Raw genomic sequence first — 72,089 nt, forward strand, 5'->3', positions numbered from 1 at the left:
TTTGGTAGGGTAATGCTTCAGACTGATTGCAAATAGAAATGACACTGACCCGTACTGAAGGTCACAGGGTTCAAAAACAAATCTAAAATGGTAACCTTCAAACTCTACTCTCTAAAATAAAAATCTTCGAGAATAGCTGTCTAAATTGGAAACCTTCAAACCATACCCTCTAAAATAGAAACCTTCAAATCTTACTCCCTTTAATGGAAACCTTCAAAGATAAATGTCGTAAATGGAAACCTTCAAAACTGATTGTCTAAAATGGTAACCTTCCAAAACCTACTGTATACAAGAGGCCCAATGGGCCTGTATCGCTCACCTGGCTCTACAGCAACTTTGAAGTTGATTGAGGTCATTTCTACAGATACTATGCGGAGTACCTCTTTACTCAAATATCATAGTAAGCTAGGTTTATTCATAATAATAAATTTTCTAGTCCTTCATTCCGGCATTCTATTGGCCTACTATCAGGTCTCGGAGGCTCATGGCTATCGCAAAAATTATTGTTTACAGATTAAAGCTGATTTCACCCCTGTGACCTTGAATGAAGGTCAAGGTCATTTCTTTGAACAAACTTTGTAGCCCTTCACCCTAGCATGTTACAGGCCCAATATCAAGTCCCTGGAACTCTTGGTTATTGAGAAGAAGTTGTTTAAATGAAAAAGTTGACGCCGGACAGACGGCCGGCCGGCCGGACGGACGGACGACGGACGCCGCACCACGGCATAAGCTCACTTGCCCTTCGGACAGGTGAGCTAAAATGGAAACCTTCAAACCTACTCTTTAAAATGGAAACCCCCAAACATAATTGTCTGAAATAGAAATCTTCAAACCCAACCCTTTCAAATGGAAACCTTCACACTCTACCCTTTATAATGGAAACCTTCACACTCTACCCTTTATAATGGAAACCTTCACACTCTACCCTTTATAATGGAAACCTTCACACTCTACCCTTTATAATGGAAACCTTCACACTCTACCCTTTATAATGGAAACCTTCACACTCTACCCTTTATAATGGAAACCTTCACACTCTACCCTTTATAATGGAAACCTTCACACTCTACCCTTTATAATGGAAACCCCCACACTCTACCCTTTATAATGGAAACCTTCACACTCTACCCTTTATAATGGAAACCTTCACACTCTACCCTTTATAATGGAAACCTTCACACTCTACCCTTTATAATGGAAACCTTCACACCTCTACCCTTTATAATGGAAACCTTCACCACTCCACCCTTTATAATGGAAACCATCACACTCTACCCTTTATAATGGAAACCTTCACACTCTACCCTTTATAATGGAAACCTTCACACTCTACCCTTTATAATGGAAACCTTCACACTCTACCCTTTATAATGGAAACCTTCACACTCTACCCTTTATAATGGAAACCTTCACACTCTACCCTTTATAATGGAAACCTTCACACTCTACCCTTTATAATGGAAACCCCCACACTCTACCCTTTATAATGGAAACCTTCAAAAGCTACTGTCAACATGGAAACTTTTAAAAGTTTGCTTAAAAAACGACAAATCACTGTACAAAGTGATGTGATTCAAACCACTCTTTAATAGAATCATTCGAAATGACTACCAGAAAAGAAATCACGTATAGCAGTCGGAACCCCTCGTCATTTTCTCCGAAACAACGTTCGCAGACGGAGGCGAGGTGTTCCGATTGCATGTATAGTTGTGTGAAATGCTGACTTTCAGATTAAGTTCCAATCTTTTTTCATATAGTGCTATTAACTCTGAAAAAGTCTATAAAGTGTTCATTGTATCATCGAATATCATCAAATAAGTATTGTAATGACACGGAACACAGGAAAATAATGTGAGTTTGTTTGTTAGCCTCTACCCCTTATATGCCACCATCCCTTTTTCACCACTCCACTCAATATCCCCTACTCTTCTGTCACGCCCTCCCAATCCGAAGACCCTTTCCTACGTCACCCTTTTGAATCAACAGCCCCTATCCCTTTGTCACGCCCTCCCCTTCCAAAGACTCTTCACGTGTCAGCCTTCTTAATCTATAGCCCTTAAATTTCTGACACCCTCTCCTCCATAGCACCTACCCCTCTGCCCCCTCCAATTTATAACCCCTACCCCTCTGCCCCTCCAATTTATAATCCCTACCCCTCTGTCACCTCTCACCTCCATAGCCTCTACCCGTTTGTCATGCCCTCCCCTTCAACAGCCCCTGTCTATCTACGGCTTCCTTCCCTCATGTCTGTGCAATCAGTTGATTTTATCAAAATACCAATTTAAATGCTTTGTCATTTGAATTGTACCTACCATGCTACCCAATTGTTTAACTCTGAATGCCATTACAGCTTGTATAAAGAAAACTCGGTCTTATTACTAGATAGCTGTCAGTGGAGCTTGTTTGATTGTACCGTTGTGTTATATGTTAAGGTGGTTTGTGTTCTAAAACACAGATAGATACTATATATTACCCCAATGTTTAAATGTCTTTCAGAAAGGTATTTCAACTGACTAATTAGCAATAATTAGTTATAATCATTGGTTGTTTTAGGATCGTACGTTACTGGAAAGTCCACCATGTCTCCATAACACCATTGTTTACAGCACGAACACTAGGATATGTTGGATCAGATACTTATGCCCTTTGAGTTCAATAGAATTGTTGACTAAAGTTAGCTACCTGTGTCTGAATGTTGACATTTTGGAGTTCTTCTGTCTGGAAAGGTCAGCAACTACCCTTTTATAGGGGGGGGGGGGGGGGGGGGAGGGATTAATTGCAAATCACCTAAGTGTCCGCCTCTGTCCCTTCGCTGTTATAACTTTGTGTTCTGGGTATCTTATCAACTCCAGTAAATCATATTCACATTATTCACATTACAGCATCAAGGTCTACGTTAAAAGTCAAAGGTCATAATTGACCACTTTTAAAATGAAAACTTGTGTTTATCAATCTCAGTTTAACAGTAAGTTGACTGTTTATGCATTTTTGTTATCCTTGTCACGCATATTTTTGTAGTTTTATCAATCAAAAAGAAGAAAATCGTCTGAATAGCTAGAACGTCTTTTCGTCAAATCCCTCTCCTTTTTCAGAAATAAGGAAGTTTTGTTCGTTTTTTGGGTGTTGTCAGGGTAAAATAGGAATAGAAAACAGTTTGTTTGGGACTGATTAAGAAATGTCATGCATTTAATCTTTTAAGCGGACCGGTAAAATTGATTCGTCCGATTTCTTCTTGATTTTGACTTCTGCTTTTGTTTTAAATCTGAGAATGTTGCTGAAGAAAAGCTTTTCACAAATGATGGTCGTTAGTCGCGACAGGTGGTCGCTTTATTTAGACCCCTAATAGACTATAGTAAATGCATTGGAAGGAAAATATGGTCTCATATGAGAGGGGGTCCTTTTATTCAGGTGGTCACTAAGGCAGGTTTGACTATTTTCATTGTAGGTTAAGAGAATGATGCAGGAAGAAAGGAAGGGCAAGTTTTAATGTCATCACATGAAAAATGACTCAAATATGGCACTTTGAAATGTTAATTTTCTCGCAGAAATTCAAACTTTTGCAATTATTACACTTATTTTTTTCTACTCCTTAATCGTTACACATATAGATTTGATGTTTATCCCGCCTCAATTACCCGTCTCTTCTATCAACCCCTCTCTTCGATAGCCACTACCCGTTTTTCCTTTCACCTCTATAGCAACTACCTTACTTTCCTTCCACCTCTATAGCCACTACCTTTCTGTCACCCCTCCTTTCCATATCCATTACCATTCTCTCATCCCTCTAAAGAATATATAGCCCCCTCCCTTCAGTCTCCCCCTCGATAGTCCACTACCCTTCTCTCCCCTTCCCCTCCATATCCATTACACTTCTGTCACCATTTCCCCACTCGATAGCCACAACTCTTCTGTCACCCCTCCCCTCAATATCCAGTACCTTTCTGTCATCCCTCTCCATGGATAGCCCCTTACCCTGCAGTCACCCCCTTCCCCTCGATAGCCACAAGCCTTTTGTCACCCCCTCCCCCTCGATAGCCACTAGCCTTTTGGCACCCCTCCCCTCGATAGCCACTAGCCTTTTGTCACCCCATCCCCACTCGATATCTACTACCCTTCTCTCACCCCTCCCTTCGATATCCATTACCCTTCTCTCACCCCTCCCTTCGATATCCTCTACCCTTCTCTCACCCCTCCCTTCGATATCCACTACCCTTCTCTCACCCCTCCCTTCGATATCCTCTACTCTTCTCTCACCCCTCCCTTCGATATCCTCTACCCTTCTCTCACCCCTCCCTTCGATATCCTCTACCCTTCTTTCACCCCTCCCTTCGATATCCTCTACCCTTCTCTCACCCCCTCCCTTCGATATCCACTACCCTTCTCTCACCCCTCCCTTCGATATCCTCTACTCTTCTCTCACCCCTCCCTTCGATATCCTCTACCCTTCTTTCACCCCCTCCCTTCGATATCTACTACACTTCTCTCACCCCTCCCCACTCGATATCCACTACCCTTCTGTCACCCCTCCCCACTCGATATCCACTACCCTTCTCTCACCCCTCCCTTCGATATCCACTACCCTTCTCTCACCCCTCCCTTCGATATCCTCTACTCTTCTCTCACCCCTCACCTTCGATATCCTCTACCCTTCTTTCACTACCCTCCCTTCGATATCTTACTACACCTTCTCCCACCACCTCCCCTTCGATATCCACTACCCTTCTCTCACCCCATCCCCACTCGATATCCTCTACCCTTCTCTCACCCCTCCCTTCGATATCCACTACTCTTCTCTCACCCCTCCCTGCGATATCCACTACCCTTCTCTCACCCCTCCCTTCGATATCCTCTAACCCTCTTACCTCACACGCCCGCCCTTCGATATCCCACTACCCTTCTCTCACCCCTCCCTTCGATATCCACTACCCTTCTCTCACCCCTCCCTTCGATATCCACTACCCTTCTCTCACCCCTCCCTTCGATATCCACTACCCTTCTCTCACCCCTCCCTTCGATATCCACTACCCTTCTCTCACCCCTCCCCTTCGATATCCATTACCCTTCTCTCACCCCTCCCTTCGATATCCTCTACCCTTCTCTCACCCCTCCCTTTGATATCCAAACCCCTTCTCTCACCCCTCCCTTCGATATCCACTACCCTTCTCTCACCCCTCCCTTCGATATCCTCTACCCTTCTCTCACCCCTTCCCTTGATATCCACAACCCTTCTCTCACCCCTCCCTTCGATATCCAATACCCCTTCTCTCACCCCTCCCTTCGATATCCATTACTCCCTTCTCTCACCCCTCACTTCGATATCCTCTACACCTTCTCTCACCCCTCCCTTTGATATCCACAACCCTTCTCTCACCCCTCCCTTCGATATCCACTACTCTTCTCTCACCCCCTCCCTTCGATATCCACTACCCTTCTCTCACCCCTCCCTTCGATATCCTCTACCCTTCTCTCACCCCTCCCTTCGATATCCACTACCCTTCTCTCACCCCTCCCTTCGATATCCACTACCCTTCTCTCACCCCTCCCTTCGATATCCACAACCCTTCTCTCACCCCTCCCTTCGATATCCTCTACCCTTCTCTCACCCCTCCCTTCGATATCCATTACCCTTCTCTCCATCCTCCCTTCGATATCCACTACCCTTCTCTCACCCCTCCCTTCGATATCCAGTACTCTTCTCTCAGACCCTCCCTTCTATATCAACTACCCTTCTCTCACCCCTCCCTTCGATATCCACAACCCTTCTCTCACCCCTCCCTTCGATATCACTAACCCTTCTCTCACCCTCCCTTCGATATCCACTACCCTTCTCTCACCCCTCCCTTCGATATCCATTACCCTTCTCTCACCCCTCCCTTCGATATCCACTACCCTTCTCTCACCCCTCCCTTCGATATCCACTACTCTTCTCTCACCCCCTCCCTTCGATATCAACTACCCTTCTCTCACCCCTCCCTTCGATATCCACTACTCTTCTCTCACCCCTCCCTTCGATATCACTACCTCTCTCCTTCTATCACCCTCCCTCCCTCGATATCCTACCCTTCTCTCACCCCTCCCTTCGATATCCACTACCCTTCTCTCACCCCTCCCCACTCGATATCCACTACCTTCTCTCACCCCTCCCTTCGATATCACTAACCCTTCTCTCACCCCTCCCTTCGATATCACTACCCTTCTCTCACCCCTCCCTTCGATATCCACTACCCTTCTCTCACCCCCTCCCTTCGATATCCACTACCCTTCTCTCACCCCTCCCTCGATATCCATTACTCTTCTCTCACCCCTCCCTTCGATATCAACTACCCTTCTCTCACCCCTCCCTTCGATATCCACTACCCTTCTCTCACCCCTCCCTTCGATATCCACTACCCTTCTCTCACCCCATCCCCACTTGATATCCACTACCCTTCTCTCATCCCTCCCTTTGATATCCACTACCCTTCTCTCACCCCTCCCTTCGATATCCATCTACACTCTCTATCACCCTCCCCTTCGATATCCACTACCCTTCTCTCACCCCTCCCTTGATATCCACTACCCTTCTCTCACCCCTCCCTTCGATATCCATTACCCTTCTCTCACCCCCCCCTTCGATATCCATTACTCTTCTCTCACCCCTCCCTTCGATATCACTACCTTCTCTCACCTCCTCAACCTCCCTTCGATATATCATATTCTCTCCCCTCCGTTATCTCTCTACCCCTCCCTTCGATATCAAAACTACCCTTATCTTCTCTCAACCCCTCCCTTCGATATCCCTACCCTTCTCTCACCCCTCCCTTCGATATCCATTACCCTTCTCTCACCCCCTCCCTTCGATATCCATTACCCTTCTCTCACCCCTCCCTTCGATATCACACTCTACCCTCTCTCGATCCAACCCACCCCTCCCTTCGATATCACTACCCTCTCACACCCTTCCCTTCTACCACTCCCTCTCTCACCTCCCTTCGATATCCATACCTTTCACCCCCCTCTCTTCTCTCACCCCTCCCTTCGATATCCATTACTCTTCTCTCACCCCCTCCTTCGATATCAACTACTCTTCTCTCTACTCACCCCCTCCCTTCGATATCCATTACCCTTCTCTCTCACCCCTCCTCTTATCGATATCCATTACCCCTTCTCTCACCCCTCCTTCGATAGCAACTACCACTTCCTCTCACCCCCTCCCTTCGATATCCATTACTCTTCTCTCACCCCTCCCTTCGATATCAACTACTCTTCTCTCACCCCTCCCTTCGATATCCACAACCTTTCTCTCACCCCTCCCTTCGATATTCACTACCCTTCTCTCACCCCTCCCTTCGATATCAACTACCCTTCTCTCACCCCTCCCTTCGATATCCACTACCCTTCTCTCACCCCTCCCTTCGATATCCTCTACCCTTCTCTCACCCCTCCCTTCGATATCCTCTACCCTTCTTTCACCCCTCACTTCGATATCTACTACACTTCTCTCACCCCTCCCCACTCGATATCCACTACCCTTCTCTCACCCCTCCCCACTCGATATCTACTACCCTTCTCTCACCCCTCCCTTCGATATCCACTACCCTTCTCTCACCCCTCCCTTCGATATCCTCTACTCTTCTCTCACCCCTCCCTTCGATATCCTCTACCCTTCTTTCACCCCTCCCTTCGATATCTACTACCCTTCTCTTACCACCTCCCTTCGATATCCACTACCCTTCTCTCACCCCTCCCTTCGATATCCTCTACCCTTCTCTCACCCCTCCCTTCGATATCCACTACTCTTCTCTCACCCCTCCCTTCGATATCCACTACCCTTCTCTCACCCCCTCCCTTCGATATCTCTCTACCCTTCTCTCACCCCTCCCTTCGATATCCACTACCCTTCTCTCCACCCCTCCCTTCGATATCCACAACCCTTCTCTCACCCCTCCCTTCGATATGTACTACCCTTCTCTCACCCCTCCCTTCGATATCCCCTACCCTTCTCTCACCCCTCCCTTCGATATCCACTACCCTTCTCTCACCCCTCCCTTCGATATCCACCTAACCCTTCTCTCACCCCCCTCCCTTCGATATCACTACCCTTCTCTCACCCCTCCCTTCGATATCACACTACCTCTTCTCTCCCCCCTCCCTTCGATATCCACTACCTTCTCTCACCCCTCCCTTCGATATCCCCTACCCTTCTCTCACCCCTCCCTTGATATCCCCTACCCTTCTCTCACCCCTCCCTTTGATATCCTCTACCCTTCTCTCACCCCTCCCTTCGATATCCACTACTCTTCTCTCACCCTCCCTTCGATATCCCCTACCCTTCTCTCACCCCTCCCTTCGATATCCCCTACCCTTCTCTCACCCCTCCCTTTGATATCCACTACCCTTCTCTCACCCCTCCCTTCGATATCAACTACCCTTCTCTCACCCCTCCTTCGATATCCATATTCTCTAACCTCCCTTGATATCCACTACTCTTCTCTCACCCCTCCCTTCGATATCAACTACCCTTCTCTCACCCCCTCCCTTCGATATCAACTACCCTTCTCTCACCCCTCCCTTCGATATCAACTACCCTTCTCTCACCCCTCCCTTCGATATCCACTACCCTTCTCTCACCCCCTCCCTTCGATATCCACTACCCTTCTCTCACCCCTCCCTTCGATATCCTCTACCCTTCTCTCACCCCTCCCTTCGATATCCATTACTCTTCTCTCACCCCTCCCTTCGATATCAACTACCCTTCTCTCACCCCTCCCTTCGATATCCCCTACCCTCCTCTCACCCCTCCCTTCGATATCCACTACTTTTCTCTCACCCCTCCCTTCGATATCCACTACTCTTCTGTCACCCCTCCCTTCGATATCCACTACTCTTCTCTCACCCCTCCCTTTGATATCCACTACTCTTCTCTCACCCCTACCTTCGATATCCCCTACCCTTCTCTCACCCCTCCCTTCGATATCCACTACTCTTCTCTCACCCCTCCCTTCGATATCCACTACTCTTCTCTCACCCCTCCCTTCGATATCCACTACCCTTCTCTCACCCCTCCCTTCGATATCCACTACTCTTCTCTCACCCCTCCCTTCGATATCCACTACCCTTCTCTCACCCCTCCCTTCGATATCCACTACCCTTCTCTCACCCCTCCCTTCGATATCCATTACCCTTCTTTCACCCCTCCCTTCGATATCCTCTACCCTTCTCTCACCCCTCCCTTCGATATCCACTACTCTTCTCTCACCCCTCCCTTCGATATCCACTACCCTTCTCTCACCCCTCCCTTCGATATCCACAACCCTTCTCTCACCCCTCCCTTTGATATCCACTACTCTTCTCTCACCCCATCCCCACTTGATATCCACTACTCTTCTCTCACCCCTCCCTTCGATATCCACAACCCTTCTCTCACCCCTCCCTTCGATATCCACAACCCTTCTCTCACCCCTCCCTTCGATATCCACAACCCTTCTCTCACCCCTCCCTTCGATATCCACTACCCTTCTCTCACCCCTCCCTTCGATATCCACAACCCTTCTCTCACCCCTCCCTTCGATATCCACAACCCTTCTCTCACCCCTCCCTTCGATATCCACTACCCTTCTCTCACCCCTCCCCACTCGATATTCACTACCCTTCAGTCAACCCCTCCCCACTCGATATTCACTACCCTTCAGTCAACCCCTCCCCACTCGATACCACTACCCTTCAGTCAACCCCTCCCCACTCGATAGCCTCTACCCTTTTTACACCCCTCCCCATTCGATATCAAGTGCTCTTCTCTCATCCACTCCCCCTTGATAGTCACTACCCTTCTCTCACCCCTCCCTTCGATATCCTCTACCCTTCTCTCATCCCTCCCCTCGATATCTACTACCTGTCTCTCACCCCATCCCCACAGCCCCCAATTCTTTTCCACCTGCCACAATAGCCAATACCCTTTCTCAAATAGCTCCTACCTCTTATATGTCACCCTACATGCACTTTTCCTAATAGTCTGTATTGCATTGTCACCACTCTGCTCAATAGTCCCCACCCCCTCTGTTATGCCCTCCCCTCTAAAACTCCTTCCAGGGTCGTGTCACCTTTTCCAATCAATAGCCCATACACCTTTATCAACCTCCGTCCATAGCTCCTTCCCCACTTTCATCCTTTTACTTAACCACTATCCCTCTGCCACCCCTTCCCTCCATAGCCACTATCCTCTAGAGATCTCGACCCTTTACTTCATAACCCCTACCCCACTGTTACCTTTTCACTCCATAGCCCCTATCCCTTTGCCATGCCCTCCTCTTCCATACTACCTTTCCACCCAGGACTTCCTTACCAATATCTGCGTAATCAGTGGATTTTATCAAAAGACCAAATCATATGCTTTGCTATTTTAAATTATATATATTGTTATCCAATTGTGTAACTCTGAATGACAATGCAACTTGTATAAAGGAAAGACGGACTTATTACTAGATAGCCGTCAGTCGAGCTTGTGTGATTGTAGTAATAATATTGGGTTACTTGTTATGGTGGTTTGGGTTCTAAAATACAGATAGATCATATATTACCTCAATGTCGATGTAACGTTTCAGAAAGGTATGTCACGTGATTAATAAGCAATGATTATTGGTTGTTTAAGGATCTTACGTCACTGGACGGTCCACCATGTTTTCATTACACCAGTGTTAACAACACTAACACAAGGACGTATTGGATAGGATACCTATGTCTACCTGTGTATAAAGAGATCACCATTGGACCTATGTCCCTCCGTTCGTTATAAAAATGTGTATTGGATATCTTATCAACCCAGTAGATCCTTTTCACATCACAGCATCAACTTTAAAGCTCAAAGGTACACTTGCCCATTTTAAAATGAAAGTTTGTTTATGAGTCTATTTCATGAACCCCTTAACAGCTTTTATTTGACCTATCAAGAAGGGTCCGCGGTGGCCGAGGGGTGAAGGTGTCCCGACACTTTATCACTAACCCTCCACCACTGGTGTTAAACAGTTAAACAGTAAGTTGACTGTTTATGCATTTTTATTATACTTGTCACGCATATTTTTGTAGTTTTATCAATCAAAAAGAGGAAAATCGTCTGAATAGCTAGAACGTCTTTTCGCCAAATCCCTCTCCTTTTTCAGAAAGAAAGGAAGTTTTGTTCGTATTTTGAATTGTATCAGTGTTAAGAAAAAGAATTGAAATTAGTTTTTAGGGACAGATTAAGAAATATCATGCAATTTAATCTTTAAAGCGGACCGGTTACATTGATTCGTCCGATTTCTTCTTGATTTTGACTTCTGCTTTCGTTTTAAATCTGAGAATGTTGCTGAAGAAAGGCTTTTCACAAATGATGGTCGTCAGTCGCGTCTTACATGTGGTCACTTCATTGAGGCCCGTAATAGGCTATAGTAAATGCATTGGAAGGAAAATATGGTCTCATATGAGAGGATGCCCTTTAATTCAGGTGGTCACTGAGGCAGGTGTGACTTTTTTCATCGTATATTAGGAGAATTATCCAGTGAGAATGGAAGGGCAAATTTTAATGTCATCATATGAAAAATGACTCAGATATAGCACTTTGAAAATGTTAATTTTCTCGCCGAAATTCAAAATTTTGCAAATATTACTCTAATTTTCTACTCCTTTATCGTTACATATAGAGCTTTGATGTTTAGCAAGCCTCAATAACCTTTCTCGTCTATCAACCCCTCCCTTCGATAGCCACTACCATTCTGTCCTTCCACCTCGATAGCCACTTCCCTTCTGTCACCATCCCCACTCGATGTATACTACCATTGTGTCACCTCTCAACCCCGATATCTAGTATCCTTTTCTCATCCCTCCCCTTTAATAGCCCTACTCTTCCGTCTACCCTCCCCACTCGATAGCCTCTACCCTTTTTACACCCCTCCCCATTCGATATCAAGTGCTCTTCTCTCATCCACTCCCCCTTGATAGTCACTACCCTTCTCTCACCCCTCCCTTCGATATCCTCTACCCTTCTCTCATCCCTCCCCTCGATATCTACTACCTGTCTCTCACCCCATCCCCACAGCCCCCAATTCTTTTCCACCTGCCACAATAGCCAATACCCTTTCTCAAATAGCTCCTACCTCTTATATGTCACCCTACATGCACTTTTCCTAATAGTCTGTATTGCATTGTCACCACTCTGCTCAATAGTCCCCACCCCCTCTGTTATGCCCTCCCCTCTAAAACTCCTTCCAGGGTCGTGTCACCTTTTCCAATCAATAGCCCATACACCTTTATCAACCTCCGTCCATAGCTCCTTCCCCACTTTCATCCTTTTACTTAACCACTATCCCTCTGCCACCCCTTCCCTCCATAGCCACTATCCTCTAGAGATCTCGACCCTTTACTTCATAACCCCTACCCCACTGTTACCTTTTCACTCCATAGCCCCTATCCCTTTGCCATGCCCTCCTCTTCCATACTACCTTTCCACCCAGGACTTCCTTACCAATATCTGCGTAATCAGTGGATTTTATCAAAAGACCAAATCATATGCTTTGCTATTTTAAATTATATATATTGTTATCCAATTGTGTAACTCTGAATGACAATGCAACTTGTATAAAGGAAAGACGGACTTATTACTAGATAGCCGTCAGTCGAGCTTGTGTGATTGTAGTAATAATATTGGGTTACTTGTTATGGTGGTTTGGGTTCTAAAATACAGATAGATCATATATTACCTCAATGTCGATGTAACGTTTCAGAAAGGTATGTCACGTGATTAATAAGCAATGATTATTGGTTGTTTAAGGATCTTACGTCACTGGACGGTCCACCATGTTTTCATTACACCAGTGTTAACAACACTAACACAAGGACGTATTGGATAGGATACCTATGTCTACCTGTGTATAAAGAGATCACCATTGGACCTATGTCCTAAAGAGAATTGTTAACTATATTGGACTATCTGTGTGTGCATATTGACATTTGGAGATTTTCTGCCATAACGACTTCCCGTGTAAAAAGAATTAATCTGCTAGGAAAACATATTTTAGGTATGTATATTTTACACAGTTTATCAGTTTAATGATTGGAATGAAGAACATGCTTGTGACCGGAATATTTATGACTGAACCCCCACGGGTATCACTGATGTAGTATGTATTACAACTGTATGCTCTCTAAAAGAGAGAAAAACAGTTTCTTTTTTGGTTATACATCAAAATTACTATGTATATATACCCCGACTTCATTAAGGGGGTAAATGGAAATCACCTTATTGTCCGCCTCTGTCCCTCCGTTCGTTATAAAAATGTGTATTGGATATCTTATCAACCCAGTAGATCCTTTTCACATCACAGCATCAACTTTAAAGCTCAAAGGTACACTTGCCCATTTTAAAATGAAAGTTTGTTTATGAGTCTATTTCATGAACCCCTTAACAGCTTTTATTTGACCTATCAAGAAGGGTCCGCGGTGGCCGAGGGGTGAAGGTGTCCCGACACTTTATCACTAACCCTCCACCACTGGTGTTAAACAGTTAAACAGTAAGTTGACTGTTTATGCATTTTTATTATACTTGTCACGCATATTTTTGTAGTTTTATCAATCAAAAAGAGGAAAATCGTCTGAATAGCTAGAACGTCTTTTCGCCAAATCCCTCTCCTTTTTCAGAAAGAAAGGAAGTTTTGTTCGTATTTTGAATTGTATCAGTGTTAAGAAAAAGAATTGAAATTAGTTTTTAGGGACAGATTAAGAAATATCATGCAATTTAATCTTTAAAGCGGACCGGTTACATTGATTCGTCCGATTTCTTCTTGATTTCGACTTCTGCTTTCGTTTTAAATCTGAGAATGTTGCTGAAGAAAGGCTTTTCACAAATGATGGTCGTCAGTCGCGTCTTACATGTGGTCACTTCATTGAGGCCCGTAATAGGCTATAGTAAATGCATTGGATGGAAAATATGGTCTCATATGAGAGGATGCCCTTTAATTCAGGTGGTCACTAAGGCAGGTGTGACTTTTTTCATCGTATATTAGGAGAATTATCCAGTGAGAATGGAAGGGCAAGTTTTAATGTCATCATATGAAAAATGACTCAGATATAGCACTTTGAAAATGTTCACTTTCTCGCCGAAATTCAAAATTTTGCAAATATTACTCTAATTTTCTACTCCTTTATCGTTACATATAGAGCTTTGATGTTTAGCAAGCCTCAATAACCTTTCTCGTCTATCAACCCCTCCCTTCGATAGCCACTACCATTCTGTCCTTCCACCTCGATAGCCACTTCCCTTCTGTCACCATCCCCACTCGATGTATACTACCATTGTGTCACCTCTCAACCCCGATATCTAGTATCCTTTTCTCATCCCTCCCCTTTAATAGCCCTACTCTTCCGTCTACCCTCCCCACTCGATAGCCTCTACCCTTCTGTCACCCCTTAAACTCGATAATCCTACCACCTCTGTCATCCTTCCACTCCATAGTCTCAATTCCTTTGTTATGCCCTTCCCTTCCATACACATACATGTAAAAAGCAAAAAACTTCATATTTGGCACACGTAGATAGTCCTTCTTCTCCAACAACGCATTCCCCTCGATAGCCACTAAGCCCTCTGTCACCCCGTCTTCCCTGATAACATCTTCCTTTCAGTCTCCCCCTTGATAGCCACAATCCTTCTATCACCCTCCCCCCCCCCCCCCTCCCAATAACTAATACCCTTCTATCAACTACCCTTCTGCCAACTCCCCGCCTCAATAGTCCATTCCTTAATAGCCCCAATTCCTTTTTTAATACCTGCCCCTTTAGCCAATAGCCTTTCCCCAAGTAGCCCCTACTCGTCTCCCCCCTCCACTTCATAACCCCTACCCCTTGTCACCTCTCCAATCCATAGCCTGTACCTGTTTGTCATGCCCTTCCCTTCCATAGCCCCTGTCTATCTACGGCTTCCATCCCTATTGTCTGTGTAATCAGTTGATTTTATCAAAAGACCAATTTAAATGCTTTGTCATTTGAATTGTGCCTATCCTACTACCTAATTGTGTAACTCTGAATGACATACAACTTGAACAAAGAAAAGTCGGTCTTATTACTAGATAGCTGTCAGTCGAGCTTGCGTGATTGTACTGTTATGTTGCATTGTTATTGTGGTTTGGGTTCTAAAATACTGACATACAATATATAGCCTCAATACTTAAGTGTAAATTAATTATCATAAGCTCACGGTTGATTTAGGATCGTACGTCACTTGACGGTCCACCATGTCTCCATAACACCGGTGTTTACAACACTAACACAAGGACGTGTAAAGAGATCGCCATTGGACCTGTGTCTTAAAGAGAATTGTTGACTAGATTTAACTATCTGTGACTGTATATTGACATTTTAGAGTTCTTCTGCCATAAAGGGTGAACAACTAGATTTCAACTTCTTGTGTAAAAAGAACAAAGTTAACTTGTTTAGGAAGGTATGTTTTATACAGTTCATAAGTTTAATTATTGGAATGAAGAATATGATTGTGACCGGAATATTTATAACTAAACCCCCACGTGTATCACTGATGTAGTATGTATCACCACAGCATGCTCTCTCAAGGAAAAAAAGCTTTGGTTATATATCAAAATCTCTCTCTGTATAAATATACCCACACTTCATTGAGGGGGTAAAAGGAAATCACCTAAACGTTTGAATTTGTCCCTCTGTTCGTTAGAACCTTATGTATCTTATCAGCCCCAGTAGTTTATATTCACATCACATCATCAATGTCAGAGTTAAAGGTCAAAGGTCATAATTGTCCACTTTAAAATGAAAGTTTGTGTATAAGTCTATCTGTTGAACCCCTCAACAGATTTGGTTTATAGTCACATCATAGCATCACGTCATGAAGTTCTACACTTTATTAGATTTTGGTGGCCATTATTACCCATGCAACAAAGAGGTATGGCGCATATTGGCATGTTTCGACCTAACAGTGACCGTTTTGTCCTGTGATCATGTCTGGATGTACATCCATTTTCTTTTTTCAGAAATGTTTGGTTGTCAAAGTAGCCAGGCAACTGGTCACAGGTTGTTTGGTATGGTCAATAGGTCATCAGTGTTTTTCATTAAAACTTTGCAAGTATATACACATACAATTGTCATATTTCTCAAAAAATTTTATAGCGCAGATGATTGGAAGTTTGGGTACAAGTTTGTAATTAGTTTACAGTTCTAACTGGTCAAGAATAAAGATCAGTATAACGTTCCTATTTCAATGCATGAAAGAGAACATTGAGCTGATCATTATACTTACATTTCTTTGATCATAGGGTCAAATGTCAAGGTCACAGATATGAAAAAATAGGTCGAAAATAAAAATCTCGAATAGAGCGATTTTCCCATTGCATATGAAAAAACAACATCCACTGAAACGGAATGAGAAAGTTTTATGATCATCGGATAACAAATGACGGAGATGTGGCACTGTGATAAAAAATGCATGACTTTTCCCGCCAAAATTAAACAATCAGGCAAAACTGCACCTAAAATGTTTCAGCTCCTTAATCTAAACATATGTAGACTTTCAAAACTGTGTATTAGGAAGAATATTCTCTTTTAAAAGGGTGTGCAATGTTTCAAGGTCAAATCAGCAAACATAATACAGATATGGCAGAAATGGTTTCACGCAAGTATTCAAAATTGTGATAATATTGCTCTTTAAACGTTTTTCTTTCATTACTCACATACAGACTAGATGATCAGTACATATACAGTTATGCAAATGGTTGATGTTTACCTTTGACGTTTAGGGTCGCGAGCCTGAAACCTAAAGTGGAATTGGATTTATTTTATTTTCTTGTAATGGAGGCGGTTACTTCAGTCATATTTCAATCATCTACGGGACGTGACGTCACAACAGGTCATTTTGCACAAGGTTCTATTTGTTCTTGGCATCAGATTATTAAGAGGAAAAGAAGAAAGAAGGGAAAATAGAGAGAAGATCAGTGTGACATATAACCAATACAAATCTTTCAAAGTTGGGTGTCAAGATCCCTCTGGGATCTCTTGTATACAGGTTTTTGACACAAACGTAAGTTTGAGGCTATGTCAGCGCTTTTGAGGGTAGCTGACAAAATCTACGATGCCCTCTGGCGGATACTGCTGTTGGCCAATCTAAACGTTGCTTTACAGTAACTCCGTAATGCTATGCAGTAAATATTTGTTTAACTTCACGATAAAAAATGACATACAGTAAAGTTCAGCTATTGAAAAAAATCACCTTTTGTTTTGTTGTATTTTAGAAGCTGACAGGACAATGTTGGTTTTTTGGCATTTTCGTTCGCTCTGACACAACTGCCACTGCCACTTCACAATTATATTCTATCGCAAAAATAAAAATAAAAAATAGTCCCGTGACTTACGGAGTTAAATGCAACACTGCAGTTTCGTTAGATATATGACAAAACAGAACCTCACAAAAAGATAGTTTTCAAAGTATTTAATTTAAGTATGTTCTGTCGATGATACGTAAGAATATTTTTTCCGCGTTGAACGCATTAGATTTCGCGCGGAATGATACAATCGACTTTTCGCAGGCGCCATATTGCTGCTTACCTGTGACCCGGAAGAAAAATCTACTAACATCACGCTGAATTTTCATCATCGTCATCTAGAAACGTGTTTTTTTTCTTTGGTGGCATGTTACTGAATGGGTTATAATATTGATAAAGTTTCGTCGGAATATCGTTGTTATTTTGTACATTGAAAATCACTCATCCAGCATCCGATTTTGTCCGCCATCTTTCAGTACTGTAAACAATAATAAAAGCAAGAGTAGGTGATCAAACCCAACTTTGACTATCAGTTTCTCACTGAAATATTAACTTGCATGTGATAGATGTAGTCTGCAGATGGTTAGATTATATAGATGTTTTTTTTTTACGAAAGAAAAAAGTTGTCTATTCATCATGACAATATCACAACAACTGCAGTCGAGTACCATAGTTTGCAAATAAAAAGTTAAATAAATTCTCACTGAATAGGGTTTAGAAATGTCAAATGGACTTGTGAATATTAATATTGACTTCGGATCTATTGATTATATCCTACGTAATGCACATGAAGTTTTTCGTTTACAGAACGCGTACTGCATTAACGTGGCTGTCTGCATGCAGATGTAGACGTCACTGAAAATTTCATCTCTAATTATAGCGACTGATTCTTTTTTTCTAATACTCGTGATGGTTAAAAAAAATAGAAAATGATCTATATTACTTCATTATCATTTGAAATATTACATAACAGTCGAAGCATATTATAAAAAAGAAAGGGGTCTACGATGTACATCTACATAGACCTTTATTATGTTTGGTGGAGTTTTGAACGCTTCAGGGACGGTTAAAGGGCAGTAACTCTTTAGAAAACACCATTTTTCATGGAAATGTACTGATTGCTAAATCAGAGATATGTAAAGGCAGTGGAAATGTTATATTCCTACATCTGCGGTTTTTTCTGTCTTAAATCATTTCAGCTTCTGAATTAAATTAACCTTTAAACTAATGCACTGTAAAGTATTGATACATCAATGCAAATAATTTATTATAACTTAGATTTATTATTATTATTTAATCTTTTTTTCTTTACAACGCTAGTACATATTATTTGAGAAGAACAGCAAAAATTACTAAGTTCATTATTCTTCTAAACAACAAAAATGTGTAAAACTTTTTTGTGTTGTGCATATATCCTATTGTGAAATAACTTGGCATGACTAAAGATAATAGTATTATCTTGATGGCTGTTACATACTATATCATAGGTTGAGTTGAATAATTATTTTCTTCTTATCAATTATGGTCAATGGTGAAAACACATTATTTTCATTTAAATTGTTAATTCGGTTTAATGTTCAAATTCAGATTAATTTAATTAAAGCAACTATTAATAATGTATATATGTGTTAACTTTTCTGACAAAGTCTTCAAGTAACCTGATTAAATTTGACAAGAGAATCAAAATAAGTAATGTTGTTGTTAAAGGGACATCACGGTAAACCAATTTTTATTTTGTATTTTTTCGTATTATTGGGTATGTCTTTTAAAAAGATATCCTTATGAACAATAACCATTCGAATTTGATGAAATATGTACATAAAAAACATCAATTATTTATTATAAAAAGGTTATCACAATTCGTTGATCAATAGTCTGAGTATGCTAATTTTGTGACATATACGATAAAATGGCTTCCAATGTGAATCGACTGCGGTTGAAAACGATAACAGCTTCCGCAATGAAGAGAATAATAGGAAAATGGGTCAAACACAATCCTAGAATTAAACCGGGGAAACAGTACAATACAGTTCAAACATGAACAGCAGTAATATGGATGCTGCTTGTATTCTGCTTGATTGCTGGAAAGTAGGTCAAGACAATCTCGGTAATATTTACACAAAGTCGGTAATAGTTACACAAACTCAGTAATATTTATACAGTCTGTACCAGTTCATCGCTACTGTCAGTATACTATAAGTACAGTGTTTACATTTATTTGCACATAAATATGTGTGCCGGAATATACACAGAACATATAATTTAACATTTAAAACAATGTATAATATTGTTATCCAACTAACCCAGATGGAATATTTGTGTTGCCTCGATTTCAAAACAGTCACGTGATGATTTAAAAATAAATTCCGTGCTAAATTTAGAGGGGTATTCCTAACTAAATTGTGTGGTCAAGCTAGACATAGGGATCGACTGTGAACATTGGGACAGCACAGAAACATAACTGGAAAGGAAAAAAACATGTACATTCAATGAAAATAACAACGTTTTTACTGTGATGTCCCTTTAAGAATAGTGGGCTTAGTCATTTACAACTGTTTAGATTCTACTTAATAAGGTTTGATTTTTAACATCTTGGCAAATTTATCTTATCAATATCCAATATAGTTTAAAAGATAAGCAGTACTTCCATTTTTATGAAAATAAAAATTACTTCAGTGTTCTAATAATTTAAACACATGAACAATTGATAGAAATACATTTGTATGAAAAGCATTCATAATGGACTTCGAAGAATGCTACTACATGTACGACTACGGTTCATCCAGTTTGGGCATTCGAACTACATTTTCATCTGACAGATGCTGCAGATTAAAAAAAAAGCTCTGATTTTGAAATCGATGATATCAATACATCCAGTAAGTTATAGCTACATTCACATCTCACTAACATTAATTAACATAATATATATACCATACATATACATATGTATCATGCAGTTACAGTTATGTATATGGTTCATATACTATTGCGGAGAATATTTGATGCAATGTACATAAGTGAAAAACAAAATTCTACTTCAAATTGATTTGAACTGTACATGTGAATGAATGTATTTTTGTTGCATAGATTATTTGTAGCTACACAGTATGGAGTGTAAACATATAACGTAGAGTGCTATATGAAAATCATGTTCACTCTAATGAGCGATTAAGAAATTGTCTCAAGTCTGAGCTGATATGAGCATGAAATTCTAAGTTTTGAATATAGTGCTTAGTTTAATGTGCCCGTCGTGATGGTATACCCTGCCCTGTCTACATCCGCATTCTACGCCTCCAGAGTCTGTTTATCAGACCCAGGTGTTTTTATTCCATTGCCAGTTCTTTTATCTTTATTTTGGTAATATCCCACCAGTCCAGAATAGTTTCATACATGTCTATTTCTTTTATCCAATTTTTCCAGCAAGCTTCTAATGAATTTTGAAAAATATCACTTTTAATAACCTTTTCACTTAATGTCCATGAACCTGGCCCTCTATCAGACTCATATAAAAGTAATTTCATTGAAATAGACTTATGGTCACTATAAGGACAATGTTTAATTTTTATATTACTCAATAACGATGATATATTTTCATGTGTTAGAATCATGTCAATTCGTGACTTTGATAGTCCACGTTGAAAAGTATACTGAACTGTAACTGGGTTGTGTATTCGCCATATGTCCTGTAAGCTGTAGGTAGCAATCAATGTGTTTAATTCATTACAACCTATGTCATCCATATTTTGGTTTGAATTCTTATCTTTTGACTTATCCAGAACACAATTAAAATCACCAATTAAAATATTTTCAGTATTATTATCAGTTATGATGAGGCTACCCAGTGTGTTTAAAAAATGCTTCCTTTCATTCCCTTTATTTGGTGTGTAAATGTTAATAATCTGAAAGGTTTTATTTTCTGTTGACATTTTACAGGATAAAATTCTCCCATGGTTATCTCTCAAATTTTCGGATATTTTTATGTAAGATTCTATTTTTCTAGTAAATAGAATGGCAACACCTCTCGATTCGGTTGTTCCATTATTCCAAATACTTTCTCCACCTCTTATATATATCCTTCCATTAATTTTTCCATTTTACAATATCCGAATCTACACAGTGTGTTTCTTGTATACAAATAATATCAATTTTTCTACTTTTCATCCAGTGCATTAATCTTGCTCTCTTGCTACTATTTCTTATACCATTTACATTTAAGCTCGCACATTTTAAAGTATTATTAGACTTCATTGTAGCACATTATATTTTATACATGTCTGATATTTACATATTATACATTCTGGATTCATTTTCGACAATTTCCATTTTACCACTTCCAATCCATACAGTATATTCATTGTATACAAATAATATCACGTTTTTACTTCTCATCTTAAGCTTGCTCTCTTATTACTTTTTTCTCATACCGTTTACACTTTAAACATTTTAAAGTATTGTTGTTATACTTTATACATGCATTATATTTATATATTATACACTTATTTGAATAAAGCTGCATTATCACCTTCAAACAATCAGCAAACTTAGTTAGATAATCATTTAACCTCTCTTTACCATAATACACCATCATCGCTATGCTAAAAACATGATAGAAAAATATGGGTTCATTCCAATAGATATATATATACAATATATACATGACGGGTCAGTGGTCTACCTCTTTTTGACTATAGCTTATTGTGATCAGATTTAGACAATTGTCTGTCTTCTGGTGGTGTTGTCATGCTACTGCGAAAGCGTTTTCTAACATTTGGGGTGTTAAAAGACAATCTGGCCGACGGAGTGAAATCAGAATCAGCAAAAGAGTCTATCATATTCATGATTTTCTCCGCGCCAGCTTTGTTAACATGGACACCACTATGGTGGTAGAGAATTTGTGTATCCCGAGCCGAGCCTGAGCTTTTGACCCGAGCCCGAGCTTTGGATATTTTCGTTTTTCTCCTTCATTACTGAATGGATTAAAGTGATTTTTTCTACCAAGATTTTATTTCATGTTTTAAATCAATCCGTGTAAGTGGATTTTAATGAAATGTATTTTAACGTCGTAAATCCGCGATTTTCATTTTCCAGGGGGAGAATTTGTGTAGCCCGCAATCAAGCGTGACTATTCATGTTTTGTGCTAATTATTTCCGATACATGCTTTTATTTAGATATATTACTTGATACAAACAACAAGTGAACATAACTGATTTAAAAAATATAAAATTCAACATATATTGAATGTGACTTGGTGTCAAATTTTGACAGTTTTGTAACCGCGCCGACGATCAACGAACTCGCCGTGTTTACCGAGCTTTCACCGAGCCCGTGCTAAGGGCAGATAACTCTACCGATCCCGAGCTTTGTAGAACTTTTAGCCATTCTGGTATAAGATTGTTTCCGGGCTCTGCGACGAGGACGCAGTTCTACAAAGAGCCCATATGATTTTATTTTAATGATTTTATATATATTTACCTATCTTTTCATTATTGTTTATCACGTTAAAATATTTTTATCACCATATGTACTTTTGTACTTTTTTACGAAGAAAATAAAGTTTTCATTTGTGGTATAAACCAATTAACTGGTTTACTTTTTATCTGTTACTAAAGCTTATTCTTTTAGAAAAAAACATTTTCATCAATGCATGATTTTAATACAACTACAGTACTATTTTCTTATTGTATTCTAGTTTGAATTTTCGAACATTTAGTACAATGCCAAACGAAACTGTCTCTTGAAAAATGAAAATCTGACTGATCACAAACACATCTATTATGAAACCACCTATCACAACCAGCGTCACAACTTACCTCCTGTACTGATACTACCCAATGGTCCTCACCTGTATGATGGATTTGTGCTGCTGATGCTGTCGTCGGTTTCATTCGTAAAGCATAATCCCACTTACCGTTTCTCAAAACTGGAGCGTAGCCTGTATCTTGCATACCGTTTATATTAGGAAATTATTTCTTTAAAATGTCCTGAACATAACACATAGTATTTCCGCATAATTTTCTATCCTTTAAAATATCATCTTTTTCTTTAAAACTTATTGTACTCTTACCGTTATCCATCCAAATATGTTTTGTTTCTACTGGCTTACAAATTGACGGTCTGTCATCTGAAAGATCTTCTAATATATCACTTACCTTTGGTTTGTGTCTTTTTGGCAACGAAAGTCTTTTTCTATTAGGTTTTACCTTAGGACTAGTGATAACAATAGGCTCGTTTATACTTACAACATCATCACTCGAGGCAATTTCCTCTTTTGGTGATTTTTGTAATTTGATATTTGAGTTAATAACTTTAATGTACGATAAATGTACATATTTTATGTCTTAACAATAACACTCAATTTGAATAAAGTTTAATCTCAAGCAATTTTTTATGTTTTAATCACAATCAATTCACATATATAGCTCGGCACTACACTAAAGTACAGTCACAAAGCTCGGGATCGGTAGAGTTATCTGCCCTTAGCACGGGCTCGGTGAAAGCTCGGTAAACACGACGAGTTCGTTGATCGTCGGCGCGGTTACAAAAATGTCAAAATTTGACACCAAGTCACATTAAATATATGTTGAAATTTATATGTTTTAAATCAGCTATGTTTACTTGTTGTTTGTATCTAGTAATATATTTAAATAAAAGCATGTATCGGAAATAATTCGCAAAAAACATGAATAGTCACGCTTGATTGCGGGCTACACAAATTCTCCCCCTGAAAAATGAAAAATGTGTATTTTGGACGTTAAAATACATTTCATGAAAATCCACTTACACGGATTGATTTAAAACATGAAATCAAATCTTGGTAGAAAAAATCACTTTAATCCATTCAGTAATGAAGGAGCAAAAACGAAAATATCCAAAGCAGGGGCTCGGGTCAAAAGCTCGGGCTCGGCTCGGGATACACAAATTCTCTACCACCCACCACTATGATCATTTGAGTCAAAATTTGCTTTTATAGGTGAACCGTTGTGCACAAAAGCTCCATACAAGTCAACGAGTTTGAGCTTTTCGTCTCTTTCGCACAGTTTTGTTATAAAAGTATTGACTTCGACAGTTGTTTCGTTGAGCATGTTAATGTTTGCACTCTTACCTTTCCGAGGGATTATTGTACACAAACCAATATTGTTTACTTCCGGAAATGAGTCCTTGACCTTGGCAAGCGCCTCAGTGACACTGATGTTTACGTTCGTAGTTTCCTGTTTATTTCCAGAAATGTCGCACCAGAAATGTCATTCGTGCCTAGACAAACTACTACTTTGTTCACTTCGTCAGTCTCGTTTAGTGTGTCTATGGCTTTGTTTATCGTGTCGTCTATTCTGGTGAACGTCGTTCCCGATATTGCTGCGTTGACAATGTTTTTTGAGTCGTTTTTTTAGTCTAGTACAATTAGATGCACCAAGCAACACACATTTAGGCCTACTAAAACACGAGCTCGAGTCTGTAGAGTTTCCAGCTGTCGCGTTGATGTCGGACACATTCTCCTTAGGTATGTCGTGTATATTTTGTGAGTCATTTTCCGTCGTACCATTTTTGCTGCCTCGCCTTCCATAATTTCGTTGGCATATTGTCCATATTTCTGTCAAGCATCGTGTTCCAATCTGTTTTGACAGTCTGTCTGTATGTGTCCAATTTGACCACAGAAATGACAGGTCCTTTCATTGTTTTCGGGACAATCTCGAATTAAGTGATCTGTCGCGTTGCACTTATAACATTTCCTTACACTCTGCAGATCTTTCAGTGGGCACCTAAATGACGGTCCCCGTGATTTCGTGTACGCCGCACCCGATCCCCGTACCAGGAATATACATATTAATGTTTTTCCTCAACAACGACTTTATGAATAAATCTCATGTTTTTCTTATAAATCCCGATTAATAATTGAAAAATCTGACATTTAAAATATGATGGAAGTAATACCTACAACTTTAGAAATCGTCGATTTACATTTTTCAGAGTGTGATTTTGTGTACGCCGCACTCAACCGTGAAAAGTTACGGTTTTTTGGCTGTTTATTCGTAAACAAGGGTTTATTTTTATGATATTTTCGATTCCATTATTCAAGTAAGCCTAGTTGATAATACCAATATAAGTTTTAATTACAAAAAATACTTCTTTAATTTCAAATCTTGCCTTTTTTGAGATCGCGGCGATGATCACGGTTTTTTTTGTTTACGCCCGGTCCCGTACCAAGGGCAGACTACTCCCGATCCACCGCCCCGTGCTAAGACTACTGGTTTATGAGTAGCGTGTATTGTCTGTAAACATATACCAGATGTTCTATAGCATTTGATACATAATATGGCAACCTAGATGTCTTATGAATGTAAATTACTTTATCTAATATGTGTAGAACTTTCAGCCATCATATAAATAATGTTACCGGGCTCTGCGACGAGGACGTAGTTCTACAAAGAGCCCATTGCAATATTTGCTTTACCTACCTGCCTACCTACACAGGCAAAAGTGCCACACATGTGCCACATGTGCCACATGCGTAAAACGCATGAAAATCATATGAAATTTACATGCGTGATTAAGCAGAAAAGAGCACGCGCGTAAATCGTGCGTTGAGTTCATATGAATATCATGCGTAATACGCATGTGTCTCATGTGTAAATTTCGATATGCGTGGATCATGCGTAGCTACATGCGTAAATTATGCGTATCATATGCGTTAAATGCATGTAAAATCTGTCGTGCGAGAATCGTGCGAATCAATACGCATGTGGAGGAGACGAAAAGAGCTACGTGCGTATCTCGTATGTGTTAGGTTTCTAAAAGCCCTTTATTTCTTCTCACACCACATCATGAGAATTGATGAAATCAAAAACAACATACTCCTGCAGGTATATAAAATTCCTTTGGTTTTATTTTAGTATACGTTTATTTCAGAACAACAAGGTTTATTAAAATTACTTGCCAAACAATTTAATCACTTCCAATGTGTCTTCCAGGCTTTTCCGATAAATCCCAATGTAAAGATAAATAAATCTCAAGAGTAAAGTAATCCAAAAGTAAAGTAAAGTAATCTCAAGTTGTCAGTAAATAACTACATAAAACTAAATCACTAAACTAAGCTACAATTCAACTATAAACTACACTGAATCCTGGAAAGTAAATCCAAACTTCTCCAGTTTTCCCCAAGTCCAAATCTACTCTCCGCTATAACACTACCTCTCTCTATCTCTTTACTCTAAGAACTCCCTACTCTCAACTCCCCTCTGTTTTTGTCTCAACCCCTTATAATTACTCCTGCTATCTCTCTATTCTTAGGATGACATCATCCATCCCGGGCCCCTCCCTAGATGACCTCATACTAAATATATCTGGACCTACTCTGTCCACACCAATGACCTCATAGCTATATTTATAACAAGACCTACCCTGTCTACACCAATGACCTCATAACTATATTTGTAACAAGACCTACTCAGTCCACACCAATGACCTCATAACTATATTTATAACAAGACCTACTCTGTCCACACCAATGACCTCATAACTATATCTATAACAAGACCTACTCTGTCCACACCAATGACCTCATAACTATATTTATAACAAGACCTATTCAGTCAACACCAATGACCTCATATCTATATATAAACACTAGGCACTAAGTAACTACAGTGTACTCTAGCTTCTACTTTATTATGACTATCCTTAACTACATGTATAACCTATAGAAATAACTACATGTATAACCTATAGAAATAACTACATGTATAACCTATAGAAATAACTACATGTATAACCTATAGAAATAACTACATGTATAACCTATAGAAATAACTACATGTATAACCTATAGAAATAACTACATGTATAACCTATATAAATAACTACATGTATAACCTATAGAAATAACTACATGTATAACCTATAGAAATAACTACATGTATAACCTATAGAAATAACTACATATACACTCTATGGACCTTAAGACTATTACACCAGTCTAAATAATCCTACTACTGATAAGAATCATCCAACTAATTAACTGGACCCTTATAATTATCTCTCCACTGTCAATTAGAACCTACACTCCATATCATTATCATTATAGAGACTATAGAGACTACAGAGAACCTGACCAAACCGACCAGACACAATAAATCAATAAACTCACCTGACTATTAGGAAACAAATAATACAAGATTATAACACAAGAAAAATGGAACCTCACATATGTAAATTACGTGTGTAATATGCATGAAAAGAGCACATGCGCAAATCACATGTCCTCTGAGAAAGTCTTGAATTGTTCTAGAATTCCTTCAGAAATGTACTAGATCATTCTCAAACAATTCTATTACAACTCAGAATGTGTCATGTCAGGGTCCGCAGTGGCCGAGTGGTTAATGTGTCCCAACATTGTTCCATATGCATTATAACCTTCACTTCTGGATTGTCAGTTTGAAAATCACATTGGACAATTGCCAGGTACTGATCATTGATCTTTGGTTTATCTCAGGTACTCAGGCTTTCCCCTATACATTCAACACCTGACATCCCTTTAATGGCTGTCAACAAAATAAAGCAAACCAAACAGAACATTGTCAGATGCCCAATGGGCATATTAATTATCTTAAAGTCTAATCAATAATAACAAGATGAAAATTTGTCATTTAGAATCAAAAATATAATTCATTTAATACTTGCTCATGTAAAGTAAATCCATACAAAACCAAGTTGCACTGTAAATAATTTATAGTTTAGAATGTCAGTTTATCTTATGGTAAGAAAGTTCAATACACATATATATAAATATTAAAAACCACTATCCATGTCCTTGGCCTTTGCATTACTGGTATAACTTGTATAGAGAAAAACATCACTTTTTCAACAAGACGGAGATTCTGTTGTCTTATTCATATTGTTTGCCTCTCCAACATCATTACTTCTAGTTCCAGAAATCACTTTTGTTGCATGGAGATATTTATACAGAATCATATGATATACAGTTCCTTGAATCTTTTTCCTTGAAGCTTAACACTGTTGACATGGGTTTCAAAACTGCCGAGCCTTGCCTGCTGTGACTGACTGACTGTCCATTTGCCGAAAGCAGAAAACAGTTTCACTATGTTGCAGATCTGTCTTTCAGCTTCTCCAGATGTCCACCTTTGTTGAAGTTTCTGTAAACAAAATTAAAAGAAAAAAGTAATCAAAATTGGTTTTTCATGGTACATTCACACATGATGAACTATATTTAATTATGAGATGATAATCAAAATCTCAATAATATGACTACATTACTTTTCAAAATTAATTATTCTAGAGAATCAATCACTGAATCATTGCAATGGCAGTATCAACTATCATATACAGCTTTATGAGCAGAGGTTAAACGCCTTCCCTATATAAAATAAAGTAAATTTTACCCCTTCTCAATGAAGACGCTTGACCCCAGGGTTATGAAATTTACAATTTTGGTAAAGGACCTTAAGACCTTTCCATCTACGTCTTTGATACAAAGAGTATTTGATTTCAGCTTATCTGGGAGTGGAGAAGAAGATTTTCAAAATTTCAGTCAATTTGACCCTTTTTGACCTGCCCCTCTGGCTTCTCTGTTGTGAGTTTGAAACCCAAGTGGGGCAGCTACTTGGCACTGACCAGAGATCAGTGGATCCCTCGGATTAAACACTTGGTTTTCCAGCGTTCCTTCTCCTCCAAACCCGGTACATCCTTAAATGATCTTGGCTTTCAACAGGGCGTAAAAAGAAACAAAATTGACCCGGATGTTGGAAAAGTCAAAGTCAGTGCTTACACATTGATGTTTCATATTTATTATAGAAAATTTATAAAAATTATCACATTTCTTTATGAGCTTGACATGAAGGTAACAGTGATTAAACAAACAGCAGTTGGTTAAGTGTCCAAATAAATAAGTATTTTTTAAAGATTATTATGAAGTTACAAGACATGTGTGATTACCTAGACTTGAAGCTGACAGGAGTTCTTACAGCTGGTGTCCCTCTAGGAGCTGGATGTTGAAGATATCTAAAACATAAAGAAAACAAAATAGTTTTCAGAAAATAAAAACATCAATTCAGCTTCATTTAATCATTGATATCAATTTGTTTGCAAACTGTATGAGTAAATAAATTGTTTTAACCTCTTATATGGTAGCAGTACGTGTATACCAGTTTTAATAAAATATCTAACAATTGCAGTTGTATCAAATAAGTGAACAAGAGGCCCATGGGCCTTAACGGTCACCTGAGATTTGAAATATTTCAGTTAATTTAATTGACCATTCTTGGCCCCATCCATCAGCCCCAAGGGGTCAGTCAGTGCCAATATGTGCATACCATCAACTGCTATCCCAAGCTGATAATGTTAACGAAATTAGAATGAATTCCAATAGAAATCAAACAAATCATAGTCAAAAATGTGATTTCCCTATATAAACTATAATAAAATTTACCCCCTCCCAAGGGGTAGATGTGTGACCACAGGGTCATGAAATTCATAATTTTAATTAAGCACCATAAGCCCCTTCCAACTATGAAGAGTATTTGATTCTACCTTATTTAGTTATTTGGGTCTTGAGAAGAGGATGTTTGAAATTTTTAGTCAATTTGACCCTTTCTAGCCCCGCCTATCTGCCCCTGGGGGTTAGTCAGGGCCAACATGTGTATATTATCAAACTACATATGTAATATCACAAGCTAATAATGTTAACCAAGTTAGAATGAATTCCAATAGAAATCAAACAAATTATAGTCAAAAATGTGATTTCCCTTTATAAACTATAGTAAAATTTACCCTCCTCCCGAGGGGCAAAATGTGAGACCCCTGGGTCATAAAATTCATAATTATGGTAAAGCACCATAAGACCCTTCCATCTATGAAGAGTATTTGATTCCAACATATTTGAGAGTATATAACTATATAGAGAAGAATATTTTTGAAGTTGCAGTCAATTTGACCCTTTTTAGCCCCATACCTCAGGCCCCTGGGGGGTGGGGACCATATAATTCACAATTTCGTTGACCTTTAGCCAGATTTCATTGAATTTGGTTCAGGGGTTTTGGAGAAGAAGTCAAAAATGTAAATTGTTTACGGACGCATGACGGACAACGACGGGCAAAAGGCGATAAGAATACCAGTAGGTCACTTGAAATTGAGAGAATAGTTCTGCAATATGAAATGAAAACCATATTTTGTGAAAACTTTTAAAAGATTTCAATTTAGTTTTTCTCAGGAGGGACATAAACTGCGCTCTAAGGCCTGGAATTGAATGCCCTTTCTGATGTAAATATTTGTCCATTGCAGTGTTGGCCACATACATTGTGAACTTTTTACATTAGTCCCTGTGCAACTAAGCCAACTATATTTTACCTGTGTGCAGATGACATTTCAAAGAATTGTGATAATTTATTCCTGGTCATTGTTCGAATTTGTCAAATAATTTTCTGTAATACCTTTGTAAATAGATGAAATCAACTTGAATTCAAAAGTGTACAAAAATGTACATGGTTCCTCACCCAAAATAACTGACTATGACTTAATTGAAAATATTTTAGTATCAACTTAGCTTTCTCCACATTGATTTCTTTGTGCATGGCAAAAGATATAATTTGGCTTTGTCCAAAGATATATATATAGTCTCAATCAAGGTCAGGTCAGAGACTTCAAAACAAATAATTTCAATTTTTTAGCATTTGCATATGATGTTTCATTAAAAATTTGAATAAAAAGTCTAATTTGAAAAAAAAAAATGTTGATAATGTGAGATTCATGAAGCAAATCATTTGAATAGTTAAATTTGATCTTTCAAAATTATTCCCATCACACAACACAGGCTGAAGTTATTCAATATTTCATTTCGAAATGAATTTCAAATCTTTAAATTTTCTTATTTAAACAATCATTATGACCAGGGACATATATATCCCTGATATCATGTATTGTAGTGACAGGACCTGATGCATGAGGAACTTTCCAGCTTGCAGTGTACATGTTATTTCAATAGTTCTACAAATACACGTTATTGAATGATATAAGTTCAGAAAAAAGTATGCAAAACAAATTAAGAAATGATGCAGTTCTCTTGTTTGATTCAAAAATATAAAGACAATGCTTTAAAAATGTATTCCAAAGAAATATGTTAAAGTAAAAAACAACTCAGTGAAATTCCCAAAGGTATAAAGAATGTAAATTCACCACTTCCAAAAACCAACCTATAGCCATATACCCGTTATTAGTACACATTGTTCACGTCCAGGAATATTAAATAGGCCTATAAATCTACAGTCTGAGGTACAATTTGCCTCTGGGCAGCAAACTATGTACAATTTACCTGTAAAACGGACCTGTTGGAACTACATCGTTTTCCTTTCCCACTCATTCAATATATATCATAGTATGACGTGTCACTCTTACATTTTATGTAACAGATTATGACGTGTCACTCTCATGAATGTAGGATGGTTGTTCAAGCCAATTTTAAAATCATCAATTCAAATGTTTAAACTTTTAAAAAATGACATAAGGCCAACTGCAGTTAGTGTACATGAAAGCTTGATAAGAATTTGCTTAACTCATACATGAAAATTATATTAATCTATGGTGATGTAAAAGTTCAAGGAGTAGCAGTGTGCAGCCAGCTGGGATCGAACCAGCGACCCCCGGCTTATATATATATAATTACTGGTCCACTGAGCTAAAGGGAAATTCCCCCTAGCTGGAAGCTAGAAGGCGACTATACAACTATGTACAGTATTTACAATTAAAACCCGGCCTGCTACAGTGATATACATGTACATATTGACTTCTAATTATACTCTTTACATATACTTCCATTACAGTATCAGAGATATAAAGTAATAGTAATCATGATATCATTAAGAATGGTTAAATCATCAATGTATATTTGAGTATAAATTAGTGGTTTTAAATGTGAAGTTGACTAAAAGTTTTCTACTCCAAATATCAAAATTTGTTTGAAGAATATTATTTTGACCATTAACTGTATATCTTTGAGTGTTGTAACAAGCTTTTATACTACTATATCATAAATATTTATTTCCCTATTTGGAGAGATGCATGAAATTGAAATATAAATACATGTATTAAGTTAAAAATGCCAGGTTCAAAGTCTGCATATAGTAAAGGACGTTTTATATATTAGTTATTACGTAGAGTTAAATTGATGGAAATGAGCATGACTATGAGTCGCATAAATTTCACATCTTGGGAGTTCTTATTCTATGGCAACCTAGCTGGGATACCTGGGACAATCATATCATTTCAAAAGTGTAAGATAGCTAGTCATAAGCTTAAGTCTGTACCGGTTTACTTTATGAGCTTGGTAAAGGTAAGGTGTGATGACCAGTTTCCATCTAACAATTAAGGGGATCTGTATCTAGTTTATATGACCATGTACACCTGTCCAGATCTTCACACCTTATAAGGTAAACTTGGAAGGAGGGGTCATTATTGGGGTCAGTGTAAGTCACACCCTTGTGACCTGGAAGTGTGTGTGTGTAGAGGGGGGGGGGGGGGGGGGATTGTTTCTTGTATAACTGCTAAAAGAACTCCATGTATGACCTTGATTTAATGAGGTAGGAATAACATGAAAACAAAAAATTACATTAGATGCATTGTTAGTATCTATAATCCAACTAAAAATGAACAAACAAAATAATAAGATAATAGGCCTATACTGTATACTTTAAGATAAGTTACATGTTTTATGAGTAGTATACATATGTATATCTATGCGAGCGGTTATAAATCAAAATGTATTTCAATATTCTGCTCGTTTTAGACGTAAACAATCACTGAGAAAGCTAGCCACAAAAAAAACTAAACCGGCTAGGCCTATCGAAATCTAAAATTAATTAAATTTGGAGAAAAAAGTATTACTACAGTAAATATCAAATAAACGGGATCTGTTCTTCGTGCATATTTAGCGTCGCCTGCTTACATCAATGTCAACAAACAAGTTTACTTACAAGTTACAGTCAGCGTACTCCTATACGTATATGAGGTCTTATTCCACCTGATTACATTGGTGGATATTGCGACCTCATATCCCCTCAGCGTGTTTTTCTTGTAGGTAGGCGCCCTGATTCTAGGGCGCGACGAAAAAGTGCCATAAACCATCTAAAACGATAATTCATGTTAACAAATATGTGTACGCTTACTTGTTGATGAAGTATCAATCCATTTATGCACAAACTGTTGATGGACACCTCTTAATTATAATTATATCCACAATAATTCACTTGCAACCTACTGTGTTAAATATGGGTCACTAAAACACCTTTGCTGTTCCAGTTATTATAAAATACGGAATGCAAATAAAACGGAAAACGTAGCGCAATATTTTCACAGCGTTTGGTTTGGTTTGTCTATTTCAACTCCATATTTGGATAAACCGGAAATAACCTCGAGAGGTCACAATAAAAACAAGTATGGCGGTATATACAAATGGGACCTACGCTTAAACGACAAAAGAGTCTAATAATCACTAATCTTGGATATAGATATGGACACACGTTGATTGACTTTGTGTATTTATGATAGATAAATAGAATAAGGTAGGTCAGATCATATGAAATATGAGTAAAGATAACTTTTAAACGACTTTAATTAGGTGGGTCACAGCAACATGTTTTATGTGCGGTGGTGATTAGAGGTTACATGACAGCCTGTCAAAAGTTTCCTGTCGTGTAAACCTCTAATATTATTGGAGTACAGTCAGCGGTACTGGTACTGTCGACGAGCTCGAGGCTACGGGAATTTGCTTGACATTCTGACTGGGTTGATTATTTTTTGCACGCGTGCTTGTGCAAAGCAACATACAATCATGACAAAACATCCATATCTTGGAACATCGTCTCTGATATTCAGATATTGTAAGAAATACTGGCAGTGACAGTAAAATACAACACAGCCCACCGACCAATACAACTTCAATGAGACAGGCGCAGCAACAAACTTGGTGACGTCACTGGTGACGTAACATCCGGAGTAGACCCTACTGAAAAAAAACAACACACAAACGCATTTCACTTAGACCTATCTGTTATCTTTGTCCGCCTCGTTGGTTACGTGAAGGGAAAAGGATTCGCCGTGAATCACAGATATGTTCTCCGCCACGGACTGCGCTAGCGATTGTAATTCTGATTCTGTCCAATTTGGTTTTCCAGTTTGTAAGTGACAGTACGACTAACCGAATGCTAGTCGTTTCGGTAACAAGTCGTTTCGGGACTACCGAAACGACTCGAAGTCGTATCGAGTCGTTTCGGTACATTCTCAAGATATTTCGGGACATTGATAGGACGTTTCGGTAGACTTCTAAAATAATTTATATTCTATCATAATTGTATTAATTGCAGTTCTGTTGTTTGGTTCAACATCTGTATGTTTCTTTACGATAGTTAGGGTTATGTCCCTTACTACGTTTTTTCTTCCGGGTTGTGATGAACTCTGCCACGTGCCATGGGTCAAAAGTCTGCGTAGTCAACATCCATTTGGTAGGCTAATATATTCTTTTTTTTCTCTAGGAAATATTTCTGTAATGTTACGGAAAGACTTTTGACCCGAAGCTGCATAAATCTACATGAGAATATTATGGAAAATCAGCACAAAACCACAACGCACATGTAATGTTTTTATTATCATTAATAACAAGCAAATATAACAGTGTAAAAATATCAGTGTAACAAACAATAATTTTATTATAAGTTCATAAAAATAGCAATGATGTAAAATGAAATTATATAATATAAATCAATTAATAATAAAAACAAGTTACCACATAAATGCATATATTATATGACATGCTGTTGAAAAGCATTCGCTACACAATAAATTAAATGGTTTATATAAGGTATTTATATCATCAATCATTATGATAGACTTACCTCTGCACGGATTTTGACTGTAGTCAATATACCCGGTTGTCCAGGATGAAGATGCTGTTTCTTCCCCTCAGTGTAGGTGTTCCCTGTCTGTATAATCGTAGCAGGACAATTCAGCGCCTTGCCTCTCTTAATGCATCTCCAAAACACCCTAGTGTCGGTACACCTTGACTTCTAAAATGGAAATATAATGCTTACTATATGAACTATAGTTATTTTAGAGTATTTCTTTCTTTTGATTCTTTCTTTTTTAATGCTAACGCTAGTAGTAGTAAAGCAGTAGCAATAACATGGAGTATATATGTATTGTTAAGGGTATATTCCTGTAGTAATTTTCTTTCTTTCTTTTTAATTTGAAGTAATGACTTACCTGATTCTCCTTATTTTGCGCAGTATTTTTATAGCGATATTTAGAGGTATTGCTTACCAAGACAGTGTAGCTATAGCCATTGCTATCAACTAGCTTTCGGTTTCCACGCTTGGAACCTTGGCTGACCTCCTGGTAAGATGTTGGCAGATCTTCAGGTTCCACATCATCAAGAGTTGAAGTCTCAAGTGGCAAGGATTCCTCATGTGTCGCTTCGGTAACCTGGAATGCCGTTGATATGTTAAAGGAATCATCTGCTGGCTCCTCTGGATCTGGACGATTGCAGAGTGCACACGACCAGTCAAGTTGCATTAAACCTTCGCCATGTTCCTGTATTCATTCCTCGTTACGCCTAAAATATAAACGCAATTCTATACCTATAACCTTAACTATTTTGTCGTAAACTACATGTACATATTTTCTCTATCTTTCCGTAATTCTATACCTATAACCTTAACTATTTTGCCGTAAACTACATGTATATATTTTCTCTATCTTTCCGTAATTCTTATATATCTAAAAAATATTTTCTATCTTAGCGTAAACTACATGTATATATTTTCTCTATCTTTCCGTAATTCTATACCTATAACCTTAACTATTTTGCCGTAAACTACATGTATATATTTTCTCTATCTTTCCGTAATTCTTATATATGTAAAATATTTTCTATCTTAGCGTAAACTACATGTATATATTTTCTCTATCTTTCCATAATTCTTATATATGTAAAATATTTTCTATCTTAGCGTAAACTACATGTATATATTTTCTCTATCTTTCCATAATTCTTGTATATGTAAAATATTTTCTATCTTAGCGTAAACTACATGTATATATTTTCTCTATCTTTCCGTAATTCTATACCTATAACCTTAACTATTTTGCCGTAAACTACATGTATATATTTTCTCTATCTTTCCGTAATTCTTATATATGTAAAATATTTTCTATCTTAGCGTAAACTACATGTATATATTTTCTCTATCTTTCCGTAATTCTATACCTATAACCTTAACTATTTTGCCGTAAACTACATGTATATATTTTCTCTATCTTTCCGTAATTCTTATATATGTAAAATATTTTCTATCTTAGCGTAAACTACATGTATATATTTTCTCTATCTTTCCATAATTCTTATATATGTAAAATATTTTCTATCTTAGCGTAAACTACATGTATATATTTTCTCTATCTTTCCATAATTCTTGTATATGTAAAATATTTTCTATCTTAGCGTAAACTACATGTATATATTTTCTCTATCTTTCCGTAATTCTATACCTATAACCTTAACTATTTTGCCGTAAACTACATGTATATATTTTCTCTATCTTTCCGTAATTCTTATATATGTAAAATATTTTCTATCTTAGCGTAAACTACATGTATATATTTTCTCTATCTTTCCATAATTCTTATATATGTAAAATATGTTCTATCTTAGCGTAAACTACATGTATATATTTTCTCTATCTTTCCATAATTCTTATATATGTAAAATATTTTCTATCTTAGCGTAAACTACATGTATATATTTTCTCTATCTTTCCGTAATTCTATACCTATAACCTTAACTATTTTGCCGTAAACTACATGTATATATTTTCTCTATCTTTCCGTAATTCTTATATATGTAAAATATTTTCTATCTTAGCGTAAACTACATGTATATATTTTCTCTATCTTTCCGTAATTCTATACCTATAACCTTAACTATTTTGCCGTAAACTACATGTATATATTTTCTCTCTCTTCTCGTTATTCTATACCTATAACCTTAACTATTTTGCCGTAAACTACATGTATATATTTTATCTATCTGATTCAAGACACCTCACAGCTAGTATCAAATATACAACATCAATTATTCATATAAACATATACACAAATATAAGCATACAGCAATGAGAACAAATACTTTACATGGGCCCGGAGAATTAAAAAAAAAAAAAAATTCGGCATTTACATACTTTCTTGTTAACTTTCTTTCAATATAAGTATGTTTTCTAAGAAAATGTCATAAAGCCTATGTTTAATGCTTTTTACATTATAAAAAAAACTGTTGCCGTACTTTCTTTCAAAATAAGAAATGGTATCTAAGAAATAGCCATAAAACCTGTGTTATGATATTAAAATAATGTAATAAAATATGTCAATACAGACTATTAGAATATCAACAATTCGTCTTGTTTAATTTCCATAGGAAAGGCCCCTGTAATCGCATTTTAAATTCTAAACATGTAACAATTTTTTTCACAACACTCACCTGAATTGCACGTTCTATGTTGCCATCTGGAGCACTTGTCACACTCAAGACCCTCCTGTCGAGGACGAACGGGTTTCGTACACGCGACACAAAGATCCGATGAAGACATGTTGAGAGATTCAATTGATAGGTGCCAATTGGTGACAGTATTTAATATACCCATTGTTAATGTTTTTCCTCATCCATGGAGTAACAATTAATTATGTTTTCTTACGAGAGTTGCTCCAATTCATTAGTGTAATGATCGGTACATGTAGGTATACGCATGTATAAAATTAATTAACTAGGTATAATTATGTTTTCTTACAAGAGTCGCCCCAATTAGTGTAATAATCAGCTGGTATGCGCCCGTAAGTAATTAATTAATTATGTTTTCTCACCAGGGTCGCGTCACTCCACCGTCGTACGTAAAGCACACATCAATCAGCGCCGACTAAGAAAACATTGTTTGTATTAATGATACAATTGTTTTCAAAATCAGCAGTAATCATTGATTAATAATGTATCAATTATCTACGGGTGCAGCTTCAATAATAAAATAATAAAAAGATAAATACACAATATCAAGGAATAAATACACAATATCAAGGAATTAAACATCAAAATAGTAACTATTCATTTCTTTGATTATTTGTTAACTATTACTTTCTTAATGCTTTATACATGTATATGATATCAAAGTAATGAAATCAACCTGTATAGACTTTATTTCTCGGGCATGGGTTGTTATAACAATTTTTGAAAATTATCTCCCGAAACGACCCGAACTTCTACCGAAACGACCCGAACTTCTACCGAAACGACTTCCGAATGTCCCGAAACGACTTCCGAAAAAGTCCCGAAACGACTTGTTACCGAAACGACCTGTTACCACAATCCAAACGCAATGGACCGAAAAGACCACATATCATTTATTGTGTTTTCTTCTTACTTATTCTAGTTTAAATTAATGAAACTCAGCATATTATTTCCCAAAACCTGTTATTCAATTCAAAAAAATATTATCTATTAATTATAAGCGGTAAAATATATGAAAATAAATGTTGACATTGTATTTTTTTCTTTTCGCTCCATCGTGTACTGATTAGGGTAATTAGGCCGCCCCACCGGTAGCAATATGGCGTCGAGTCAAGTATGAAATTTTCACTAGCGTAAGCGAGGGTCTATACGGACGAATTAAACACCTAGATGGGACTAAATAGGTCTTATGAGGTAAATAAATATCTCATTTATCTATATATGTAAGCTAGGTGTTATGTCACACCCGATTTTATTGTATTTGCACCAAATTCTTAGCGACACCAAATTGTTTTCATATCTAGTGCCAGTGGATAAGTGGTGCGCTCTGGCCCTGCACCAGACATGGCTGTGATACAGTGCGTGGACGTGATGCAGGTATCGTTTCTAGTGGTTTTCGCGATATATGTCTCAATATATGTGCAGCCTGGCTATGGATCATGGTTACTGCCGTAATATTTATCAAAGGAAACAGCCGATGATATTTAAATGTACTTTGCATAATTTTAGGCCTATAGGCCTATCAAAGTATATGTTAACTGATTTATGTGCATATTTTGTCAATGTCTTTATATTATGATCATTAAGTGTCGATTGTCATTTATAATAAAAGATGTAAACACCTTCATTTAACAAGATTTCAAGATTTTTATAGATACACTCAGACACATGTGTAGCATGAGGACATTTGTGACAAACAATAGAAATAAGCATGAGCAACAAGAGCAATTACATTTGTATATAGCTACTGTTAATTAAAACAATGGTATCATTATGCATTCATGGCTTCTTTAGTCTAACTTAGTCAAATTTACATTGGTGTATACCAGAAATGTTCTACTATATTGACCTGATAATCTTGATTATTTGAATTTATTTAGGAAAAGAAATACACATGTACAGTACTGTATATATGTGTCCATGTTTCTTAATCTATAACATTTGAGTGAAGTTATGTATAAGTCTTGAAATTTGTTTTCAAGTTTAAAAGAATTTGTTCAAATAGTATACATTGTTCATTTTTTTCTGGTTAATGTGAAATTTAAAACAATTAAAAGATCTCACTTGAAAATCAGTACTCATTTATATGAAAAGTGATAAAAAAACCTACATAAGCATTAGAATATACTGTAAGTGCTGAAAGAATGAAAATAAATGAAAATAGAAAATAAAAATGAATGAAAAACAACAAAATATTTGTTTACGCATGATTCTGATGCTTAAAATCTTTAATGTGATACACGCATGTAAATTTCACATGTATCTCGCATGTAGCAACAACACATGCGATTCTCATGTGTGTCAAGTAGACATGTAAATCGGATGATAATCGTATGTGGATGACATGAACTTTTCATGCGAAAATCATGCGTGTGGAAAATCGTATGATATACGCATGAAAATCGTGTGAAAATCGCATGAAAAATGCTATGCATGTGGCACATGTGTGGCACTTTTGCCTGTGTACCTATAGCTACCTACCTATCTATGTATCTAACTGACCTACCTACCTACATTACCTACCTACTGTAAAGTTTCAGAATTCTTCTTTTTCCTATACATACTGATTGTTTTCCTTGGTAATTTTAAAAAATCTACCATGATATGCATTTATATGTTTCAATGATATGGGGAAACTGTTTTTTCAGAATGTCTTTAACGTAGCACATGGTATTTCCACAGATCTTTTTATCCATTAAAATAACATATATATTTTTTCTTTAAAACTTATATGGTACTCTTACCGTTATCCATCCAGATACGCTGTTTCAACTGGCTTACAAAGTGACGAACTATCGTCTGAAAGATCCACTAAAATCTCACTTACCTTTGATTTGTGTCTTTTTGGCAAAGAAAGTCTTTTTCTGTTAGATTGTATCTTATGACTAGCGTTCACAACAGACTCGGTTATACTTACAGGCTCATCAATCTGGGTATCTTCTACCGACTGTCTCATACTTACTTCTTTTGAACGATCTTCTGTCTCTTCTATGATATTTGATAACTTCCTATGTGTTAAAGATAATCTCGACCTAGCTTTTGTTTTTTTCGGAGTACCGATGTCTGATATATCGTGGAGAGGAGAAGCTAATGCTGATTTTATAGGAGAAACTATTGTAGTGCTTGGTGTTGAACACATAAGTACTGATTCGCCTAACTTAGTTAACTCACTGTCTGGTGCTGGAACTATATCATTATCGCTCATTTATCTTAACATTAACTAAATTTAGGACATCATCAGGATGACAAACTATCTTTCGAAACTGTACATCGTCAGGATCTTGATATGCTTGTATTTGTATAGATACCATATTGCACTTGGTGCATAACTATATATAAATATTCGTAGTAAACACAATATTAATTTTTTTCTCACTTTTTCACTTTTGTAATTTTCGCGAAATCTTTCACTTGTTAAATTATATTACATCACAAAAACATCGTCCGATATAATGATAATTAATTTATCTAGAATAAAAGTCATATATAAACATTTGGTATTAGACAATACACGCTACTCATAAACCAGTAGTCTCAGCACGGGGCGGTGGATCGGGAGTAGTCTGCCCTTAGTAGGGGACCGGGCGTAAACAAAACCCCCCGTGATCATCGCCGCAATCTCAAAAAAAGGCAAGATTTGAAATGAAATAAGTAGTTTTTGTAATTAAAACTTATATTGGTATCAACAACTAGGTCTACTTGATGTATGGAATCGAAAATATCATAAAAGTAAACCTTTGTTTACGAATAAACAGCCAAAAACCATAACTTTTCACGGTTGAGTGCGGCGTACACAAAATCACACGATTACTAAAGTTCTAGGTATTACTTCCATTTCATTTAAAATGTCAGATTTAAAAAATAATAATATAAATTTATTAGAAAAACATGAGATTTATTCATAAATCCGTTGTTGAGAAAAAATTAATATGTATATTCCTGGTACGGGGATCGGGTCCGGGACCGGATGTGGCGTACACGAAATCACGGGGACCCTAAATGACGGATCATCTGTTTGGTTGCACCTAAAACACGGGGTCTTGTTATTATCTGCAAATAACCTTACTTGAAACCTTCCGAAGGAAGTTGTGAGTGGGAGAATTTGATGACAGTTGGCAAGTTGCACATATCTTGTCCCGTTCTCAATGTCTGTCCCCCTAATGGTGCCCCTTTTTAAGCTTCCGTGTATTACCTCCCCAAATTGGGCCATAAAAGTAGTGACTGCAGTGTCGGTCATCACGTAAGGGATGTCTTTAATAGTCACATTTGTAATGTTTTTCTCAACCTCTAGGAGGTGTTAATATGTATTCAATGGTTCGTCTCAAGTACTCTTGTTCTTGAGCAAAGTAATAGTGTATGATGCTTGGGTCAAGTAATATCATGTGAGAACCCGTATGTAAAACATGTGCTAAATAAATGGTTGACTTGTAACCAGACTCCGAGTCTTTCGTCCCAAGAACTCGGAACATGGCGTCAGAAGTGTTTTAATGTGGACGAGAGTGTGGCAAGACGACACCAGAAGATCCACAACCCAAGTTGTCTGTGAAGAATCCACTGTCATGGCAAAATTTTCGCCACCGGAGAACTTCAATTTCAGCGCTCCAGTGGAATGGCCGGATTGGAAACAGCGTTTCGCGCGTTACCGGATGGCAACAAAACTCTATAAAGATGATGAGGTAGTACAAGTAAGTGCTCTCATATATGCCATGGGTAAACAAGCCGAACATGTGTTCAAATCATTCACGTTTGCCACCGCAGGAGATGAGGCTAAATACGACACTGTTCTCGAGAAATTTGACGCATACTTTGTACCAAAACGCAACGTGATTCACGAGAGGGCTAGATTTCATATGAGAACTCAAAACTCTGGAGAATCTATTGAGGCATTTGTGCGTGCTCTGTACGAAATTGCAGAGAATTGTGATTTTGCTAGCAAAGATGAACAGATCAGAGATAGGCTTGTGATAGGAATTTCTGACAAAACTATATCGGAGAAACTACAAATGAAGCCAGATTTGACCCTAGACATAGCACTACAGACGGCGAGGCAGGCCGAGCTGGTGAAAACCCAAATGAAAGAACAAGGTCACAAAATGGTTGAGGAAGTAAAGCGAAACACAAATACTAAGGGACAACGAATTCCTAACCAACATAGACCAAAACAACAAAAGTCTACGCAGCAATATAGACAACAGTCACACCAGCAAACCGGAAGTGCATGTACGCGATGTAACCGATTTCATGGAGGTAAGGAGGTGTGCCCAGCGAACGGTAAGCGGTGTAATGAGTGTAAAAAGTACAACCATTTTGCAGTATGTTGTCGGTCAAAACGTAATCAGAAACAAGTCAGAGAAGTGGTGTACGAGACGGATAATGATCAACAACCATTCTTTCTGGGATCAATTACATGTCGAGATAACGGTGATCCATGGACAGTAACACTGCGCATAGCCCAATCCCTAGTTACCATGAAAATTGATACGGGCGCAGATATTAGTGTCATTTCTGAGATTACATACAACCATCTACAGGAAAGGCCAAAACTGAGTGAAGTCAGTTCAACACTACAGAGTCCTGGGGGTAAACTGTCAACTATTGGAAAGTTCAAGGCCACTACAAAATACAAGGGCATTCAGTACAAATTTGACGTGTATGTCGTCCGCGGTACAGAGGCGACCAACCTGTTAGGCAGGGATGTGGCAGTTCAAATGGGCCTTATTATGAGACTTAATGAGGTAACTATTGACAGTGAAGTGTTCGGTACTACAGGTCTGGTGAAATGTGATCCAGTAACAATCAAAATGAAACCTGACATCACACCATATTGTGTCACAACAGCTCGTCGAGTACCATTCCCTATCTTGGAAAATGTGGAAAAGGAACTAGCCAGAATGGAAAAGGATGGTATTATCGAAAAAGTTACTGAGCCTACTGACTGGTGTGCCCCATGGTACCAGTTGTAAAGAAAAATGGAAATGTGAGGATATGTGTAGACCTGAAAAAGTTAAATGAAGGTGTCAAACGCGAACATCTGATGTTACCAACACTCGATGACATATCGCCCAAACTGGTTGGAGCTACAGTATTCTCAAAACTGGATGCAAGCAGTGGGTTTTATCAGATACCACTACACCCTGATAGTTCCAGATTGACCACGTTTATAACACCTTTCGGTCGTTTCTGTTTTCGACGTGTTCCCTTTGGAATAACCTCTGCACCAGAAATATTCCAACGGAAAATGGCAGAGTTATTGTCTGGTTTAGATGGAGTAGAGGCCATAATTGATGATACAATAATCTATGGCAAAACTTTAGAGGAACATGATCAGCGCTTGAGGAAGGTTATGGACAGGATACAGGAGTCCGGTCTGAAATTGAACAAAGAAAAATGTGAATTTTCTAAATCACGAATTGAGTACTTTGGTCACGTGATCAGCGACAAAGGAATATCACCTAACCCAAAGCGCATCGAGGCTATTTGTGACTTAGAGCCTCCAAAAGACATAACAGAGCTGCGTCGTATTATCGGGATGATAAATTACCTGGGGAGATTTCTACCAGACCTCTCAACCATCATGAAGCCTATGACAGACTTGCTCAAGTCCGACCAAGTGTGGAATTGGACAGCTATGCAGCAAAAAGCTTTTGACGACCTGAAAGAAAAGCTGACTGATACACCAGTACTGGCTTTCTACGATGCGACTAAGTCAATGGTGGTCAGTGCAGATGCCAGTAGCTATGGTCTTGGGGCGGCCCTATTTCAGCAGGATGGAGTAGAGCTACGACCTGTTGCCTTTTGCTCTCGTACCCTAACGTCTACGGAAACAAAATATGCCCAAATAGAGAAGGAGTGTCTCGCATCGGTGTGGGCTTGTGAGAAATTCGAAAGATATCTCATTGGTTTGTCTGGTTTTAAACTTCTCACCGACCATAAACCACTAGTGCCACTCATAAATAAGATGGACCTGGACAGGACACCACTTCGATGTCAAAGATTACTAATGCGTTTGCGTCGATTCAACGCGACTGCAGAACATATCCCAGGGAAATTGTTGGTTGCGCCGGACACCCTGTCGCGTAGTCCGATGACATCACCAGAGACGCATGTTCAAAGTGAAGATGACATAGAACTGTATGTCAACTCGGTCCGATCATGTCAACCTATTTCAGATAGGAAGCTAGCTAGCATCAGACAAGCAATATCGGATGACAAGTTTGCACAGAAAGCGATTCATTTCACAAAGTCTGGATGGCCAGAGCGTGCAACATGTCTCGAGGAGGGCATGGAAGGCTACTTCGCAGCACGTGGTGAACTCACAATATTAGATGGTCTGCTATTATATAGAGATAGGATAGTCATACCGGACTGTCAGAGAGCTCAGGTCCTCGAAACAATACATGAGGGACATCAAGGAATAACGAAATCTCGCGAACGCGCTGCAATATCTGTATGGTGGCCAGGGATCAATAAGGACATCAAAGAAAAAATCGAGAATTGTCAGTTCTGTCAAACCCATAAACCATCGCAAAGGAAAGAGCCGCTGATAACTAATCCGTTGCCAGGACGCCCATGGGAAAAGGTATCTGCTGACTTGTGCGACTTTGAAAATAAAACTTACCTGGTAGTGATGGACTATTTTTCAAGGTATTTAGAAATTGCCTACTTACCAAGCACCTCCAGTGCTAATGTCATTGGGAAATTAAAGAACATGTTTGCTCACTGGGGCGTGCCAATGGAATTTGTGTCTGATAATGGACCACAGTTTGCTTCAAAGGAATTCAGTGAATTTGCAGCCTCTTATAACTTCCAACAGACATTTTCTAGCCCACATTACCCACAATCTAATGGGGAAGCAGAAAGTGCTGTAAAGATAGCGAAACGAATCTTGAAGCAGGATGACATTTTCAAAGCTTTGATGGCTTACAGGTCAACACCTGTTGCATCAACTGGAGTCAGTCCTTGCCAGTTGATTATGGGACGACAAATCAGGACCACACTGCCTGTGGTGGAGAAAATCCTAAATCCAAGATGGCCGAATTTGGACAAAGTCCGAGATCATGACAAAGCATACAAAGAGCAATATGCGTACAGCTACAACCAGCACCATGCTGTAAAGGAGCTACCTGAACTAAGCCCTGGAGAGGAAGTTCGAATCAAGCTGGACAATCAGAAATCATGGAGCACAATGGGTCGCGTGGAACATGCAAACCCAGAACGGCGGTCATACATTGTCGCGACACCAAATGGACGGTACCGGAGAAATCGTAGACATTTACAAATAGTGAAACGCGACACAAAAGGATACGCACATAGTACCGCGATTGACTATCCAGCCATCGACATTCCTGATGTTGAAGTTCCAAGTGTTCCTGTTGACACATCGAGGAAACTCGATAGTGATATCCGCGACAATGTCGAGACGGTTCCAAACAGTCCTCGTAATCGTGCATCTAGTAATAAGGAGATTGTGCGGGAATCTCCAGATAAGTTCGCTAAACAAACCCTACCTGGACATCCAGTTACAACTCGCTATGGACGCGTGGTGAAGAGGATAATGCTGGATGATTATTCATATGAATGACATTTAAAAGTATTCTTTAATCAGTGTTGTTTTATTATTCAAGACTTTCATAGTTAGTTCGGTTTGGAGGTTTTTGAACAATTTTCATCTAATGAATGGACACGGCTAAAAGTAAAATGCTGACAATTTATTATGATTTAAAGTGTTTAATAGTTTAGATAATGTTTCAGTGCATTTGTAAATAATGTTTGCTCAAAGTTAATTTCATTTTACTCAAAAGAAAGGGAGATGTTAATATGTATTCAATGGTTCGTCTCAAGTACTCTTGTTCTTGAGCAAAGTAATAGTGTATGATGCTTGGGTCAAGTAATATCATGTGAGAACCCGTATGTAAAACATGTGCTAAATAAATGGTTGACTTGTAACCAGACTCCGAGTCTTTCGTCCCAAGAACTCGGAACAGGAGGTTCACAGATTTACCACTTAGGTCTGTTCCATGTATTAACAGTTTGTTTTTTGCAGCAGCGTCACACACAGTTATAACGCACATGCTTTCTGTAATTTGCACTAATCGTTAGTCTTTTTTGTCAATAACATTCTCAAGTCCTTTCAATACATCTTCATATTTTATTCCCTTGTGAAATTTGTGGTTAAAGTGAACCTACATGGATCTAGTTAGTTGGTTTGACATCCTTGGCGATCGTGAGTACTTTTCACCTGGATAGAAAATCCCTGTTCCAGGCTCTAAAAGTCACTTCAGCATCAAGTATGTTGAAAGTCTAGTGAAGGATATCGTCTCTCATCCTCTTAGGATACTGTATATGACGATAATAAGGTCGAATAATTGGTAAAAATACCAAAAAATAGACAAATATTCGGAGCCTCAGAAAACACAACCACGCGCCATCAAGGGCAGATAACTCCTATCAGTGTTCAAGTTTTATTTTGAGTCTGATCCGAAAACAAAATGGCTGACAATTGAAGTTAAGCATTACGATTTCTAATTCATCATAACAATTTTCTTGGATATCTTTTAGATTTCATGTATAGGTTCCTGTCTTATTATCACATCATCCGTCCGTTTGTTGTCCATAAACATTTTTTATCCCTACGTCTTGAGAAGCTCCTGAAAGATTGTTATCAAACTTCTTATGTTGCTTAGTTAAACCATATTAGATTTTAGTCTGATCCAGAAAATTTTAGCCTCAAACCACTTATTCTGTTAAGTATTTTACTGTTCAGTTTTCGGCTTATATCTTTTAGGTCATCCCCACAAGTCTACATCAGCATGGCGCATCCTCTACAAGCAGAGAACAATCGGACAAAACCACCTTAACCATGTCGTCATAGATCATCCTACCTATGGCTGAGAAGGTGTACATCAACCAAGAACAAACAGGACAAGTTTAACCTATAACCCGGTGAGCATCACACATTATAAATGTAAATTTTATATAATATACCTGAGGATGCGTACATTACGATTCAGTCTATAGGGCCAACGGGACAAGTTTAACCAAACATCAGGTAAGCATCACACATTATAAATGTAAATTTTATATAATATACCTGAGGAGGCATACATCACGATTCAGTCTATAGGGCCAACAAGACAATTTTAACCCAACATCAGGTAAGCATCACACATTATAAATGTAAATTTTATATAATATACCTGAGGAGGCGTCCCATACCAAAAAAAGGTATAAAAAGTTATAACTTTTTTGTACCTTTTTGAAAACTTAGAATTAATGAATGTAACTTTTGATAACTTTTTTGGACTTAGACAATTTTAGATGTAACTTTTTTGTACCTTTCTAGACTTAGAAAATTTCAGGTATAACTTTTTTGTACCTTTTCTGGACTTAGAAAATTTCAGGTATAACTTTGTGTAACTTTTCTGGACTTAGAAAGTTTGAGGTATAACTTTTTTGTACCTTTTGTGGACTTTGAAAATTTGAGGTATAACTTTTTTGTACCTTTTCTGGACTTTGAAAATTTGAGGTATACCTTTTTTGTACCTTTTCTGGACTTAGAAAATATTTACAACATCTGAAAAGATTGATTAATTTTAGCAAAACTTTGCTGGACTTAGAAAATTGCATGTATAACTTTTTTGTACCTTTTCTGGACTTAGAAAATATTTACAACATCTTAAAAGACTGATTATTTTTAGCAAAACTTGTCTGTATCTTTTCTGGACAACCATAAGATTACTAAATAAATCTTATGTTTGCTTATGACACATAATAATTACTGTAAATGTAATCACAAATAATTATACAAGACAGTGACAGTGAAATTCTATTACAGGTAATTCAATCAATATAAGCTCAATCCCCATTTAAATGGAAATCTTAATTTAATAATGTACATACAATTGATTAAAATACAATTATCAGTGAACTGTAGGGAATTTGTGATGGGTCAGAGAGGCGAATCGCCTTTAGAAGACCTCAACGACAGGTAAGCTAGGTAACAGGTGATTGGAATCCGAAATGTGTGTTGAATTGTCCATGCATAGATAAATTTTTCATTCCAGAGAGGCATCAAAAATATTTTGATAAATAACATACATATAGATTTAAAATTAAACAAGAGATCCCAGAGGGATCTTGGTGCCCACCATTGAATGATCTTCATAGGTTCCATGTTAGATTGATCTTTTCTCTTTTTTTCCCTTCCTCTTACTAATCTGTATAAATTGAGAAACATCCCTCCAGTGCTTTTTAAACAAGGGAAACTTATATATGAAATTTGAGATTTGGCTATAATGGTTGTCTGTCGACAATGTTTTCAGATTGGTCCAAAAATGCAATACGACGGACCAAGGAGAACCTACATATGAAAATTGAGAAAGATTCCTTCAGTTCTTTCTGAGAAATCTCGATACCAAACTTCAATTGTCAAAATCCAAGATGGCTGCCTGTCGGCCATCTTGCTTTCCGATCGGTTCCAAAATGCGATATGCATAACTAGGCACCAAGGGGAACCTACATACGAAATTTGAGAAAGATCCCTTCAGTACTTTCTCAGAAATAGCGATAACAAACTTCAATTGTTAAAATCCAAGATGGCTGCCTGTCGGCCATGTTATTTGGTGATCGGTCCCAAAATGCGATATGCATAACAAGGCACCAAGGGGAACCTACATATGAAATTTGAGAAAGATCCCTTCAGTACTTTCTCAGAAATAGCGATACCAAACTTCAATTGTCAAAAACCAAGATGGCTGCCTGTCGGCCATGTTGTTTTCCGATCGGTCCCAAAATGTAATATGCATAACTAGGCACCAAGGGGAACTTACATAAGAAATTTGAGAAAGATCCCTTTAGTACTTTCTCAGAAATAGCGATACCAAACTTCAATTGTCAAAATCCAAGATGGCTGCCTGTCGGCCATCTTGTTTTCTGATCGGTTCCAAAATACGATATGCATAACTAAGCACCAATGGGAACCTACATATGAAATTTGAGAAAGATCTCTTCAGTGCTTCCTCAGAAAAAGCGATAACAAACTTCAATTGTTAAAATCCAAGATGGCTGCCTGTCGGCCATGTTGTTTTCCGATCGGTCCCAAAATGTAATATGCATAACTAGGCACCAAGTGGAACCTACATATGAAATTTGAGAAAGATCCCTTCAGTACTTTCTAAGAAATAGCGATAACAAGAATTGTTTACGGACGGACGGAGGGACGGAGGGACGGAGGGACGGACCACGGACGCAGGGCGATTTGAATAGCCCACCATCTGATGATGGTGTGCTAAAAAGGTATTCACTTTTAATTTATTGCATTTTTAGTACAATATTCACACCCTTGAAATGCGTTTTTTTTTGGGGGGGGGGGGGGGGGCAGTTTTTTTTAAAGTTTATCTTTTTATCTCAGAGGACCAATCATTGCTCAGAGGACGTGAATAATTACAACTTAGCATTGATAAGTCACGACATGAACAAACTCAGTTGTTATAAAAGATAAGCAGTTCGTTATATCCCAACACAGACGTTCATAAACGTACGTACATAGAACATGATGATATAATTTACTTCACGTGGGACGATGGGTCGCTCACCCACAAAAATATTTTCCGGAAAACCCAAGCTTCATTCATCCCCATGGGATTAATATAGCATGGTCTTTGTCAGTGCATCGCATATTTTCTGGATGTTTGCGCTTTTGACATTAATCTTGTAGTAGCATGCACAATTATGCCGCATTGGACACAAACTCCAGCGGTAAACAAACACACGTGTGTAACACTTGTGTCATTTTGATCGTCCAAACTCTCAGACGCTTTGATTTAACTCCATATAAGTAAAGCGTTTTTATGATCTCGATATGACGTAAATTGCAATAAACATTTTAATCTGAAAACAGCGCACACGATGTTTTGTCAGTGAACACATTAAACAAAACAATCAATTGGTCATATATCTATAAGCCAGATCGTCAGATTATTCACAAAGGACATCTGCAGGAGAATTGATCTCGTAGCATTACAGTAGCCTAGTTAGTGCTGTTACTGAAACGTGCACATCATGTGTGTAGGCTACCTCACGAAAAGTGGGACCACGCACCAAAAGTTAACCGACCCCGTCAGACACAAGCTGATCACCGAAGACTTCATCCTCGGGGCATCAATTAGAATATAATTAGCGGCAGTCTACTGTACCGAACTCATTGAATTTTGTAAATACCTGTGTACCTGAGGAGTGTCCAGTTCACCTGCTGACATAGCGGTGTCCTGGGGCGTTAATTAATTAGTTACATCGTTGTCATGCCTGACTGCCTATGATTTGTTGCATTGGCCAGTTTACCTGGGTATCTCACCTGTGCACAATATTATCGGTATCAAGAATATAACCGAACATACAGTACGCGTCAGGTGGTATGGTCCTCAATCACCGCCACAGTGGCGAGGTCTAATCCCTTCCACTCACTCGGTCGGTTGCATGTCGGTTGAAACACCGGTTGACACCGGCTCAAAACCCGAGTGGTCACCTGTTTACTGACACCGCGCGACACGGTGTGGAAGAGTGTTGGGGATTAGTGGAACAAAGGTCCTGATTCATGATTGACATGTACACTGCCTGATACCGTGATGTGTTTGTTGGAACATACCTTGTCGTACAGTACAGGTACTCTATAGCTGGACTCACATTTTGTACTTACAGTATACAGAAACGTGATATATCTGATATACACGTCTCTGCAGTATCCCAGCCCGGTGTTGAGAAAACGGAGATATGTTTTATGTAATGAAATCACGATCTATACTAGCGATACTACAGATGTATTGTTTTGTAAATGTACGGTACATATACACTCCAAATTATGTACGTTTTTAGTTTTTAAATCCTAGCTAGATGAGTACCATAAATGTTTACCGGGAAATCGAGAAAACAAAACACTGTAACATTTAACGATATTTTGCCGCCTTGGTGTTTGTGTTATTTATAGCAATATCGTGATTGGAGCGCGAGCGAGTAAATCCCGCTCGGCTTTCGATTGACTTTGAAGTAAGTCTTGAATGATTAATATAATAATAACTTAACTAAAAAAAAAAAAAAAAGCATCTGACACTTCTGTCTGTTTATGTCCCCATTGAACACTATACACCTGGCCTATCGTAACACTACCATCACAAAGAATCCTGGATCTCGGAACAACTAAACTAGTATCATGAAATCTGATACGTATATATCCTGATATACACAAGTCTCTGATGAAATGCAACTAAACAGTTTGAACATCCTTTCGTAATATTCCGAGGTGGCATATTGAACAGAAAATATGTTATCGGTACTAGTGTATCGAGTGTGCTGACTTCACGTACATGTACACTTATAATATGTATAGGAGCCACGATATAATTATTACAATTTGACAGTTTGAGTATGAGTAGAGTTTTAAAGTAATTTTTTTCCGAATGTTAAATAAACAAAGAGTTGTCATGGTATCATTATGAAAACTTGATGAAGCCATATATGCTCATGACCGCCTTTTTACTACCGGACGCTAATTATATAATAAGTATATTAACCGATGATTCCAGACACGACCGCAGCTCTATCACACGCCTCGGTTACTTCAATGTACAGGCAGATACAATGTACGTATATTGTATATTTACATAGATTCATATTAATTTCTAGTAAACTAAAAAAAAATATTTGGACGCATTACCAGAAACGCGTATTAGGGATAAATAAAATCGCTATTTACCCGTACAACTGGTGCATGGCTACTTTTATTCGTGACCAGTCAAGCATATCCCTTATCGAGAAGGCCTTGTCCCCTATCACACACGCGGGCACAGGTAAATCGGTCTTTGCTCATGAGGGTATCACTTCGGGGCAAATAGAGAGCTACTTATCTCTGTTATATATGTTTCTGGTATTACAAATTGTAGCACCTTTTCATTAAAATTTTTGATTTGTTCACAAGTTAAGGGAAATGTGTGCAATTAAAAAAAATTAAGAACACAAACGATACATTTTTGTTAGCGCGGCATGCATCAATAACTAGTTAAATATCGTCAGCGATCAAATGTTTAAAACATAATTATGGTTACACAATTCAAATCAATACCATTTGCTCATCCTTGAATCGATATACAAATTCTTTATTACATTTACATGTACATGTGTATAAAGGATTAGAGTTTGTACTGCAAGACGAGGTTCGGGCGCTTTGTGTGGCGTGATGCGATGGAGACGGGTACGAAAACTCTATGAGTTAGTGCTTGTTTTGAAAACACAAGAAATATTTTGTCTAAATTGATAATCATCCCACGTACTGATGCCTTACCAGGTATACTTGTGATAATTGACGTCCGTGAGAGTAATAGCAGCTAGGACACGAGTTCGTTGCCAATTAATAAAAATTACGTATGACTTCATGATCATTCAGCCAATCTACGGCTATACTGTATTTTACGTTTTCTCAAAATCCGAAGGAGCATGTAAATGAATTTTTACATGGTAAAACAATCAGTACAGGTAAAGGTGAAAGGTCGCAAAACTCTGACCACGACCACGTCTCCAGCTGTGAGTCTTCACACCTTTTCCTACGATCTTAATCCCCAACACTCGCCAGGCCCCGGCCGGTGGTGGCCGGTGGAAACACCCGAGTTGAAACACGGGGCGTACTTAATCCCCTACACTCGAGTGACACTCGTAACCCTGAGGGTGGAAGAGAACCATAACACCTGACGCGTACTGTATGACACGTTAGTTTCTCTGTACAGACACTTATGCATGTGTGCAATCATGTGCACTGTGAAAGAGTACGATGTTGCAGTAATCATAGTAATAATTAAATAAAAATATATAACAACAACTAAAATATATATATATAATAATATCGATAGGATTTCTCATGATATCGTAGGCGGCCTAATAACTTTATTCGACATTTTTCTTCTTCGTTCACTTGGCCCTACTATACACATGTATACCCACCGCCAGGCGGCGCTCCCTTCAGTTTAGCGGGAGATTTGTATTACAAGTGGCGGCCATTTTGTTTGTTTACGGAAACGTGATGAAAGCTTAGACCTAGAACAAAATCACGTTATATATACAGTACGGTATATATTTGCGACATTTAATTTCCCCACTCACGGAATACAATCGACAAACTGGGAACAGAATATCAAATTTCGTCTAGCTTTTGGCGACTTATGATACCCCTTTCACCGGCAAACACTGAATTATCGGACATGAAATCAGGGTAAGTTATGTTCTAATTTGTCTTCGAATCACAGATTTTGTCGCTCTCGCGATCGTCATACATTAAACAACATTGAGTGAATATGTTCATATGAAATACTTCATGTTTCAGGACTAAATTCACCAGCATTCATGATCCTCGGACCACCCGCCCCCTACGCACAGCCGATTTATAAATGTTGCATCTTTCAATCGTAAGTTTAATTTGCTTGCCAAGTGGTTATTTTTTAATCCTTCACCTTCACATTCAGGGTCAATATTATGATATATTTAAAATGGATTCACAAATATATGTGGCCATACACGTTTTTCATTTATGGCGTTTGGTATGAACGTCCCAAAGTATATACACTTATGTATAATATACTTCGTTTTTCAATGGATTTTCTTGAAATTCGATCCACTATATATTGGGGTAGGCAATAATTCGTCAGCTATGTTACCTGATAATTTTTTTCATGTTTTCCCGTACATTTGTTACTATTTTTTACTGAAATAGACGAATATATGCACCATAATTTATGGTAAGTATGAATATTTTGTTCTTTATTCCTAATTATACGCACAACACTATTTTTTTTTAAATGTAATTAACATGCAATTAATATCTACGGAATCGGCTACGGTAAATTAAATATATATAGAAATGAGAGGGATTGTTACTTGTTGTGTGCGTGAAATTTCAAGGAAATCCAATAAAATAAAGTCCTAATTGAAAATTTGTCAAAGTATACGTATTTAAAATAGATCTACAAAGTAAAATCTATATACAATTTTAGCACATTTTATTTATTATACATAGACCATTGGAAAATTTGAGAAGAATCTTTCTTCTTTTATTTTATGTGAATTCATTTAAAATGTTTTATTGCTGAATTAACACACATTGATTACTCTCACCATCAGTTTCCCTTTTAAGTTGATCATCCCCGCCCCCAATATATTAGCTTGTATGCAATGCTAGATGGCTGACAGGCTGTCATTTTGAATTTTATAATTTTGAAGTTTCTCAGAAAGTTATTTATGGATCTTATTCAAAAGAAACATTTTAGGCTTCTGTTTTCAAATTAATAAGATCTAGAAGAAGAGAAAAGTGATTCCTTATTTGGGAATCACTTTTCTCTTCCTTCTTAGGCTAAAGAACAGTCTTGTATATATGATATATATAAAATTGATATTTATATAATAATCATACAATTACATGATATCTCTGGGGGTATCTTCTTTTTGATTTGACATGATAAGTTGTGTTTGTTAGCCTATAGTAATTACTTCTGTCTCCCAGCCCTCTAATTTTGCTGCTGTCTAATAATTCTAGAATTTATTGACAAATTTACACGAAATGGGCCAGGTACAGTTCACAAAATTATGTCAAAACCCAGGGTCAAAGCTCATGAAGGTCATTAGATTGAAAGGTCAAGGTAATTTTTTTTTCTTTTCATCAATATTTTGTTTTGGCATGATGAAGCAAATTTAGTTGGAATTAAACTAGGTGTAAACTGACAAGGTCAAGGTCAAATTTTGCGTTTTTTCACTGATTAAATATTTTGTTTCAAGGCTAAAGCAAAGTTGGTCAGAATTAAACATTATAATAATGCATGGAGTCAAATGACCAAAGGTCAAGGTCACTTGGTCAAAGGCCAAGGTCAGATTTTGTTTCAATATAATTCCAACCAATATTACTCGGTGATTTAGGCAGATGGGTTCTTGATGATTATGGGAGATATATATTATTTATTGCCTCATGATGAAATTGATGGGGTCCTTTAAATTTTCAGTGTTCTAGTTAATAAATTATAATAACCCAATTAACTCTCAGCCTGTCCTAGTTATTAAGTTATTACACCGAAACCAGCGTTACAATATGTAAATAGATCACTAACTGTTTTCTTTTCTTTTCTTTTTGATGGACTATAGCGTGTCAATCCCAAGAAGAACCCTGATCAGCTCCTGGAAAAATCAGTGTTCTTGCAGTATTGTCAGTCAAATCTCAAGGAAAGGATCCCAGAAGAGGAACATTTACATTATTTCAGACTTTTTTCTTTCCTGTGTAACAATGCCTCAAACAGCTAACACATTTTATATAGTATACAATACAATGTGTATTAATAACAGTCCAGTTAGAGTGCTGTGTTATGCAGTAAAAATACTTAATTCTTGATGACAAGTTGGTTTTATGTTTACATTAAACGGTAGTTATAATATATACTAAAGAAACATAGTGGATAATGCCTTGTACAGGAGCAGGAGTATGACAGTGTAATAGTACATGACTGCTGCGTTCATCCATGGAAGGAGTCTGTTATTCGAAATAAAGCTTTCCATGAGGACGAAAAATAGTGCTTTTGTTAGTCTTTCAAGAAAATGTGCAAAGTGAAAGGAGATTTCCGTGATGTTTTATGAATAGTAATTCATTGGTCTAGAAGACATGTATTTAATAAGTATATTTCTGGATAAAAAAACATTCTGAAGCAAAATCTTTTTATATTTTTCTGTACTTTTTCCATACTTTTTCTGTAACTTTTCTATACCTTTTTTGTACCTTTTCAGTACCTTTTTCATACCTTTTTTGTACCTTTTTTATACCTTTTCTGTACCTTTTTAGTACCTTTTTTTGTAACTTTTTAGTACCTAGAAAAAGTTATAACTTTTTTTTAACTTTTTAGTACCTAGAAAAAGTTATAACTTTTTTGTACCTTTTTCATACCTTTTCTGTACCTTTTTAGTACCTAGAAAAAGTTATTACTTTTTTTGTACCTTTTTCATACCTTTTCTGTACCTTTTTAGTACCTAGAAAAAGTTATAACTTTTTTTTAACTTTTTAGTACCTAAATTATACCTATTTTTGTGTGAAATGTAACTTTTTTATACCTTTTTTGTACCTTTTTTATACCTTTTTTGTACCTAATAAAAGTTATAACTTTTTTTAGGTACAGAAAAGTTATCAAAAGTTATAACTTTTTAGTACTAGATTGGAACCGCTGTTTAAACATGGTTCCAATCTAGCATCAAAAGTTATAACTTTTTTGTACCTAAAAAAGTATAACTTTTTTGTACCTTTTTTTGGTATGGGGTACATCACGATTCGCCAAATAGGGTGAGTTTTACCCAACACCAGGTAATCATCACACATTATAAATGTAAACTATATAATAAAGCATACGTCTGAGGAGGCGTACATCATGATTTAGCCTAGGGCCAAAAGGACAATTTTAACCCATGACTCTGTAATCATCACATATGATAAATGTAAATTGTATTAATACATAAAGCTAAGGTGCGAACTACACATAGTGTAATCAATTGTTCTTAAGCCATAGTAGGTTTCTTGAATATTTTATTAAAACTGGTTCTAGGGTTTTCGAGAAAATTTGAAAATGTGTAAAAAAAAACTGTCAGACAAAGATGGATGAGAAAATTAAGATGGTTTGAATTAAAAAGGCATATAGATGCAGGGAGAAATCTATTTATAGCTCGATGATATGAGTGTATCACTATGATTTCCTTCCTTAAATATTATCTTATTATTGTGAGGACCTTCATTTCTCCTTTTTTTTGACCAATAAAAGTTTTCTTTTTATTTTTTTTCTTAAAAAAAAAACCCATTTTTAAAAAAACTAACCCCTTTTACTTTTTGTTTTGGGGTTTTTATTTTTTGAAATTTTTACAATTTTTTATAATTTTAAAGGGTAAGGTAAAATTAAAATAAAATTTTTAAACTTTTTTGGACCTAAATAATTTTTTCCCTTTTTTTAGGGTCATAAGACCCCATTAGGGTTTTAAAAAACCCGGGTTCATAAATTTGGTAATTATAAAAACATGGTCGGGGCTAATCAGGGAAAAAAAAAGAAAAGGGTTTAGAGATCACGGTATTTTTAATACGGTAAGTGCGAAACCGGCAATTTTTAAAAGTAGGGTCAATTTTTATAAACTGGTCGTTTTTCAGAAATGGAGTGTAAAATTGGCAAGTGTAAAATAGGGTTTGGGGGAATAAAGAAGGCTTTGCAGGAAAAAAAATTTCTGTGTATGAATCTTTGGTTTTTCAAAATCCTAGGTGCATGAAGATCCCCTTTGTGGAAATACAAAGTTTTCATGGTTTAGGTAATTGGCAAAATCAGGCCCAATTTCAAAAAATCCTCGGTTGTATAAAGACCCATGTGTGTAAAAGTTGTCAATTTTAAAAAGTCACGGTCAATAAAACTCTGTTTGAATAACCCCAGGGTTCATAAACAGGGTCAGTGGCATGAAGATCGGTCAGTGTGTCATAAGGGTCTTAAATGGTCATGAGATCAGGTCATTGTAAGACCCCGTCAGTGTGTCATAAAGGGATCGGGGAATTGTCATGAAGGTCACGGTCTGTGTCATAAAGATCAGGGAATGTGTCTAAAGATCCGGGTGTTGTCATGAAGACCCCGGTCGGGTCATGAAGATAGGTCAGGTTTTCATGAAGATCAGGTCAGTGGTTAAAGGGTATGGTCAATGTGCATGAGATAAGGTCAAGCATAAAGACCCCGGCATGTGAGAAGCCCCGTGGGTTGTCAGAAGTCAGTTTAAAAGTGTCTTTGAAAGGCCCGGGTCAGTGTTCATGAAGACACTCTGTGTCTGAAGATCGGTCAAGTGATGAAGATACGGTCATGTGCATAAAGACACGGTCAGGGTATAAGACAGGCGGTTTTTGCCCATGAAGTCATAGTCAGGGGGTTTGAGGGGAAAAAAGACCACGGTCGTGGTATGAAGATAGGCCCGTGTGTCTAAAGACATGGTCATTTGTGTCATAAAGTCAGGTCAATTGTCATGGGGGCCGGTCAGGGGGTCAGAAGACACTCAGTGTGTCATAAAGCCCGGGGCCATGTTTTCATGAAGTCAGGTCGGTGATGAAGACCCGGTCGGGGTGTGCATGAAGATCAGGTCAGTGTGTCATAAAAGTATCTGGTCAGTGTGTATGAAGATCAGGTCAGTTCCAAATTTTCATGCAAGTGTATAGAAGGTTTTAAGGTCAAAACCCTTTTAGGGGTAAAAAAAAGGGAAAAATTAAATCCCCTTTCATTTTCTAAAAAGGAAAGCCATGTTCAGAATTTTTTGGTGGGGGGGGGGTTTAATTTAATAATCGTATTTGCAGAAGTATGCCGTGTCTAATACGTTTTTTAAATAAATTTTTGGTGGTTCAGAGACCTTAAATTTATAAAACGTATAGAGGGTCTGTGTAGTGATTTTAGTTTATACGTTATTTCATTTTTTGGTTTATTTTTTGGCCCTTTTGTCGAAGGGTCAAAAAGTCAAGGTAAATTTGCTTGGGGGGGGGGCTGCCCGTGTCCCGAAATTTTCCCTTTTTTCAATTTCTTTCAATTTTAAAGGGGCATTGATAAACTTAAAATTTTTTAATTTCTGACGTTTGTTTTTTTTGGGGTAGGCCCAAATCCCAAGGCCCCCATTAGGAAATTTAAACTTTTTTTTCCTTCTTACCAATGCCTAAGCTAAACTCTAATGATTGAAGGGGCAAAAAAAGGGGTTGTTGGGGAATTAATATTCCGTTTTTTTAAATTGTAAAAAAAAAAAGTTTCTCCGGGGCTCCCCTTAAATTTGGGGGTTTTTCAAAAAAATTGGGGCCCCAAACTAACATTAGATATGTATTTTTTGTTAAAAAATGAAAAAAAATTTTCCATTTGGGAATTCCCCTTTTTTGTTGGTTTTGTCCCAAAAATCAAAGGGAAAAAACCATTTTTTTCTGTTTGTTCCTTTTGGTTTTTTCCATTTAGCTAAAAATGCAATTGTTAAAAAGGGCAAAAAAAGTTTTTTTTTTCCGGGGTAAAAATTAAAATGGCGCCAGGGCGACCTTTTAACACCCAATTAATTTTTAAATATCGCTTTTTTTTTTAAACTTCAATGCCCCGGGTGGTCATAAAATGGAAAAGGATTGAGGGTCCTGCCAAAATTGTGTAAATGCGGTCCCAAATGAGGGGATCCAAACGTGAAAATCCTTAAGAGAGTTTTTACTAAAAGACCAATTTTTAATATGCCGTTGGTTTTTTTTTCTTTTCGGAAAAAAAAAAACCCTTTTTAATTTTTTTCAAAAACTTTGTAATGAAAAAAAAAAAGTTGAAAAGAAGGAACATTTTGTTTTGGCTTGAAAACCCAATGCCCAGGGGAAAACCTTTTTTATTTGTTTTCGAAATTTGCTGTCGTTTTTAAATTTTAAATTCCCCTGTTTTACTCAACTTTTTCAAAAATTTGAGGCAGGGTTTTATTATTGTCAAAATCACGCCTGCCCCTACAATGGTGGGGTGGAAATAAATGTAAAAATTTTTTTTAGTACTTACTCTAAAGGGGGGGAAAATTAGGATTTTTTTTATTTGGCTTCATTTTTTTAAAAAATTTTTGTTAAAGTAATCTTTTAAAAGGATAAATTGTTTACCAAATTAAACAGAGAAAAAGGGGGAAAAGGGGGGTGGGTCGAATAAAGGGTCCCTTGGGGGAACCCCGGGGGGGGGGGCCCCCCCCCAAATAAAGAAAAAAAAGAAAGCCTTTGGGAATAAAACCCCAAATTGGGGCTTCATAAAAAGGAAAAAACCCAATTTTTTAAAATTTAAATTTACCCCCCCCCGGGGGGGTATTATGCTGAGGGGGGTTTTGGGTTTTTAATTTTTTAATTTTTTCCCCAAAAGATAAATGGGATTTTAAAATTGTTCAAAATTTTGGGGAAAAGGGGGTTAAGGTTTTAAAAAAGGGGGGTGATTTAAAAGGGGGGGTCGGAAAAGGGCCAATGGGGAAAAAATACCCTTTTGTTTTCCATTTTTTAAAGGGATTTTCCCGGAATTTAAAAATTTTTTGGGTTTAGAAAAAAATCTTTGCTAAATTAGGGCAAGGAAAAAAAAAAATTTTAATGCTTTTTTTAAGTTTTTATTGAATTTTGGGAAAAATAAGGCAAGGTCCTTTTTTAATTTTGGTTGAGGGAAAAAGTTTTTTTAATTGTTAAAAAGAAAATGTTTTTTTCCCCCCAAATTTTTTTCGTTCCCCCTTTAATTTGTTTTTTTGTCAGAAAAAATTTGGGAATTGCAAATAAAAATTAAAAAAAGTTTTTAAAAATTTAAAAAAAGAACCTTTTTAAATTTTAGAATTTTTTTAAGAACAACTTTCAAATGGGAATTTTTTAAAAATGGAAAACCCCAAAAATAAATTTTGGGGGGCCCCAAATATTTTTTCAAAGATTAATTTTTTTTGTCTCTTTTAAACCACATTGCCATTCCCCCTTAATTTATTTTAGAAAAAAAGAATAAATTAAAAGAGGGGGGGAAACAAAAAATTTTAATGTATTTTTTTGGGGAACACATTTTAATCTTAAAAGAAAATATTTTTTTTAAATAAGAGGCCCTTTCTTGCTGATCAAACATTTGTCAATTCTTTTTTTAGGTTTAAATTTTTTTTAAAATTTTTTTCTACAGTGTTCGACAAAAATTTATTAACCCCCGTTGTCATTTTTTGGGCCTTTTGGGTGAATAAAATCAAAAATTTTTTTATTCAAAAAATAAAAATGATGGCCCGGACCAAAAAAATTTTTTATAATTGGGCCCCTAAAAAATTTTAAAAAAAAAAATTGCCTAAAAATTTTAAAGCTGGCCTTGCCCCCTTCAACTTGGCTTTCAAAGGACCCCAAATCTGAGAAGCGGGGGCAAAAAAAAATTTATTATAAAGGGGCCCTTTGAAAAAACCCGTTTGCCCTTAAAGGGTTTTTTTAACAGCCGGGGTTTTAAACATTCGTTAGATAAAAAAAACCCCCCTCTAAAAGTAGAAAAAATTGATTTATGAAATTTCCCTTTTGGGGAAAAAACTTGATGTTAAAAAAGTTATAATCCCAGGTTTAAGCCTTCAAATGATAAAGACTTTCCTAAAATTTAAACAATTGTTTAACTGTTGTATATTTTGGGAAAAAAGGAAACAATGCAGGGGTTTTACCTTTTTTTCTTTTTAAATTAACATGTACGATTTAAATGAAAATTTATTTTTTGCTTGAACCTTTTTCCCCAAATTGGGGGGGAGTTTAAGGTTTTACTTGTCCCTGGAACACCTGTGAGTTTTGTAAATTTGTACCAAGGTACCTATTTTCGGGTTGAACATTGGGAAATGTACCCGCTGTTGATTTGTTGAAAAATTTTTGGGGGTTGAAAAAAAGGGGGGGTGGGGGGTTTTGGGTCCCCAAATGGTATACACTGTGTGTTGGTTGTCCAATTTGACCCAATGGTTAAGTGTTAGTTCCCGGTTGAACATTTGGTCCCAAATAGTATCACGGGATTGATGTCTGGTTTTAACAGTTTTGTACCCAATGTATACAGCTATTGATGTTGGTTTAAACATTTGGTACCAATGTATCACAGTGATTGATTTTGGTTTGAACTTTTTGGCCCCCCAATGTAATTACAGATTTTGATGTTTTTGGTTGAACCGTTGGTACCAATGAATCAAGGATTGATGTTGGTTGTAACGTTTGGTAACAATGATCCAGTGATTTTCGGTTGTAACATTTGGTCCCTTTGTATCACACTATAATGTCGGAACAGTTGTACCCAATGTTTTTCAGTGATTGTTTTTGGTTGAACATTTTGGGTCCCCAAGGTTCACACTGTTTGATGTCTGTTTAAATTTTGTACCCAAATCCAGTGTTTAAAGGGCGGTTTTTAAATTTTGAAAGGGTACAGTTTTTTGGGGTTTTTAAAGTTTTTTTAATTTGGAAACCCCAGTTTTAATGTTGGGGGTTGTTTAAAAAGTTGCCCCTATTCACAAAAAAGATCCGGTTTTTAAAAAATAAAAAACCCATTAACCCGGGTTTAATCTGGTTTAAAGTTTTTCTTAATTCACCAAAAAATTACGGTTTTTACATTAGAAAACTTTCTTTTAAATTACCCGTTTTAAAATAGGATTCCCCAAAATTTTTACAAAAAAGCTTAATTTTTAATGCATATTTTCAAACCGCGACACCAAATGGCCCCAAATGGCAAAAATCAATTTTTAAATACTTAGGTTGACCAAACCCAAAAAAGTGGCACCAAAGTGGCACGAAAGTGGCAATCTTGTTTGCAAATATCTTTATGGATGACCTTAAACATCAAATGCCCAGCACAATGCCACATCAAGTGTACACTTCAAATTCATAGACGACATCTATATGATTTTTACGGATAAACACAACTACCTCACCACACACCTCCTATCACCCGACTCACTGCAAAGAAGCAGAACTACATATAACAAAATATCACCTTAACATTCTTCTAATTACAAAACACTGCTACAGACAGACTCGACCACCCTACAATACCTGGCAAAATGATCACCACTGTATGACGTCACAACAATAGCGCATACCTCATTATGACTTCGTACAATCACCAATCAGATTAATCACAACAGTATTAGTTGTCATGATAACCATATTACTATATACAGATTTTCTGTATTACAGAAACAAGAGGCCTCTAAACAATATATGTCATTTGGTTATCATGGCCACAAATAAGGGGTAATGGGGATATTAAAATTAGCCGTCAGCTTGCAGTTCTTGAAAACTACTCAAGGGATATTTCTCAAAAGTTAACCCTGTTTTGTTGTGCTGATATATTTTGAGCTTGATTGTAAAACAAATGGCCAACATCGCCATCTTAGATTTTGAGAATTGCAGTTTGTTATCATTTTTCTTGAAAACTACGTGACATTAGGTTCCCCTTGGTCCCTAATGTTCATTCACTTTTGAATCTGATCAGGAGAAAATGGCAGTTATCTTTGATTTAGACAATTGAAGTTTATTATCTATATTTCTCAAAACATTCTTTTAGATCTTTAGATTATTATAAAGGAAGAAGGAATAGATATAGAAAACATCAGTCTTAAATAGAACCAATAAATATCATTCAATGGTAGGCGCCAAGCTCCCTCTGATATCAAAAATGATTATCATTTGATGCATGTCTGGTTGGAACAGTTTGGTACCTGATGGTGTCAAAGCTGATTCATGAAACTTTGGTTGTCTATAAGTGTTTTTTTCTGGTATGTAACCATTCATTTACTTACAGGACCACCGGCAGCAAATAAACCTAGAACCGAAAGAGATGGAAACCAGATAAGAGGTTGGTAGTGAGAAGGATAAAGCCTTATGTTTATCTTTGTGATTGTCACCTTGGTCCTTCGGACCAGGTGAGCTTATGCCATACCGTTGCGTCCGTCGCCCGTCCGTCAACAATTTACTTCTTCTTCGTAACCACTGATCAGAATTTGATGAAATTTTGTCAGAAGCATCCCTATAGGGTGTGGACTCAAAATTGTACAAATGGTGGGGCTGACCCCTCAGGGGTCTGAGGGGCGAGGCCAAAAGGGGTCAATTTGGCTATATCAATATAAACGACTTCTTCTCTGAAACTAAGCAAAGGATATCGCTCCTATTTGCCTGGTAGCATCACTATGGGGTGAGGATTCAAGATTGTACAAATGGCGGGGCTGACAGCCTGGGGGCCTGAGGGCGGGGCCAAAATGGATCAATATACCTATATTTATATAAACGACTTCTGCTCTGAAACCAAGCAATGGATATCACTAATATTTGCCTGGTAGCATCACTATGGGGTGGGAATTGAAAATTGTACAAATGATGGGGCTGACCCCAGGGGGCCTGAGGGGCGTGGCCAAATGTGGTCAATTGGGCTATATTGATATAAACGACTTCTTCTACGAAACTGAGCAATGGATATTGATCATATTTGCCTGGTAACATCACTGTAGGATGGGGATTCAAAATTGTACAAATGATGAGGCTGACCCCACGGGGGTCTGAGGGGCGGGACCAAGAGGGATCAATTTTTTTTTTTATAACTTATATTTTTATTCAGTTTTCAAAACAAAAAATACATACACGTGACACAATTTGACAATACATTCGTTCCTTTTACCTTCATCCATTTTTTCATATCACAAATTCAAACACTCTTGATACATATAAGCATCCATTGCATACTATTTCTTTTCATACTATTTCCTTTCATACTTATTCAAGTAATCATATCTGAATATTTGTATAGTATGGAAGTATATATATACACACATCATTATGACTGACATATCACTGTTTGTATTTATTTATTTTCTTAGAGAAAGAAATATATTTTATATGTTTCTTTACAATCAAAACAAAAGATAGAAATGTGTATTTTTTTTATTAAAGGAGGGAGATGCATGATACAGACAAACACAAGACAGACAGATACCACAGACAGACAACTACAAGGACAGACAGATTGAAGAAAAAAGAAAAAAAATACATATATATATATAAACACATATAAGACATCTATTAGGACAAACAGCTAGACAGACAGACACCCGACGGACAACTATAAAGACATCCAAACACGAACAGATAATTGGAAAGACATACAGACAGATTGACAAACAGACAAACACAAGACAGACACTTCAGACATACAAAAAGGCCTTCGGAAGAAAGAAAAAAATTGATAAGTGAATTGAAAACACTTTTAAGAAATACTTGCTGAAAATATATGATAGAATTTTATAAATGTCATTGGCTTTTTGCAAACAGTCAGAGTTTGAGAAGAAAAATATATTCAATATAATAAATACTTACAATAGGAGAACCTTTTTCCATTTTTCCCAACCTTTGTTAAAACATTCAAGAGAAGCTTCACCCTTCCCAATTGCTGCATACTTTTTGACATTGTGGTTTTCTCTTATTGAATTGATAAGAGCATTTAAATTTAGGGTAGTGTTTAGACATCTGGTTTTATAGATATAATGTTTAATGATGATGTTAATCTCATTATCAACTTTATTATACACATTTCTAACTGATGGGAGTCCAAATATAAAAGACTGTTTATTCATAGTAAAAGGAATTAAAAGTGCATCCAGAAGTATTTCTAGACTCTGCAATAAATCCTGTACTTTTTGACAATCCCAAAAAATATGTGTTATGGTTTCGGACTCTGAATTACAAAATTTGCAAAGAGGGTTTATAACAATATTTGCCTTGAAAAGCAAAGAATTTGTTGTCAAAATATTATGTAAAATTCTGTATTGGAACCACTGAAGTTTTGAATCATTGGTTAAAAGGAAGATAGAATATATTTCCCCAGACAGAATCATCAAAGTCATAATTATCAGCCCATTTTTTTCTACCAGTAGGAATTTCATCATTCTTAGACAAGATTTTATATAAATGTCTGGTTCCCTTTGTCCTGTTAATGAATGGTTCTATGTTAAAAGGAATAAAGGGGAGTATAAGTTTTGTATCTTGGATACTTTGTATATGAATATTTAGTTTAACTGCATTGACAATACCTTGAAACTGAAGAAAGTTGGTAACTACACCATATTTATGAATAAATTCATAATAGGAGTAGAAAGTAACTGGGGAAGTGTGTTTCAACATATCATTTATTATCTTAACACCCTTTCTATACCAATTATTATAAAAAACAGAATGTCCCCCAATATTCAAAAGTGGATTATACCACAGAGGTGCTTTTAAAATAGAGAGTTGTCTGCCCTTGAGTATATCTAAGTCAAGAAGTTTTCCCCATGCCCTAAGAACATCACACCAAAATAAATTTTTACATCTTCTTTCACATTTATGTAAGAAGTCTTTTCCACAGTTAGCAATATAATCAATGTTAGTAATATTCATGAAGATCACTTGCCAATTTTTAGTAGAAGTACTTTGAAGAAATCTTTTTAACCAGCTGAGCTTAAGTGCATCAATAAAGGCTTTTATATCAACCATTTTTAGTCCCCCTTCAAAATATTCTTTGATTATTACCTTTCTTTTCACCTTGTCTATTTTACCATTCCATAGAAAATTGTATAAAATACTATTCAGCTTATTGATAAGGTTACTGCTTGGATTAGGAAGTGAAATAAACAAGTGATTAAATTGAGATATTAATAGAGATTTAATTACATGTATTTTACCAATAGGAGTTAACTTTCTTCTGTTCCATGACTTAATTAAAGACTTGAGTTTAATAAGTTTTTTGTCAAAGTTCAATTTAGGTATTTCATGTAAATTAACACTAAAATCTATCCCCAGCAGTGTGAATTTGTCCCTACCCCATTTTAAGCCTAAATCTGGTAAAAAGGTGTCACTACTGTACTTTTTACTCCCAATCCATATTACCTGGGTTTTATTTATATTGATTTTAAGACCGGAAATTTCAGCAAATAGTTTCAATTCCAGAATGGACTCTTGTAAAGATTTTTCTGATCCGTCAAGTATTAATGAAGTGTCATCTGCATACTGTGAAAGAAGAATAGGAAAGTCATCAATGTTTATACCCATTATATTGCTATTATTTCTTATCCTGGTTGCTAAGATTTCAGTGCACAATATAAAAATATAAGGTGCGACAGGGTCCCCTTGACGGCAACCACGCTTTACCTTAAAAAAAATAGAAATATTCCCACCCTGATTTATGGCCGAATTAACATTATTATGAAGTGTTTTTATCCATTTTCTGATACTATCCCCAAAACCGAAGTATAGAAGAGTTTTGTCTATAAATTTCCACGACACTGAATCAAAGGCCTTTTCAAAGTCAATCATGAGAAGCATTCCAGGTATATAATGATCTTCAGTGTAACTCATAATATCATAAATAAGCCTAGTATTTTCGCCTATGTAACGCCCTTCCAAAAACCCTGTCTGATCATTATGAATAAGCTTTCCTAAAATTGTTTTTAACCTACTCGCTATAACTCCAGATGCTATTTTATAGACAATATTTAAAAGTGATATTGGTCGCCAATTTTTAATGTAATGTCTTGGTTTGTCCCCTTTTGGAATACAAGTAATAATGTCTTGCTTTTGTGTAACAGAGAGTTCATTATTAAAATATCCATAATTTAAAGATCTTACAACAAATGTGCCTAATTGTTTCCAAAAACATTTTGCACTAAATCCATCTGAACCAGGACTTTTATTACTTTTCATTTTACTAAGAGTTTTCCCTGCTTCTTCAAGAGTAATAATACCTTCTAAATTCTCTGACTCAGTAACATTTAATTTTGGGACATTACAGTGAGACAAAAAATTTGTTAAATCAATATCTACTATGTCATCTGAATCATCATATAACTTTTCATAAAAATCTTTGACTTCATTCAAAATGTCCCCCTGGTCTGATATAACTTCATTGTTTTCTTTCTGCAACTTAGGAATGATTTTGGAAGTATAGTTTCTGTTTTCTAAACCAAAAAAATATTTTGTAGGTTTCTCTCCTTCTTCTATCCATTTGGCTCGCGATCTAACAATATTTCCCTTTGTTTTATGCAATCTAATTGATTCAAGTTCTTTTTTCTTATCTTCAAGGACAGTTAAATCAATATTATCCCTATCTCCTAATTCCTGTATGTTTTTTTTCAAACTATCCTCTCTGAGATTTTGTTGTTTTTTCATGTAACTGGAGTACGAGATTGTTTTTCCTCTTATTTCCATCAACATAACTTCTAAAAATAACTGGTCTGTAATGGTGAATTCTAAATCAGTATCTGTGATTGTAGAGATAGAGTTTAAATTATAAACTGGCAAACAATATTGAAGTTTTACTTCATTAATAAGATCTTTTATAATATTGAGATATTCCAAATCATGTAACAGAGAATTGTTTAGTTTCCATAATCCCTTCCCTCTTTTAAAAATATTGAACTTTAACAGAATTTTAGGAAAGGAATTATCAGACCTATACCCAGGATCTATCGAAGAATTTTCAATATTAGACAGCACATTTTCTGAAATCAAGAAAAAATCTAGTCTGGCTTGTTTAATAGGATTGCTTTTTCTCCATGTATATCTTCTACTCACTTCATGCTGTTCTCTGTATATATCAATAAGACTATAACTTTCAATAAGTTTGCATACTTTGTCTCTTGCTTTAGGGTTATTTACATTTTTAGGTCATCTGACCCAAAGGGTCAGGATGACCTATAGTCATCGTGCTTCGTCCGTCGCCGTGCGCCGTGCGCCGTCCGTAAACTTTTTCTTTCAAAACGCTACTCCTCCTTAACCCTTGGGTGGATTACTTCCAAATTTGGTTTGAAGCATCATTGGGGGAGGGCAATCATATTTTATATAAATGAGGCTGGTCTGACCCCTGGGGCCAGAAGGGCGGGGCCCCAAAAAGGGAACTTAGGTGAATATTGCTATAAAATCCTATTCCTCCTTTACCCTTGGGTGGATTACAACTAAATTTGGTGTGAAACATCATTGGGGGAGGGCGGTCATATTTTATATAAATGAAGTTGGTGTGACCCCTGGGGCCTGAGGGGCGGGGCCCCAAAAGGGGAACTTTGATGAAATTTTGCTATAAAATCCTACTCCTCCTTAACCCTTTAGTGGATTTCAACCAGATATGTTGTGAAACATCATTTGGGGAGGGCGGTCATATTTTATATAAATGAGGCTGGTGTGACCACTAGGGCCTGAGGGGCGGGGCCCCAAAAGGGGAACTTTGATGAAATTTTGCTATAAAATCCTACTCCTCCTTAACCCTTTAGTGGATTTCAACCAGATATGTTGTGAAACATCATTTTGGGAGGGCGGTCATATTTTATATAAATGAAGTTGGTGTGACCCCTGGTGCCTGAGGGGCGGGGCCCCAAAAGGGGAACTTTGATGAAATTTTGCTATAAAATCCTACTCCTCCTTAACCCTTTAGTGGATTTCAACCAGATATGTTGTGAAATATCATTTGGGGAGGGCGGTCATATTTTATATAAATGAGGCTAGTGTGACCCCTGGGGCCTGAGGGGTGGGGCCCCAAAAGGGGAACTTTGATGAAATTTTGCTATAAAATCCTACTCCTCCTTAACCCTTTAGTAGATTTCAACCAGATATGTTGTGAAACATCATTGGGGGAGGGTGGTCATATTTTATATAAATGAGGCTGGTGTGAGCCCTGGGGCCAGAGTGACGGGCCCAAAAAAGGGAACTTTGATGAAATTTTGCTATAAAATCCTACTTGTCCTTAACCCTTTGGTGGATTTCAACCAGATATTGTGTGAAACATCATTGGTGGAGGGTGGTCATATTTTATATAAATGAGGCTGGTATGGCCCCTGGGGCCAGAGGGGCGGGGCCCCAAAAGGGGAACTTTGATGAAATTTTGCTATAAAATCCTATTCCTCCTAACACCCATAGTGAATTATTACCAAATTTGGTGTGAAACATCATTGGAGGAGGACAATCATATTTTATATAAATGAGGCTGGTTTGACCCCTAGGGCCAGAGGGGCGGGGCCCCAAAAGGGGAACTTTGGTGAATTTTTGCTATAAATCTACTTCTCTCTAACCCTTGGGTGGATTAATACGAAATATGGTGTGAAACATCCTTTGGGAAGGGTGGTCATATTTTATATAAACGAGGCTAGTGTGACCCCTGGGGCCTGAGGGGCAGGGCCCCAAAATGGGAACTTTGGTGAATATTTGCTGTTAAATCCTAATCCTCCCTAACCTTTTGGTGCATTACAACCAAATTTGACGTGAAACATATTAGGTGACGGCAATCATATTTTTTAATGAGACAGGTTTGACCCCTGGGGAAAAAAAGATGGGGCAAAAGGAGTGCTTAGGTTAAACATTTCTTAAAAATGCAATTCCTCCTTAATGCCTTAATTGATTACAACCATATATTTAGTATGAAACATCATTGGGGAAAGGCAATCCTAATTGATATAAATGAGTCTTGTCTGACCCATTGGGACAGAGGGGCATGCCCCAAAAATGGGAACTTGGCTAAAATTTTGCTTATGATGCTGCTCTTCCTGGACAAGCTAAATGGATAAAAACTAAATTTGATCTAAAACATAACTGGCTGCGATAAATAATTTATGGTAATAATGCTGGATTGGGGTGTGTGTCCCTGCTGTAAGTGTAAGTGTTTGTCAGATGACCGTTAAGGCCCATGGGCCTCTTGTTATAATTACTGTCACAATCAACCTCTGGATTCAATACTAAATTAAAGTCTCCACATATCACAACATAATTATTTTCAAAATTGTCAATAGTCTGAGTAATAATATCATAAAAATCAGGACTATCCTGATTCGGGCCATATACAGTTATAAGAGTCATTCGGGATCCTTCAATTACTATATCTAACGCCAAAAAGTTACCAGTATTATCTTTCTTTTCCTTGTACACTTTAAATTCAAATTTATTATTAAAACATATTGCAACACCTCTTGAATTTGATTTATAGGAGCTAAAGAAGCATTCGTATCCCCATTCACTTCTAATTACATTCTCCTTATCTTGCGTAAAATGTGTGTCCTGAAGACAGAAAATATTATAAGACTGATTCTTCAAATAAGAGAATATGTCTTTTCTTTTAATCCTATCCCCCTAACCCTGACAGTTTGCACTAAGAATCGTTACATTATCAGTAATCAATTACTAAATTACAGTCAAAACAGTTATCACCAGCAACGAGCCACTGAGTAATAGTCGAGTTTCCGAGGCCTGTAAGGGAAAAGGGTACATCAAACACACAAACATAAAGAGAAAACATAAAAAGATAGCCTATGAGATCTCAGACATAGACAGCTGTTAACTTACGTGCTAAAAACACTTAGAAAAACACAACTGCATCTTCTACATCGTATTTTGAAGATTGGTTCGATTAACCGGAAGTGATTACAAGTAGTCTCAGTCACCTAGAAGTTTGAAGTTAAACAATAGAAATTTTATTACACAGAAATGCCGGGCTAAAATTCCGGAAATGTATATTTATTTAACATGCAGAATATTTGATACTCAAGTCAAATCGGGAATAACCATTATTTACAAATTACTGCTACAACACATGACAAATTATAACAATATCGCTGCTAGAGATGATATGTGATATGTAAAAAATACTCAAAAAACTAGATGCCGGTATTAAGGTTCCGGAAAAATAAAATTGGGGGGGGGGGGGGGGGGGGGGGGGGGGGGGGGGGGGGGGGGGGGGGATAT

The 72,089-nt window shown here is 37.2% G+C and overlaps 2 protein-coding genes and 2 long non-coding RNA genes across 7 annotated transcripts; 2 read left to right on the forward strand and 2 right to left on the reverse strand.

The window, feature by feature from the left end:
* Window positions 1-27,925: 27,925 nt before the first annotated feature.
* Window positions 27,926-34,482, reverse strand: LOC117317351. Of its 3 annotated transcripts, XR_004530177.1 has the most exons (4): window positions 34,330-34,460; window positions 32,494-32,495; window positions 29,233-29,298; window positions 27,926-28,433 (listed from the first exon to the last, which is right to left on the reverse strand). It is a non-coding gene; the product is annotated as an uncharacterized LOC117317351 (long non-coding RNA). The 3 variants fall into 3 exon arrangements; XR_004530175.1 differs by lacking the exon at window positions 32,494-32,495 and having other exon boundaries at window positions 34,330-34,482; XR_004530176.1 differs by lacking the exons at window positions 32,494-32,495; window positions 34,330-34,460 and adding an exon at window positions 33,261-33,275.
* Window positions 34,483-34,757: 275 nt separating this feature from the next.
* LOC117317532 lies at window positions 34,758-36,046 on the reverse strand. Its single transcript, XM_033872347.1, has 3 exons — window positions 35,602-36,046; window positions 35,178-35,348; window positions 34,758-34,826 (listed from the first exon to the last, which is right to left on the reverse strand). Exons 1-3 carry the CDS (start codon window positions 35,851-35,853, stop codon window positions 34,758-34,760), a joined length of 492 nt encoding a protein of 163 aa, XP_033728238.1. The 5' UTR covers window positions 35,854-36,046.
* An 8,023-nt stretch (window positions 36,047-44,069) lies between these two features.
* Window positions 44,070-46,412, forward strand: LOC117317534 (uncharacterized protein K02A2.6-like). The gene has a single exon (XM_033872348.1). The coding sequence runs from the start codon at window positions 44,070-44,072 to the stop codon at window positions 46,410-46,412; it is 2,343 nt and encodes a 780-aa protein (XP_033728239.1).
* Window positions 46,413-53,619: 7,207 nt separating this feature from the next.
* LOC117317352 lies at window positions 53,620-56,419 on the forward strand. 2 transcript variants are annotated; one of them, XR_004530179.1, is made up of 3 exons: window positions 53,620-54,083; window positions 54,195-54,276; window positions 56,000-56,419. It is a non-coding gene; the product is annotated as an uncharacterized LOC117317352 (long non-coding RNA). The 2 variants fall into 2 exon arrangements; XR_004530178.1 differs by lacking the exon at window positions 53,620-54,083 and having other exon boundaries at window positions 54,105-54,276.
* Window positions 56,420-72,089: the final 15,670 nt, after the last annotated feature.

This window comes from Pecten maximus, chromosome 19 (assembly GCF_902652985.1).
Source record: "Pecten maximus chromosome 19, xPecMax1.1, whole genome shotgun sequence".
NCBI classification, from domain to species: Eukaryota; Metazoa; Mollusca; class Bivalvia; order Pectinida; family Pectinidae; genus Pecten; species Pecten maximus.

Coding starts and splice junctions, on each gene's coding strand:
- LOC117317532 (XM_033872347.1), bottom strand. CDS start 35,853: ATGCAACTTGACTGGTCGTGTGCACTCTGCAATCGTCCAGATCCAGAG. Junction 35,349..35,601: donor GCTATAGCTACACTGTCTTG/GTAAGCAATACC, acceptor TTTCCATTTTAG/AAGTCAAGGTGTACCGACAC. Junction 34,827..35,177: donor CAGTCAAAATCCGTGCAGAG/GTAAGTCTATCA, acceptor GTAACATTACAG/AAATATTTCCTAGAGAAAAA.
- LOC117317534 (XM_033872348.1), top strand. CDS start 44,070: ATGGCAGAGTTATTGTCTGGTTTAGATGGAGTAGAGGCCATAATTGAT.